This window comes from Rhipicephalus sanguineus, chromosome 4 (assembly GCF_013339695.2).
Source record: "Rhipicephalus sanguineus isolate Rsan-2018 chromosome 4, BIME_Rsan_1.4, whole genome shotgun sequence".
In the NCBI taxonomy this organism is placed as follows: domain Eukaryota; kingdom Metazoa; phylum Arthropoda; class Arachnida; order Ixodida; family Ixodidae; genus Rhipicephalus; species Rhipicephalus sanguineus.
The window spans coordinates 113,181,473-113,253,561 of NC_051179.1; the positions used below are offsets into that span (position 1 = coordinate 113,181,473).

Here is a 72,089-nt window from a genome sequence, read left to right on the forward strand (position 1 = left end):
GTAACTCCCTATACCAGCCACTTCTGTTCCAAGCGAGCGTGCCTTTTCTGTGGCAGGGGGTGGGGGGTTGTCTCTGTTACAAGGGAGCGCCTGCTGCCTGATCATTGGAGCAACTCATATTTCTTCATGATAACATGTAGTCATTACTTTCATTGTGCCGTGATATTTGCTTGTGTTGTGATGTGCATTGTGCTAGCCGGGACATTGTATTCTGGAGATAGCAGTGCATGTTGTGTTGCCAGTCAGGCTGTTAATGTTTTTTCCTTCAAATAGCTACATGTTAAATAAAATATCGTTACTGTGGGGGCATTTTTCCTTTGATATTCGATATTCGATTCGATATTCGAAGGTGGATATTCGTATTCGATTCGTATTCGAAAAATTTGATATTCGCACACCCCTAGTAATCAGTTTAAACAAGTATTCGCCCAACCGCACTCGCCTTTCAGGACACTCAAGGTTCTGTCTTCGCTTCGTTATAGTTATTCTTAGTTTACATCAGTGACATTGCAACTAACGTTGCATTTTCGGATGATTCTTCCCGGTATAAAGACATAACCTGCTCTGCCAACGTCATTCCATGGTAGACCACTTTAAAGGGATACTGAACAAAATTTTCTCCGCCGAGATAAATGACTCAATTGAAAGATTGGGTGTTGAAATTTGTTGAAACAACCTTCATTTCAGCTAGAGACTAGCAGAAAATAATGAATTTAATGCATTTTTCGCGAATTGGCGCGTCTAGCGGCCGCGCCGCGAACTAGAGAGGAAGTGACGCGAAACTCCGCGGATAGTGACTCGCCAACCGTGCTCGCAGCAAAATCGCTTACCAATCGACATCGCAAGCCGCCACCCGCTGCCGCGCGTCTCTCTCAAAACGTGTTTTCACGGTCGGGAAGGTGTTCTCCGTGCGTGTTCTCAACCGGCAGCTAACGACGCCATTGCGGCGCTCTCGGCCGTATATTTGTTTTCTCAAGCGGAGCTTGCGCCCACGTCTACGAATTTGCCGTCTGTGTTGTGTGCTGCTACGTAATGTGAACGGTGAAGCACCTGACAACGCAGAATGCCTCAACGCTGTTCTGCGCTAGGGTGTGCCCTGTCAAACCTTTCCAACAGAGCCGAAGCTCCGAAGGATATGGATTCGCGCTGCGTGCCCATCGCAGCCAACGTGGGTGCCTTCAAAGCGTGACGTTTTGTGCTCCGAACACTTCGAGGATAGTGATTATGAGTTACTGTGTAAATTGCTGGTCCCGGCTGCCGAACACGTTGGGCTACGGCGGCTCGTTTGGCTTGTAGTCCTTGCTGTCGCTTGACACAGCAGAACGGTCACACGCATATGGTTGTATTTGGCGCATCCGTTTTGGAGGCCTGTCGAACTCGGAGTCGCAATGACCGACCGCTCGTGGAACCACTGTCACTCGCACCTTGCATCTTTGCGCTCTCGCGACACGCTCGGTAGTTGCAGCGGTTTTTGAGGAATAAGCGCTATTTTGTTTCCTATGTGGGGAAAAGAGGACAAGGCTCAGCGCCACACCAGCCACCCTCAGTTCTTGAGAGGAGAGGTAGAGAAAGGGAAGTGGCAGGGCAGGAGAGAGCGTGCCGGTTGCCCCCCTCTTGCTGGAGCACTCGACGTCACGTCCGCCGACAAGCGCAGTGGCATGCAACCGCCACGCTCTCACAATCCACTAAAAATACGGCCAACTGCTCGAAATTACGTGAAATAAACGCTGCGTACAGGAACAGTCGTGTCGTCCGAGTCGAATGTAAGTGTTTTCGTAGCTTTTTCAAATTTTTGTTCAGTATCCCTTTAATTAAGTAGACTAGGTTAATAGTGTGAGACGCAGCACGTGGAAATTAATACGTCATAGATTGAACCAGCGAAATTCGCTACATTTGCCTGCTCAACAGTTAACCAGTAATAAATACGCGGCATCACTGCTAATGAAGTGTCCTCACTTAAATACCATTGTTGGCAAAGTGAGAGAGACAGTGATCCTCGGACGCCTGGAGTGGTACTTGGAGTAGGACGACATCTACCCTGATGCTATGGCCGGCTTTCGACGTGGTCGACCATCGATTGATAGCGTCATCGATCTAATCAAGCAAGTTGAGTACGAGAAAGGCCGTAAGCACCTTTGCGCTTCTTTGTTCCTCGACGTCAAAGGGGCCTAGGACAACGTTACTCATGAAGCCGTTCTTGCCGCTCTAGAAGACGTCCGAGTGGGTGGTCGAATGTTTAAAGGGATACGCAGCTATCTCTTCATGCGATCCTTTTTTTGTGAGCACGGAGGACAGACCCACCTCCCTGCATTACAGTTATCGTGGCCTTCCCCCGGGGCGGAGTACGGAGCCCTGTGCTATCCAATCATAAGCTGATTGCTCTCCATATGCACCTGCCAAGCACTGTTGGTCTGCCCACATACGCTGATGACCTCTGCATCTGGACATCTGCGGTAATTTGCCTGCAGTTGCGAGCGAGAATCCAGACAACTGCCACTCAAACTGCTGTGCACCTCCGAGATCGAGGTCTGGAAATTTCTACCGTAAAGTGTGCTCTTCTTGCTTTTACTCGCAAACCCATGACGAACTGCAGCGTATAAATCAATGGTCAAAGTTATTATCGATCACACAAGTTTCTGGGCGTCATAACAGACAGAGATATATCATGGAGTCTCGTACCCGAAAAAGCGGTTGACAGGCATCTGTCACCTCTTCAAGTTTTTCGCTAGAAAATCTTAGGAAATGTCGCCAGTGCTATGTTACAACTGCACAGTGTGCTTTTTCTCGGTTTCCTGCGCTGCAGTTTGCCTGTGTTAACTAACGCAAACAAAACAAGTCGACGCATGATACAAAGCGTTCAGGCACAGACCCTCCGGATTTGTTTAGGCCTGCCTCAGAGTGCCTCAACAGTGGCGACCATAGCCATCGCCAAGGACCACCTCGTAAATACTCATATTGAGGTTGAAGCGCTGAGGACCCACATAAGATATTGTGCCCGGACTCCACGACACCACCTACAGCCTCTCTACCAGCAAACAGACCACGCACCTCCTTTTGCCGAACAGTAACCACACACGGCGAATCTCTACCAACTGGCTTCACGCCGGCGGCGAGACCTTCGGTTCCTCCGTGATGCCTGAAACAGCCGATCGTCAACCTGACAGTACCAGGCATCCAGAAAAAAACCAAGATCTGTTAGCAAGGTGGCACTGCAGTCTCTACTGTCGACGTTACGCCGCGGTCCGCACGAAGAGTTGGTATTTGAGACTGCCGAGATGTTCCACCACCTAACCGAGTTAGGTGGTGGAACATCTTTTACATTTACATTTCAATTACATTTCAATGGCTACCAAGTCAATGTGGGATTGTCGCTAATTAGCGGGCCGATCAAGCTGCCCGTTCAGCCCATACAGAGGACCGCGACCTGTCGATACCCTTTTCTAGGATAGGCGCTGCTCGGAAGCTCCGCATGCTCGCTCGCCAATGCACCACGTCAAATTGGAATGAGCCACATTTCATGCATGTACAACTACACTCCCTTGATCCCACGTTAAGCCTTCAATTCCCATCAAGACACCGCCGAGGTGACGCTACCGTTCTGTGTAGATCATGGCTGGGCGTCGCGTTTGCCCATGCGTATGCGTTCCGCATAGGAATGGCTGACGCCACCGTCTGTGAACACTGCGGCGACGAAGAAACAATTCGACATGTTCTGTGTGACTGTCCGGAGTATAGCACACAGAGACAACCTTTTTGTCACGCTTTCAAGAAGTTAGACGACGAGCATTTATCAGAAGAAAGACTACTACGCCATCGTCCTGACATAACGTCGCAGAAGAACAGAAGTAGGCCTTACAAGAGCTATAGCCTTACTGCGATCTACTGGCCTGTCAGAAAGCCTCTGAGTGGAACGCTTTCATGTTTTCGTGTGTGTGTGTGTGTGGTTGTGATTGTTTTTTCCTTATTATTTATTTTCTCTCCCTCTTGCTTTCAACCTCCTATTCCCCAACACCAGTGCAGGGTACCATACGGGATACTACCTTCTGGTTAACCTCCCACCCTTCCTCTTCTCTTTCTCTCTCTCTCTCTATTTGAACGAGTAGGTGCTCCACATTGGTATAACTGAGTTTTCGGGACGTTTGTGCATCAGATAACGATTTTTTGATAAGGCAGATACAGAAGACGTAAGCACTGACTCTTTGCGACCGCCAAGCACATAGGCACCAGTTAAATCACTACATAAAACTAGCCTAAAGGCAAATTCTGAGCACAACTAAACACAGTCGAAAGCCGAAGAACTTAACTTACGCAGAACACGACGTCATGAAACAACTCTGCAGCAGAAAGGACATTGTGATAAAACCTGCGGAAAAGGGTGGTAGTATAGTAATCTGGCCTATAGAAAAATATAAAAACTAAGCTCTCAGACAACTCAGAAACAACACCCACTACCGAAAATTAACCTCCAACCCGACTGAAGAATATAGTAATAGCATAGAACATACAATAACGGATTTTCTAGCCAGAGAATTAATCACACCCTCCGAACACCTATTCCTGATGCCTAAAAACAAGCAAGTAGGCCGCTTCTACCTTCTTCCGAAAATTCATAAGGTTTCCAAAGATGAACTACTTATCGCGGAAATCCCAGGCAGGCCTATCGTTTCCAACAACGATACACCTACTGAGTCGATATCGAAATTTCTATATCATTATTTAGCTGATATACTATCTACCCTACCGTCGTTTGTTCAAGATAATCCTAATTTTTCTCGAATAATAGGTTCCATTATTGAAACACAAAGACTCGCGGATCAGGCCATTATGGTAACATTAGATGTCTGCTCCTTGTATACGAATATACCCATCACTGAATAGACTGAAGGGGTCCCAAAGTCACTCATAGAAGGCAAGCAGACACATAATGCTGAAGTTTACCTTCCGTTACTGAAATTAGTCCTGGCGCCTAACTATTTTGAATTTGATTAGTCCCACTACCTACAAAGTTTTGGCATTACTATGGGGACCCCTTTTGCGCCAACATACGCCAACATTTTTATGGGACAGTTAGAATCAGAGCTGTCGAAATCATCTCCAGTAAAGACTTCCACGTATCTCGGCTACAAAGAAGACATCTTTATTATATGGGAAAATGCCATAAGCGCACTAAAACAATTCATTGACCACTGTAGCAAGTTTCACTCTAGTAATAAATTTACCATGCACCATTCTTGCAGTGAAATTAGCTTCCTAAACACGACGCTACCTATTGAAACAGGAACATTATATATCTCTTTTTCTATCAATTTCTGCCGTTATTTCTTCTCTTTCTTGAGCTATAAAGAGATTGTCTCTGGCAGCGAATATGACACGCCCGTGCGCAATAGCGCAAAATAATTTAACGCAATAGCGCAAAATAATTCATTTGTAAACTCACGCCAAGAAATACCAAGGACGTCAAGTGTGTCTCTGCATATTCTCAAACCGTCATCACCACGTCGTAAGGTGGTATAATTTTCTTGATATTAGCTCTTTTAGATAACGAAAGCTGCAGGGACAAAAGGACGTCTTACGGTCCTACTTTAGTTCAAGAGACCCGCAGGGGCCGACGACACCGCAATCGGACGATATATATCGAAAATGACGAGAGGAAGGGCGGCACGCCCTTCCGAGATTTCAAGCACAGCCAAGAGACTTGTACAAGCGCATTCACTGCAAAAGAACTGCTGATTCACAGTCAAGCTACCCGCCGACCGCTCGTCGTATGCGTTGCGCTTATCAGTCGGCGATTGCGGTTCCCTCTCGGTGGCGACAGTCGATATCGGGCGTTTTTTTTTAATGCGTATTGTCGTTTTCTCTGCCGTGCGGCAAGCGTTCTCGCGCCAATTTTAAAAGTTGAAGGTTCATACGCCACGTCGTGTGACAAACGGCGAAAGCGCTGTCCCAAACTCCTGGACCGACGCGATGAGTCTTCAAGCGATGCTTTTACTGCCTCACAAGTTAGGCTTCCGGGTTAACAGCTAAAGAATCCCGGAGCCCGTGAGTGTACAGAAATGCGGGTGTACTACACGAATAAGGCACTCGAAGGTTCGCCGTTCACATGCGAATTTGTATGCACCGCGTTGCAATAAGTGAAGCTCTCTCGATCGTAGGCTTGTCGGCGATCGGCCCTTTCCGATACGGCAAATCGGGCCTTTTATCGAGGTTAGCGAGGTGGCTTGCCATCTCCCATTGCTGTCTGGACATTAACGCATAACCGTCGTTGTTCCCTTAGCAACTGAAGTGTTACTCTGCTAAAACACATGGATGACGGTCCGATTCCCGGCACGGAGGAAGGAAAAAGTGGAGAGGGAGCATTGCGTAACGCGATTGAAAGAAAGAGAGAGAAGTAGTACGTCAGGCACGCCAACACTGAGTTTTGCTTTCCTGATATATTCAATAGAGAAAGGGGCTCCTGATTTTTTTAACGAGATATTTTAAATGTTTTAAGCCCTGCAGCAGAAGCTGCTTTTAGTAGTGGAATTTCGCTTTTGCCCCGTGTCTTGTTCAGCATAACCTGAGTAGCGTCTGCGTCATTAAGCCCTCCTCTTAAATAACTCAAGTTAACGCAGGACATAGTGACGTGAACGGCGCTTGCAATACACAAGGACGAAGAACCGACGAGTCCTCGTCGGTTCTTCGTTCTTGTGTATTACACGCGCTGTTCACGTCACTATGGAATACCAACTAGCCCGGTCCCACACCTTGCTTTACGCAGGACATTTACTCTCTAACGTGGAAGGGTCCGTGGAATTTAGCTACGTGCTAAGCGGAGAGGCCGCGTGTGGTATCGGCTTCCTGATGTCAGACCAAAGAGCTAGTGCCGAAAAAGTGGGGGCAGAAATGTGTTCGGCTGAAAGGGGGTATTGCTACTGCCACTGGTACTAGGTGGCGAAGATGCAACTCAGGTGAGAGAATTCCTCAGCGTGTCGGACAACGGCGGTTATTCGGGCGCATCAGGCTCGCAAGAAATCACCATGTCAAAATTCATCTGTGCGACCGTGAGCCCGTCTTATTTTATTTTGCAGCAGAGCTGTTACGCTCGAGGTTGGCCGCGTTTCGTAGGTAGAAAAGTATCATCATCATCAACCAGCGCACGATATCTTCGTCACTGTCGTATTCTGCTTCATCCCAATGCATCGCATTTCTCCGGCATGGGATGCAATAACTCTAATGGGCGAAAGAGCGTATTCAGAGATAAATAAAGAAATAGAACAGAGAAATAAAGATAGAGAAGGAGATAAATTATTGGCGAGAGCAAGCACAACCACGTATAGTACAGTATAGCGAGGGGCGTGAAGGAGAGAGGTGAGAGGGTAGAAGCCTAGCCAAGCCAGCACCAGCGAGGTGCCCACCAGCTCTGCCGTGACCCAGCCTTGCGCGACTCAGTGCAAGCTGCGCTAATTTTTATATCTCGTATTAATATAACCTTCCCTTTTATTTTACCATCCCTTAGTGTAGACATGGAATCCAGACTTTTGTGCGTAACCTTTGTGGCGTAATCATCCTACTTATATCTGCCCTTCATTTGTGCGTTATGGGCCTGCAGTCAGCGCTTAAATTCTAGCGAATCGTTGTGTCTCAAGATGACACGCTTCGCAACGGAAAACCTCGAAGAAGTAACCTCCACTCCGTAATGGATATATGAAGTTTTAGGAATAAAATGTTTAATAAGGATGTAGAAGATTGCGTGGTAATTTCTCTTGTACATGTTTGAAGAGCCAAGAGCCAGGGCATTCCAGAAAACATCTTGATTTTTTTTCTGCTGTAGTGTACAACCATAACTTGACGCTAGTCAGTTATTTATTTTGTCAACCGAAAATTATTTTTTTTTATTTTAAGCTCAGATCTCAGACTCCTCATTATCGCAATCACCAGAGCGAGATCTCCAAGCTTCTGCATTGTTTTATTCAACTCGAAATTTGTGAACGTCAGATGATACATTAACCATGCTTTTACAATGCAGAAATTGATGAATATTTTGTACACACAGGTAAGAGGTCTGTGCATTACTCTTTCGTTCCGTGTGTTGTATTGTGATTATCTAGTAATTCATAGCAATTACATGATTGGTGTCATCCATGGATAAAAGTGCCACCCTGAGAACCTGCAAAAAGCAAAAAAAAAAAGATTTTGCCGCAATGTTCTAAAGAGTAAATTATTCTCAGCTGTTATAAAAGCTACCTTCGAAATAGCACTGCCTCAAATGTTTACTGATATGAATGCTACTTGAACCTTAAGACAACACTATTCACAGACGTCACTACATGAACCAGTGGAGGCATCAATTTGTTATCCTAATTAACATCTCTAATTACAACCTCTAACCGAGGTTGTAACGCAGTAAACCCACAAAATAGTACAATGCTTCGATAAAAAGACGGCAGCTATGGCATCGTGATGTGTTATGTCGTGACACTGTCCTAAAAAGCATAATCAATCACTAATAAACAAACCTATGAACCATAAAGCATGAATGATTTGCTATACGCTCCTAAAACACCATCAAGATCCAGAACGGCGTGCGTGCACGCGTGTGTTGAGCGGTTAATTTGAAGAGTAAACATTTACGAAAAATTGACACAGGCATGTCAGGATTGCGTACCTTGAGGTTCGAGTTGTACGTTGAGTTGACGCTTGTCTTTCCATCCAACAAAACTGAAACCGGAGGAGCTGCATTACAGAAGGTCACTGAGTCTATCATCAGTGCTTCTTGTTTGTGGGAGTTCTTTTTCACGGCTGATAAGGACAACTTGGAAACATTTTGCTCCTGAAAAGAAGGAAGCGGTGTATTTATCGCTGCTGTTTTATCGTCGCTCTCCCAACTACAAAGCAATATGAATAGAATATAGACAAATAAACAATACATAGATGCTGCAACAAATCGGTTCTTTCAGCTACACGAAGGGTCGCATTAGAAGAAAAATTCGGCAGATCCCACTTACCGTGGGAATCGATGTTATGCGAAGCATGCGCGGGATGGTGACCGTGGCGTAATTTTTCACATTGAGCGAAACGTTACGGAATGACGCTAGAGAAATGTGGAAGTGGTAGACGCACACTGATATGTTGAAGAGTCGCATATGTATTTTGTAACGAGTTGTTTACAGTTGCGTAACGATGCTAATAGCAACATGGGTGTTACTAACACGAGACGCGGTAAGCTGATATGTAGTGCTTATATTCTTGAATACTGGATACCGCGAATCCGAACAGGACAAAGAAAGAACACAGATGCACAGGACAGGTGTTACTCGCAACTAACCTTCATTCAGAAAAGCTTTCCTAAACATTACACAGCCGAGTGTCACGCACAGGCGCACTGCACATACGTTAGTCACAGTTGCAGTTAAAGTTCTTATGCTTGCACATCTCTGTTATGGTGGTGAACGCACGGACATTTCACGAACCCATGTGCTTATGTGGAAGTGGTTCTTGACAGTTCTTGAACAAGGCCATCATCACCGTGATCAGTGAGCACCAGCAGCTGCACCGGACTTGTTAATTGGATCCGTTCGTGATCGCCGTAACGAGGGGTCTAAGTGTAGTGAAGTGCGAGGTCAAGTACAGCTGGTGGAAATCCTGGATACCTCTTACGATCAAATGATGTATGATGCCTGCTGTCCTGGACGTGGCAGCGAGGTCTATTGATACCCTGTCCACATCCCAGCCGTCTTTCACGCGGTATAAGGACCAGACATTGTTGGTTCTTGGTAAATGAATGTTGAAGTCACCGGTAATGATGAGAGGCCTGGTTTTCTCAGCAGATTTATTGCAGCGAACATTGACCCCGGCTTTTGCGTAAACCGCGTGGTCCACATTGCGGACCACGTGGACGAGCAGATGGTAGTTGAGCGTCTTCCAGGGGTGTTCTGTGTTTAGCTTCGTCACTTTTCTTGCATCCGCCGCGGTGGTGTAGCGGCTACAGTGCCCGGCTGCTGACCAGGAGGTCGCGGGTTCGATCCCGGCCGCGGCGGTCGAATTTCGACAGAGGCAAAATGCTAGATGCCCGTGTACTGTGCGACCTCGGTGCATGTTAAAGACTACCAGATGGTCAAAATTTCTGGAGCCCTTCGCTACGGCGTCTCTCATAATCACATCGTGATTTTGGGACATAAAACCCCTACAATTATTATTATTATCACTTTCCTTGCCTGCCAATGTGCGTGTGTTCCCGGTTACTGTGTCGGTTGAGACTGTGTATCACCTGTGGCACATACCCGCATAGCGTGAACTCTGGTATGCGGGTATGTGCCACACGTGACTGAGAGAAAGGATTTAATGACGTACGCGACTGGTATTTGGCGTTATTCATGTCATGACCACTGAATCGTGTTCGTCATACTCTGATCCCCTGCTATGCCAATTCTGGTATATTACAAATTATGGAGACGACCAGGAAAGCGCCCAGACGTAGGCGGCTAGATAGATAGATAGATAGATAGATAGATAGATAGATAGATAGATAGATAGATAGAAACGGCCAAAGTGCCAGAGGTTCGCTAAGAAATGCTTCGCATTTAAAAAGAGGCGGGAGTCATCCATAGAAAGTTTTGAAATACTGGAGTATAAGCGACATTTTGAAAGATTAAATAATGTTAGGTTAGATGTAACGAAGACGGCGAATAACTATTTCGTCGCGAAGCCACCGTGACATGCTATTCAGCACTCACCGTCGCTCACGCCTTCCATGAGCTTCTGAAAAATCGATTGTGCCAGAACGTTTTGTCAGATTGTCCATCTAAGCTAACAGCCGACGCTTGCTCCATAAAGCTGTTCGCTTATGAAATAACTCTGATAGGCGAGATGACGAGTACAGTGAGGTAATGAAAGAGAAATAAAAACTGGGGAGGGACGAAGCATGTAGTGAAGGGTGTTTCAGCTCAACTAAAGTGAAACCTGGGACCTCCATCTGAGCGGTCTGGCCCGGACCAGCAACTAGCCGGATCTTGCAATAAAGTTGTTTCATTCATTCAAGGGGCGAAGCACGCAGTGTGCGCGCTGTTTCCCACAGCCAAATCGCTGCTAATGGGCAATGAGAGACAGAAGAAGCAGAAGAACAAGAACGGCCTGACTGAAGTAATTCGCCACATTGTTTTCGTTGATGAGGCACTAGTGGTGCCAAGCCTGAAACCAGGCACGTAGGGAAGGGTGTTTCAGCTCCACTAACGGCTTCGGAAAACTTCGTCGGAATGCAGCTTACCATAAGGTGCTGCTGCTTCTTCCCTACATGCCCAGTTTCAGTTCCCTATGCCATGTAGGGAAGGGCGTTTCAGCTCCACTAACGTCGTCGGCTATTTGTTGGGCTAACTGTTGCGTTCTTCATTCCTTCTTCAGTTTGAGAATTGGGGACCCAAAACGATGGGTCCCTAAGCTGCGTTGGGTAGGCTGCTCTTGCGTTCGAAGGATCAGCAGAGTTTGAGAATTGGGTCAAAAGCAGGCTGCGTTAGGTCAAACGCACGGGGCGTCACATGTGGTGAAATTAAAATTATGCGAGACGCAGGCCATAGTGCGTCGTGGCCCGCGCTGCGTCTGAGTCGTCTCGCTGGCGACCCAAGACAGCTCGGAGAACCACGCTAGTTTTCGATTTTTGGGTCTGGGATGAACGCGAGCGCAAGAGACCAAGAGTGGCTTTCGTTCTGCGCATGCGCCCTGGTAGCTCGCAAATTTGTTCGGTGTCCAAGCTCCTTGGGGCCCCACTTCTCAAACTCTCTAATGTCGTACCAACTAGCCCCTTAACACAGGCTCCTTGAGTTTTTCGCTTGAGTTTTTCGCTGCTCCGCATTTCGCACAGGTTTCCCGTTCAGTGCAGCTGCATAAAGTTTGTTTCAGTTACGCGAACACCGCAAATGCGAAGTGGACGCTCCGCTAGCGCGCCATGAAGCCACGAGGTGCGCGAGTGGTCATGTGATTTGAGGCCGGGTCAAGCGAACGCAGTGTTTTTTCTCTCTTTAACACGCGAACGCCGCAAAGATGTAGGGACCCGTCACGCGACTTGTACTGCATGGCGACGTTTCGCCGAGGGACCAATCTCATGAACCGTTTAAGGTATTCGCCTCAAAAACGGAGCTAATGAAAGTGATTTGATGCCAATAAACAATAGTGCCTGGCGCCATGACTGCCGCTGCGACGCGAAATCATCCGCAATTTTGGCCGCCACAGTTTAATGCGGTTGTGTAGTTCCCTTCCCAGATTCGTTTAATGCACATAAAATTGCCCTGGTTGCTCCGAGCAGCTACTCTGTGTTCTTATACACGTAACGGAATACATGATGTCTGTAATGTCAAAGGCAACAAACGCATCGCTTACGTTTACACATTGCACACATCTAGTTTTCGACACATCGCCTCTTTGGCTGTGTCTAGTAATAAACCCATTTCAACATACATGGACAAAGGGCGAATATACTTTGCGCAACGCATTAGAAATGAGTGCTGTCACACATGAGTATGCAGTGTACTGCGAAAACGTCTACAAGAACTCAGCGTAGCCAAAGATTACCAGGCGTACAGACAAAGTTAACTTGCACGAAGTAATGTACAATACCCGCATGTTAGTTAATCCCCCGGAACGTACAAAACTGATTTAAAAGTTTAAAACAGCAATCGCAAATAAATACAAAACATAAAGTGTGTCGCGCTTTCTTAACTACAGTGTGCGGTGCACAGCGAATACACGTTTAATAATATCCGTATCTTCAATAAAATATTCAGGTGCGCTCAATCCTTATCACTGCTCTATTTCCAATAGCATAATGCAGAGACATTTTATAACTAAGGTCATTAGGGTCCTAATGCGTGGCAGTTGTTTTTTCAACAGTCGCCTCTCCGTAGCGTGTCCTGGCCAAGCGCGAGAGTATATGGCGAAAATCCTCGCCGTCGTTGTGCAGAAGCAAGCCAAGGTTGGCGCAAAGCTTTATACGCTGCTATGTAAATTATATCAGTACGTTGTTTCGCAGCGCAGTCAATGGATTAGTGCTGCAGTATTTTTTGAAAGGCTACTATAACGTGAAACTGGTATTTCATAAGACTTTCGACGTCGAATAGGAGCAGTTTCTGCTGCATTTATTGTTTTTTGTCTTATTTTGCAAGGGAAGTACACATACACCATTCTTTGTTTCCTACTTAAACACCAGAAACGTTCTGGTATCGACATCAATGCAGGCTCTGCAGCAAAGTGCTACGCTACTGTCGGGACAGTTACAGTGGAGGCTATTTAAGGAATACACTTGCAATAGCATCCCGGCGGCGGCAGTCGCATTTCGATGGCGGCGGAATGCAAGAGTCCCGTGTACTGCGCGATTTCAGCGCACGGTAGAGAACTCCGCGTGGTTGAAATCATGCGTAGCCCTCCACTGCGGCGTATCGCATAGACTGGGTCGCTTTGGTACGTTAAACTCCATAAACCATGAACCATGCATGTTTGCAACAGCAGTAGCAGCTCTGACGAGTTTAGCTCACAGGCCGATTACGATCGGGGCAATGTTTTGTACTATCTGTGCTAAATAAAAATAAACTTCAACTTCAACATAAAAACCTCGTCAGGCGCCCGCAAGTGATCCCGCAATATGCGTGCTGAAATGTGCCCTGTGCTTTCATGAGTATTACGAGCTAAATTTTCGCAAGTCTAACATGTCATTTTGCAAGCGTGCGCAGATTCATTGCCTGCTATGGCAGCCTCGTGGAGGGAACCTATGCATAGCCACTTGTTTCCGTTGGGTAGCATGATGTTAAACGGACTTCATTATTCGTGAATGTGCGCGTTGCACCACTTATTCCTGCATGTGGTTATTTGCGCGAGCGTTTTTGAAGACATATAATACCTAAGCCAATAAATATTTCTTAGACTATCAAGTGTTTGGTTAGGATGGCTTTATCAAGATCTCGAGCAGCCATTGCCTCTTCATACATAGCCAGCAGGTCGCCCTTTCCTTTCTTGAGTAACACTTTCTTTTTTTCTACACTCTTATACTCTTGGAAAAATAACTTATGCGTTAGCATTGGCGAAGCCAATTAAAGAAGTTTCGTTTCAGCAAATACAAACACCCGTACTTGCCCCTAAGTCAAAACCACATAATACCTTGGTCAAAGTGAAGTTGAGGCGCGTGGCGACTGCGACTGTCATGTCTTCGTCTGAAAAAAAAAACGAAAAAGAGGAAAACATATATGAGAAAAAAATATTCTTAACTAGGTCGCGCGCCATGCAATTTTTTAATGATGTGTGTGCGTCTCTCAGTATGCACAATTCAAGCTGTATGGCGAGCATAAATGTGGGTCGCGTACGCATATTGTTCGAAACGCATGATTTATGCAACAACAGCAAAATTCAAGACGTAGTGCGTACAGTATGTGATGCCGTCGTCCCAGTAGAGGAAACCCGATGCTTCGCCATTCTCGTCAGGAGAGACGAACAGCTCCAGTTTTCTTACAGAACTGCAATACAAAGTCCTTAATATTAGTTTGTGGAAGAGGGTATGCTCTGCATAGAAGCGCGGCAATGATCTAGACACGTTTCCTTTTCGAAAGAATTCACAAAAACAGCACAAGCGCTCCCCACCCCAGCACATTTGAATTGTTGCCGGCGGATTTGAACCCGCTACACGGAAATATGTAACAAGTTGTAAATGTTAACGCGTTGTGGGATAACGCTGACTACTCATTCATTCTCGAACATAAATAAAAAAACAGCAGGTCGCAATTTTTCTGACATGTCATTGCTGGCGGATGCGAGTTTATGGGCATACTTTGGAAAAAATCTATTTCATTAGGTGTGCTTTTGAACGCACAGTTACGTAAATAAGGTAATGTAAATAAGTGTGATAGAGGGATAACGCGAATTTAAGGGCTGGAACGCGTGTTTTCTTAATGAGAAGTATTGCTTTCAACACTCACCTGCTCTGGTTGTCAACGGGTCGAAGCAAAGGAATTATGAAACCGCCCCTGACGTGCAAGGCGGCGTTCTCGGAGTTAAGCGTGACGTTGCCTCCACGCTGTAGATTGATGGATTCGCCCTGCACTTGAAAAGAACATATGTCAGACTACCTCAGGAAGCCGGCATGATGGCTATCGGGTTTTTGCGTGGACTGCGAGTGAGATCCTGCCAAAAGAAGCCTCTAACTTAGTTTGAAATTTCATCGCTGCCTTTTTTTTTAGATCACGAATAAAGCATATTTGTTTGCCGGAGCCACATTTACTGTGTGTTCGCAAATTGAAACCGATACAAAGATAGTCTCGAAATATGGAAATCTGCGCGTGCGTGCCTTTTTGTGACCATTGCCCATTCGTGCTATAAAAGGAAAAGAAAGCGACATATTACAATATGCAAAGGAAGATTGGGAAGAAGGAGGCGCAGTTTTTATCAAGTATACATAGGATAATTAGCAACACTCGCCCACACAAAATAAAGACTATTTATTCTATTCATTCAAAGACGCAGAACTTATTTAAAGTAATTAAAGCACGGCTTATATATTGCTTCGATGTGCTTTTTGCTCTGCTGCGGTGGTCGCTTTTCATGTAAAGCAACTATGCCCTGCTGAAAAATGATATTTTTAAAGAATAATGTTAGAACTATTGAGTATGCATGACTGCATGTTAAATTATGATCAATCTGTTGTCGACGAGAGATTCAGTTGAGATCGAGAGCTTGCGCTTGCTTGTCTTTTTTCTGACACCTGGCATCTTTTTTTTTTCACAATTCTTTGAGGCTGCGATACTCTAAGAACTCATCAGGCACTTGCAGCAATGCGAGCGTATTACAGTTCACGCTGAAATTGTTTATCTCTTACTACCACACAAATATCAAGTGATGGATGGCAATCATAGCTTCTTTACATGTCTGGTGTTTATTTGCTATGACTTTGTTTGTTCATTTATTTGTTTGTGCTGACACTATCGTCTAAACTGGCCTTTTTGGCTAAGAACTTTTTGCATAAAATGTCGATACGCAATTAAATTATACTACATCGCATTTACCGTGTAGAAGTCGCACCACTGGCCCGCTGGGAAGTAGGCGTCTACTCCGGGAGCATCCTGCAGAAGGAAATTGGCCTGACGCTTAAATATTATTAAGGCCAAAACACTCACGATTAGAAGTATTATTTGATATGCATACATGAGCATAAAATGACGCATAAGAACTGGGGCGGGAGCAGGCTGACAACTGCCACTGAGAAGGGCACAATGCCTGCCTACCCTTTCAATCCAACGGAATAAATACAGGAAATCAAGATAGGACGAAAGAAAGAGGAAATATTTGGGAAAGAGATAGACAAATGAAAGAATACGACATAAACTTAATAACGGGAAAAGCCAACTCAGTTTTTTGCGGGGGAGTTAGCAAATCACGATAGGGCTACTGGTGATGTACGCTTAAAACTGCTTTCGCAGAGTCTAACCCCAAGAATGCCGGTGGTAACCGCTAACCGCCAGATATGTTTGACCGGAAGGCTGCGCAGTTAAAACGTATCTGTCAATCTGCTTCAATAAGGATACTAGACGGTTGGTTGTCATAGACTTGAAAAGTTTATGACCATAGTCGATGTAGCTGCAATTATAGCTTTAGGCATACCCTATATATATTTTTAAGGATTATGAAACGAACAAAGCAGGAGGTATACTAGGCAAAATTCAACCCTGTTTTGTTATGACAAAGTGGCATGTTGGGCTATTTGGTGGTTATTCACTTTTATTAATAAAACAGTGCACAAGGACAAGGAATACAAGGAAAAGAGGGCAGACACACTCTTTTGTCAACTTAATCGCGATTGCGAAATTGTCTCGTAGGCTTATAACTAAACGCATAATTTGTTTTTACAGCATAGCTATATTTGTCTCGCTTACTAGGCTGCATGCTACCGCGTAATGCGCAAAATACCTTGGCAGTAACATCTTCATAAGCACGTTTTCCTCAGACCACTGCTATTAGTAGCTCTATTTTCTCAAAGGGCATTTTTCAGGTAGTTACCCTGTGATCAGGAGTGACGTGCTTTAAAAAAGGTGCAGAAGCGTTTCCAGTCGTACCCACATTTTTGCGCGATTTGAGAAAAGAAATTTCGCTTCGTACTGGAAGAATGACGCCCAATATAAACCGCGCACACCGAGTATAACCGAGGATAACTAGGGCTTGATTTAAGTTAATTGTCAACACATTTCGTGCACATCATGCTGCTTTGGCTGTCGATGTGACACTTGTTCTGGTGACGACTCGGACATGGTTACTTTAGTGTTTCAGATATCACGGGTGGCGCATTTGCACAATCTTGCATTTGCGCTGTTGAATCGGACATGACATTTTACGCGTTATGGGACAGCACTGAACATTGTTCACACTATTGCACTGCTTCTTCAGATGTACGTTCACGAAGTTACACCTTTCGCCTCGTCATATCTAGAAGCTAAATAAAGAAAGAATACGGCAGCTAAAGTTGCTACAACTAACACGCGACAGGAGCAGTTAGTGTTTGACATATTTTGCAACATTGGGCTTAAATCACTGCAAGAACAGCAAATTTCGCATTCACGCTGCGATTTCTCTTGCTACACGCGTTCTACATTTTAAAACGCCAGGTTTTTCTTGGGGAAAAATTGGCTGGAAGCTACAAAAGGCAGGTCCTAATATCCACAACTCGTAGGCAAGACTGACTTCTTGCTCTTATTGTAACAGTCATCACGGTGCACAAGCTTCGCATGAGTGCGCATTAAACATGGACGTACCTCTTGTATCCTGGGGGAAACGAGTAGAGCAGAGCCCCAAAGGAACTGATAGCTGATGTTCATCGCGTAAGGGTCTGTGGGAAACCTGTTCAGGCAAAGAATAAAGCGTTTAATTGCATTTAGGCCAATGCCAACTGCACCGATTGCGTGTTTGGCCGCACATAACTTGTATTTCCGTACGACCTACAAGCACTATTTAGGGCTGTCTTTTTCAAATGAAAAAGTCATCATATGAGTGGCACGTCGTGAACTGACACAGCGACGTGGAAATGGTTAATGATAACGAAAACACGTGAAGTTTCACGTGCTAGTAGTTAAACACGGGGAAATGCGCTGTCAAACCCTTACTAAAGAAAAGGTTAGGTTTGGGATTGCGTTTTCGCTACACGCCGCCTTACGTTTGTAAGAGGAACTGTGAAGGTGCTAAACAGTTGAAATTTAAACTGTATTAACGTCTTGAATTGGGCTGGTTGGTACATACTGCTTTTTGAACGAAGAAGCAGCGCTAGAACAGGACGAAGACACGAAGCGCCGTGTTTGTGTCCACTCGTGTTCGTCCTCTTCTAGCGCTGTTTCTTCGTTCAAAAAGCTGAAATTTAATCATAAAATACGAACGGGGCTGGCAAGCATTTCCTTTTATACATCTCTCACACTTCAGCCCAGCTGGACTAGTTGGTTTTCGTTGAATGCTGCGAACAATGACAAACAGAATGATGTGAAAGAGCACGATGGACAGATGAATAGATGGCATACGTGATTGAGAGCCTGTCTTGAACACGTGCCTCTCTCATCATGTTGCCCATTTTGTTTGCAACGTACAACACACATCGTGGCTTTGAGCTTAACCCGAGGAAAACGAAAATGCTGCCCTGGGCCGCTCATTCCACTGAGCCATCTCATAAGTTTTCTGTCGTATACCTTTCTTTGCTACTCACTCGTAAAATGGTGCCCGCAGAACGGCGCCACCCATCACGTGAGCCTCGTAGAAGACCGTGTAGATGTAGGGCAACAAGAGCTTTCTGGTAGCGAGGACAGTACCCGACGCATTCAGGAGCCTTGATGTCGCTTCGTCTTCCTGGAGGGAATCAGCGTACACGTCGTTTTAACTTAATGGAGGTGATTTCATTGCTGTGTAGGACATTCAATGCATACTTTGAATGTTCAGCACAGCTAAGCAACGAAGTGATAACTTATCGCGGCATGCGAGGTTCAGTTGTTAGTAGATTGAACACACTACGGAAAGCGACGCAATGCACGAATGGAAATTATCGCCTGCTTTCTGATGTAACAACGCGTGTATTGAAGTAGGAAGAAATGTGCAAATGGGCCTCGTTCGGAGCAGGCCCATGAGGACATTTTCCCACCCGCTGAGACACTGAATAATTATATTTCCATAAGTGAGTGTGAGTTCATTGCTCTGTTATGCAGTGTTTATGTCGATGGCCTTAAAAAAAGCAAGACAATTAATGATTCGAAGCCGGGGAAGAATGTTTAAGACAATGGGTATCAATCATAACGCGAAACGTAATCGCGTTTGACACATGCCGCCGTCAAAATCAAAGCCTTTGAAACTGTTTTTCTTTTTTTTTCTTTTTCTTTTTTTACGCGGAGGAAGCCGCCACGGGAGCGTGAATATCAACATCACACAAAGGAAGCTTTATAATATCGGATACCAAACGAAAGATGCACCAACCAGTTACTGCTTTGAAACGTTACCGATGCTGTGAAATTACAAAAACGCGTGCCTAATGTCCAAGAAAATTATAGAATAATAAAATGTTTGCCTTTCTCAGACGCTTGAAACTATAGGTGAAAATAGAAAGTATGATCTTAGGCTAGTCATTTAATGCTTGAATTGTTGACCACAGCTTTAATATTACGCTTACAAAGACTCACTCTCTCCATCTTCTTATTACTATGGTTGTTTTAAATGAAGTTTGTCACGGAGGGTGACCCCCACTAAATATTTCACATTTGGGATGCTTTCAGCCGAGCTAATCTCGCGTTTCCGGTCGGGAGGAACACAGGTAAACTGCCGTCGTCATCCAAGGCACTCAATATTACAGTTCAACGGGCTCTCCATAGACCATAGGCCATTTATTGTTCAATCTTCCATCTCACATTAATGGGCACAACAGCTGCACATATCCTACGCTTGGTTAATCTTGTTTTCTTAAACTCTCTACATTAGAGGATTTTAAAAAAATATTAGCCTCAAATTTGCGGGCTATCTTAAGGGTGTGCGAAAGAGGATTATCCGAGATTAGCTTCCGCCAAACCGCTTCGCCAATGAAGCTATTTTTGACGATGCGGACCAACTGTTGCCCATGCTGCATATTCGCCATCTAACACGTGCAGTTATGTAAGCGTCGGCGCAGTGGAACAAAAATCAAATATTCCAGTCGCATCCTGGAAGTGTCGGGAGCTTGACGCTTATGCTGTGTTTCTTTTCTTTCGTTTATTTGAGCAGTTTTTCTGCAAATGATGAATGATGTCACTTCACCTCGAGGTTCTCTGCTCGGCTCATTCTTCTGATAGAGAGTGGAAGCAGCGCTGACACTTTAAGCCACGCTAGACGGACATCTTCTGATTTGTTAGACCAATGGCAGTAGCCGCCAACCTGCATAGAAATAAATAATTAACAAAAGATGTAAACATCTTGGCGCGCAAAACTGCTATAATACACTTTAATAACGGCGTCCGCTTCATAGCAAAGCTAGATACTGTGGTAGCGATTGTCAGCAAAGTTTATTATATGCGCTAGAAAATAAGTGCGCTAATATTCTAGGTCTTGTCTTTTGTCAAATTGCAATGCACAAATCGTAATTATTTGGCTAACAGCTGCAGTCATGCACATGTGAGGCAAAGCACATCAACTGATAGCCTCCCATACACCGATACACTGATAGCCTCCCAACTGATAGCCCCCCCCCCCTAGTACACGTGACCGAAACGCGAACTGATCAGACATCAGGTCATTTTGGTAAAACAATAGTAGGTGACAAGAAATCAATATATATCTTTAAAAAACCGGGGATCTATGCACTTTTCAGCATAACGGCAGGGAGATTGCCTGTCCAAGACCCCGAGGAATAGTAATCAATCCATTTAAAGAATATTCCCTGAGCTATTAAAGGAAAACGCAGCGATTCACTTCGCTGAGAAGAATGTACGCGTACACAGGACAGGTAGAACAGGCTCTTCGCGTCAAGTATTTCTTGCTATGGCAACTCTGCAAAGATTAGGGATTTGGTCGCCGACATTGAAGCTAAAGAAAAAGTTGCAATAGCTTGCCTGACTGAGATTTTTCTTCTATTAACCCGACAGCGTTAAATAGCTCGTTTCCCGGAAATTCTGGCGTCGGCGTCGTTGATAGTGAACGAAAAATCAGCGTTGTTCGTGAGTGAGAACTTGAGATAGATGCAAATAAATAAATAAAATAAAAAGAAATACTTCGGTTCGAGTGAGACTCGAATCCCGGACTTCTCCATGGCAAGCAGGTGTCCTACCACAGATCCACGCCGGTGCTTATAAATGTTTTGGAAAAAAAACCCTCTACGAATGTCATGTAGTGCGAGGACTCGTCTCAACGCACGTAATATGGCTTGGCAGAAGCGTAGAATCGCACCAAGTGTCAAAACATGTGATTTGCTCAATGACCGGTTGGTTCGAAGGCCCGCCAATTACAAAGCGCACAGGCATAATTAATCCTCATTATCAGCAACAGTATCAACAAAGTGCACAGCTGCGCAGTTTTGCGTGTTGCCTTTTACCCCCTTCGCAGAAGGAATAATTATGGCGTAATGGGCACTTTGCAACCGTACTGCTAGGGCTTTCGCCTCGGGCTCGATCTCGCGTGAGGCAGCGGCCATCCTCGGCTGCGAGGGGGCTGCCGGGTTTCACACCATAACATGGTTCTCGGCCCACATGGGGGCCAATGTACATCCCGATGTCCCCAACGCCAATGAGTTTGCCCATGACCGTGCGCGAGGTATCGCTCACCGCGGCGGTCCCGGCGGATACGCAGGCGGGGAAGCCGGAAGATACAGGGACTCGCTACTCACTATCCACGAGAACATGACTCATTATCATCTAAATCGGAGGGCTTTTTCACTTCCTCATCCTAAACTTACTCGACCGCAATCATCGGCCTTCAGGATGCTCCAAATGGGGTCTTTCCCTTCGAGGGGCAGGTTCAGTCATTTGTCGTCCAACATCGAACCGCATTGTCCGGACTGCGGAGAGGCGTATTGCTCATTACCTCATAATGCTCTGGCAATGTCCTGCGTTGCGTGACGCAGAGTTCAACAAAGAAGAGGACTGGGAGGAATCCCTTAACAGCGGCGACCTCTTGGTTCAACTTTGGGCTGTCCAGAGGGCCTGCGAGAGGGCGGAGGGCCACGGTCTTCCGGTCCCTACGTGGGAGCGGCCCGCGGCTGCTACTTATTCCCCCTAAAAGGGGGCGTTACAACGCAGTTCCTCAGGACCTAAATAAAGTTATCTGTCTGTCTGTCTGTCTGTCTGTCTGTCTGTCTGTCTGTCTGTCTGTCTGTCTGTCTGTCTGTCTGTCTGTCTGTCTGTCTGTCTGTCTGTCTGTCTGTCTGTCTGTCTGTCTGTCTGTACTGGCCGGAGACATTCCAGGAAACGATAGCGAAGCCAGGCTGGCAATTGAGAAGGGGATGCGAACGGGGCCAAACTAAGCTATCGCGTTCTACTCTTGAAGGCGAAGCTCAAGTGTCCTCCAAGTTTTTTTTTTAGCAGCGAAGCTTTTAAGACGGCCATAGAATGTCAACCCTGCCACAAAACTATCACCATCATGAACGGGTATTTGCCACAGAATTTGGGCAAATTACACTACTCGCCCCCACGGCGTGGCCTGTAATAACCCCGATGGGTGAGACAACGAGTACAGAGAGAGGGAGAAAGAAAGAGAGAAACAAACAGAGAGATGGAAAGAAAGATATAAAGAAAGAGGCAGAAAAATATTTGCCGAAAAAAAATTCTTCACGAAGCGGGATTCTAAGTCGCGTAGCCTCGATCCGAAGGCAAGCGTCCTAACCACTTGGCTATCCAGGCACGCTAGCAAATTAAAGCCTTGTAGAGTACAGTGTAGCAAGGGGGTGGGAAAGGGAAGTGAGCGTAAGGAGGAAAGATGTGATGGTGAGGAGGAGGGAAAGAAGGAGGGGAGAGAGTAAAGCGTAGCACAGACAGAATGAGAGAGAGAGAAATAGAAAGAAATGCAGAAAGAAAAACAGAGACAGAGAGAGCATCCACTAAAGAGAGAGAAAGAAGTAGAGAGAGGAAAAGAAGATAGAAATTAAAAAAAAAATTCTTGCCAAAAACGTTCTTCAAGAAAAAATTCTTCACGCCCACATACGGAGAGATCGCGCGCAAGCTCCGCTATAGAGTGCATAGCCTAGCTGCCCCCGATCGTGTCCGGAGAGTCATGGGGCGCCCTGAAAAAGTGCGTACTCCCGAGGATGAAGCCGCGCATCTCGAAGCTAGACGTGTCGGTTGACGGGGAGTACGATCGGCGGGGGGCCCGTGGTTTTCTGTGCCAAGGTTTGCGCGACTTTCTGCTAACATTATTTTTTTTTCTTTCTACGCTTGATGTGTGACATTTCTGCATCCTACTTCACCAAGCATAAGCAAGTACCCTTATGGTTAGTAGGTACGGATGCGTCTTGGCTCCGCGTTATGTGAAAAAAAAATGAGCAGGTTGCACTAATGGCGCACGGCTGGAGCTGAGCTAGCGCTCGACCTAGCTAAGTTTTGCTAGTATTGCCAAGCTTTTTCTGAGAGGCTAAGTTTTTGCTAGTAGTACTAAGTGTGGCTAGACTTGGCTAGACTTTGCTGGACATGTCACGTGACTACCTGTTACGTGATTTTTATTCATTTATTTATTTCATACCTGCATCGCCCCAGTGGGCATTACAGCAGGGGGGTTACAGTACAAATTATGTACAGATTGATCACACACACAAAGCATGGTAAAAGACATCATTGTCCAAAATGTTTACAATATGTCAGGCGCTACAGCATTCCATTCTCTTATGGTTCGCGCAAAAAAAAAAGAATACCTGAAAACGTCACCTCTGAAAGGATACTCGCGTACTTTCATGTTGTGATTTTAGTCGCGTGACAAGATGTACATAATTTTTATTCACATGGCTAGATGTTCCGTGGCGGTACGTGATTTTTAGTCACGCGAGTGACTGAAGTGATGCTACATTATTCTAGTCATGCGGATAGTTACATCATTATACGTGATTTTAGTCACGGGAGTATTGCGTGGTTTTAGTCACTTTACTGGATGTTACATGATGTTTGTCGCGTGACTAGCTATTACGTGATGCTTGGCACTATTGGTGCCAAGCCTGAACGTAGTACAGAGCTGTGTGGCCTTCTTTGTTTCTATTTATTTTCTTTATTTCTTTCTTCCTCTCTTTCTTTCATCTTTCTGTTTATTCTGTCTTTTTCTCTCATTCTATCTTCCTCCTTCTTGCCCTTCTTTCTTTCACTCTCTCTACTTATAGCTTCCTTTTTCTTTCTATCTCTTCTCTATACATCCGTCTCTATCTTACTCTTTCTGTCTTTTTTCCCTTTCTTTCTCTCTCTCTCTCTCTATGCCATGCTTTACTCTCTTCCCTCCTCGTTCCTCTCCTCCTCACCCTCACTTCCCTTCCCCACCACCTTGTTATACTACACTGTACAAGTCTATGGTATGCTCTGTTAGTGTGCCTGGATAGCCGAGTGGTTAGGGCGCTCGCCGTCGGATCGTGGGTCCCGCCGCCGAATCTCGTTGCCTCATCAGAAATGTTTTTGCGCCATCATTTTCTCTTTCTGTAAATCTTTCTTCCTATCTCTCTGTTTCTTTCTCTCTTTCTTTCTACATATATATATATCTCTCTCTACTCGTTCTCTCCTCTCACCCATCACGGTTATTACAGGCCACGCCGAAGAAATCGGCGCGCGTGTTCCGGGAGAGAAGCAGAAGTTGAAAAGGATGAAGCGAGCGCGTACAGGTTCTTGGTGATGATAATTACTGTTCGCACTACCCGGCGCAACGAAAAGCTTAAAGAGCTTAAAGGGAAATATCACGTAAAGATCGTTGCATTTGTCCTGCCGATACAAAAGGCGACGGTGTAAAATTTTTTTTTTTTTCGGCTATATACGACAGTTGTTTTAAAAGATAAAATGTTTCCGTAAACATATTAGAGCAGGCACAATTCCCGTCACTCTTACCAGAGGCATTCCGAACATGGAGAACTCGACCGCCTTGACTATGGTCCTACGCAGTCCTTCCCAGCTGCACTCGGGCTCTTCGAACCAGTGTCCGCCGAAGGATCCTGAACCCGAGAACGTCGAGCGGCTCAGAATCATGGGCCTCTGTCCTCCTCGTTCCTTCAGGAGGTTTATCAAGCTCCTGCAAAAAATATCTAATTCGAATGATACGACGATAATGGGCAAATAGCGCTGCGAAACACCCATATACGAAGCGAATTAAACGGACATCTAATAACCTTCGTGATAGCACAGTGACTGTCGCATTAAGAAACTGGACAACGTGGTGCTGGCTAGATTTCTATATGGGCAAGTGGCCGATAGGCTTGGCCTGGCGGTCCCGACGTAGAAGTCGCCCGCTGCGCACAGGGCGCGTCCTACAGGACCTCAATAAAGTTGTTTCAATAAATCAATCGATCCGGTTGCTCATATTACGAAGCCAGAAATAAGCAAGTGAGCGTTGAAACTTAGCCCGGACTTGCTCCTTCAAATTAAAGCAAATCTCGTAGGTTGTGCTTTTCTCTAGCGCCAGTGCAATAAATCAGTCGATAAATGAATCCCTCGTTCGAATGTCAATCTAAGGAATGTTCAGCTTACACAAACTTTCACAATATACCGAGAATCGAAGCTTCCACATTGGCACAACCCCGCATTGATGATGGCGGTCAGTCAGTACAATCTTGGCGACAATCGCATCTCATTAAATCAGACTACTACTACTACTACTACTACTACTACTACTACTACTACTACTACTACTACTACTACTTCTACTGCTACTACTACTACTACTACTACTAATAATAATAATAATAATTAACTGTTAGGGTTTTAGGTGCCAAATTAGTGGAGGGATCCGGAAATTTCGACCACCTGGGGTTGTTTAACGTGCACCTAAATCTAAGCACACGGGTCTCTAGCATTTTGTCTCCATCGAAATGCGGCCGCTGCCACCGGGAGTCGATCCCGCGACGTTTGGGTCAGCAGTCAAGCACCATAATCATAGACCACCGCAGATTTTAGCAACGAACGCAATATCTATGTCAATGCTCTGCACTACCCCTTCTGTCATACCCGTGTGTGCAAGTGGTTATACGCGACTTTCTCTTAGCTACCTTCAACGTTGCTCCGTTGCGCATTTCACTTGAGTTCTGTCGTCATATTTTGACACCAGCATCTGTAATGCTCGACTCACCACTGCGACTCAACTAATGTGATTATCAGGCCCCCGAACACGAGCTGCTGGTTCCGCAGCGAAACGCCACCGGCTACTCCTCGTTGCGACTGCACTCTTAACCCGTGTGCGGTTCATTTTGGAGGTTTAGCCCTACAATTGAGTATCAGGCTTGTACGCTTTGTTTTGTCCCGTGGCTTAACGCGGCAGCTGTAACAACGTGTGGCGACAGAATGCTGAACCTGCTGCGTTTTCATGAATGGGATCTCCTAAAAGCACCAGTCGTAACAACAGCTACAAAAGCTTCAGCGGGATAACAGCAATGCTCGAAAAGAACTGAATAACTAGTTCACAGGCTGCGGAAATTAGCGCCAGTGAATGCGCAGAGAGCTAGCTACGAAAAAAAAAAGAACACACCATCGGCATAAGTGGACTACAGCATCCCAATTTAAAATGCCCTGTCAACCACCTATTCTACAGTAACGTTTCCTGTCCACTTATATATTTCCATGTTTCCCCGAATCATATTGGGACTAAGCAAGACAGTGCATTAAACTAAGGGCACTATCGAAGAAATACCTTGCGGAGTTGTGAAGGCCGTCGTTACGCGCTCACAATGTCAGACACATGAGTGTAAGCAGCAGAAACATGTCATAACACACTATACGTTAGGTGTAGTTCAAAAGGGCATAAACCCGCATACGTAACTGGACTCGGAGCTTTATTTGCGAAGCTGCACCGAAGGTACACATAAGCGCTGGAAGGCTTACTTCCAAGTCGTCTTCGAATGGTGATACCCGTAGAGGTTGTGCAGGTTGTAGTGGGTGCCGGTAGACTGGTTGGCATCGCCGCACACGCTGTTCTCGAACATTGCTCTACCCCAGTGCTGAAAGCCTGCAGAATGCAGTGTCTTCACTCAAATGGCGCCTTTTAGCATGCCAACCTTTTGAAAAGTTACGTCCCAGAATTGCTATAATTACAGAAGTTCTTGGAGCGTGCCACAAGTGTATTTATCTAGAGCGAAAGTACAGTGCTCATTACGATGTCAAGGAAAAGACGAAAGGATGCGAAATAGAAGAGACGTCAATGACATCACTACTTTTTTTTAAATCTTGGCCAATCTGCCCTCTGTTAAGAGCAAACAACTGAAAAAAGCGTACAATTGACGCACTACCCACGTTTATACACGAATACACCTATCTTGAGCAAACAGATCGGTCAATTAGTACAAAATTGTGGTCTTTATTAATGTCTCCATCGGCACTGTCACCCTATCTTGGACAAGATTGCTTTACGTATTCATAGAAATTGTTCACACATAACAGCATTCCAACATCAAGCGATGCTTTAATAAAAGCACCCACCAACGGGATAAGGGGGGTTGTTCCACTTGTTTTCTGGGCACTTTATACCCGATCGGTTCAGCTCGGGAGGGTAAGTCGGCTCGCTCATGTCCTGCAACAAAGAGGCACATCACCTGCAGTAATCGCGCTCTCTGTACCACTGACCACCACATAGAAAATATGCGCATTTTCCTAAATTCAGATCACTATCCTTTGTAACAACATAATAACGAAGTCTTGCGCTTTATGCGTACGGAAGCTTTCCGCGAAGAAAGTTTCCACTTAAAAGGATACGCAGAAATTTTGGTCTGTCTTTCTGTCTGTCCTTCTGTCTTTCTGTTTGTCGGCACGTCCCTCGATTCAGCCACTCGGCCAAAGTTGAACCACTTGCCCAAGGGCCAGCCATCGTGAACGGCTGAATAGGTTCATACTTGTGTACATTGTTGATCAAAAAGCAAACATTACGCATATCTGAGACGCAACATCACTAGGTAAGTATTAGGCGGTGTGTTCCTTTAACAGAAAATACATAGATACGCAATTTTAAAGACCTTGATGGTATGCGTTTAACGTTGAGACAGTAACGCGTTTATTAAAAGATTGCCACAGCTGAAGCGATCAGCGGTCCAAGCCGAGCAAGCGCGAGCGCCAACAACAACCGTCTTCGTCGTCTTCTTTCGCAGGCGTTCTTGTCTGCGCCCTACCATGTTACAAATCGCTCCCCCGCGGAAAAGGAGCCATCCTGGCCTCCTGGCGACCTAAGGAACAGGTACAACTGGTGGGTCATAACGCGGCTTCAGTCGATCGACGTGAACAGTCTCGCGGCCGCGACGACGGCGGTCCGTAGATGATTGAACAGGCTCAATCATATAGTTAACTGGGGATGCTTGACGTAGGACGCGGTAGGGGCCTTCGTACTTAGGCAGTAGCTCTGTGGAAAGGCCAGGAGCGGAGGAGGGAACGCGAAGCCCCACCAACGTTACAGGCGAATACGACTGAGGAGGCAGGTTTTCGTCGTGACGGTCCTTCTGACCCTACTCGCCCTAAAATGTTACAACCCTAGTTTCTTAAGGTGCGCTGAAAATGCGACTGCGCTGAAACTTGTCTTCCTCCGTGCCCTCTGCACAAGCTCATGTTGTGTTTCGGTTTCGGTTCAGTATCGCATTGTACGAATGACAGGGGGCGCCGCTCTGGCATTCCTGTTTTACCCAGGCGACGTGTAAGTAAGAGAGTTTGTGGAGAGTACTCGTTGAGTGCGGACGTTTCTTCTCCTTCGGCGCATCGCGCCAAACAGCGTGTTCGGGCTGGCCGGCGTCCCCACCGGTCGCGTTGGTCACCGCCGGTCTTCGCCTGCCGCTGCGCCGGGACTACCAGCCCGCAACACAGCACTCGTGTTTCCCGACGTATTGCCAGATGGCGTCCATATCTCACGCAGCGCCTCTTCTATCGTCTTTAGACGACATTTGCAGCGAAGCACGCAGATACGCGGCCAATCTTTTCTTATGTCATATTCAGCGAATGGAAACAATGTCACTAGACACTATATGTGATTCGTTCAATTGCGTTTTATCAGAATCAGTGACATCCACGATACCTCTTTATGTAAGAGCACTAGCGCTCGGAGATCATCCGACCGACCTAGGCACCAAGTTATAAGCTACGCAAGAAAATGGACAAGGAAAACCAAAATTATATGCAATGCGTCTGAGAGCTAAAATTTTATAAGAAGGACGGAAGGGATTCAAAGCTGGTGCCGTTTAGAGAATAGGAAAATTGAGACGATATTTTTACTAAAAAATGTTTAGAAAATGGTAAAATAACGTTCCTCACTGCGGCACCGTTCAAGCGTACAACACTGGCTTTGCAATTTGGATGAAAAGACGGGCGGACGGAGGGATGTCCGTATGTACAAATGGCAAAGCCAGCATTGTACCCTTAAACGGTGCCACAGTAAGAAACTTTTCCATTGGCTCTGAAATTGGCATTTGCTATAAGGCACTTCTCTGCTGGTTAGTTCTATTCTCAGAACGAAAAGATAGTAATCATAAGGAGAAATCTGAAAATTCACGTAGTTTGCTAAAGCGATTTTCGGTCCGTATTCACAAAAAAAGCCTTGCGCTAGAATTTTTATTTTATTTGGATGTTAAACCTTAATTCAATGCGAAGACATGAACGCCTCAGGTAACCGTGATGCTGAAGGCATAAGCAAAGCCGTCTGGCCAATGAAAAGCAGCAGTTACGAGCTAACGGCTTTGTGAATACTGCTCCCGGATGACTCTGCGCATATTATAAGGACAAGGCGCGCTGCAAGCGTTCTTACCAGTAGCAGCCCGTCGAATCCAATATTCTCCAGTAGCGAACGCAAAGTTTTTGTCCACTTCATCTCCGTTTCCGGATTAGTGAAATCTACAAACGCAATCTCCTGAAAGTGGAAGTGGGAGTGACGACGTACGTACATTGGCACCAAATAAAAAAAAAATGTCAGCTTTTGCGGGACGCAGATAAAAAACTGATCAGAAATTAGCGTGCAATAAAATGCTTTGCACGCGTTGTTATTCGCAAAATAGCTGTGTTACTACGTGCCGCCACCGTTGTAATAATGGCGTAGTAGTGGGCCCAGACCTCCAGGCCAGGACGCAGGAGCCCGCGAGACAAAGGGGTGGCAGATAGATAGATAGATAGATAGATAGATAGATAGATAGATAGATAGATAGATAGATAGATAGATAGATAGATAGATAGATAGATAGATAGATAGATAGATAGATAGATAGATAGATAGATAGATAGATAGATAGATAGATAGATAGATAGATAGATAGATAGATAGATAGATAGATAGATAGATAGATAGATAGATAGAATAATTTTATAGCAAAGAAAGCGATATTGACATAAACTTTATTGTAGAGGAAGAGTATCCAATGTTCAAGCCAATTATTTGAAATTAGAACCCATAACAACGGCAGGAGTCCTGAAGTTACGAGAACGAGATTTAAGAGAAGGCGACTTACACTGGCGTTCCTGCCACCTTCACTCAGTATTAGTGGGATCGTATGCGTCCCTGGAGAGGGCAGGAGGGGATCCTGAAATATTGCAAGAGTAGGGGTGACGTCAACTGATCACTTAGGATTGAGCTATAGCCTCACGTTTGCGATAAAACGACAATATAACTTTGCCTAAAGTCGTTTACACAACGAAAAATATTAACGATAATGGGACTAGATTGAAGACGGTTTCGCTTTACAAGATGGGACGAGACGCAACAATTTCCTCCGCTCAGCAAGTTCTCTTCAGGCAGAATAGGGCGTTACTGACAGAGCGCGCGTCAAAGTGAAGCCTCCATGCCAGGCTCGCAGCATATGGTCGCTTTAAGGCTTTGTTTTTAAATGTACAATTCACAAACTTGTAATTGTTACAAATTGTTAATTGACCTGCTTGCTTTTTTGGGACGCTAAACCCCAGATACTACTACTACCTGTTTGCTTGAAAAACTTTATTGCAGGTGCAATAGGGAGGAAGCTTGAGGTGACCCGGACGGGGCCACCTCTCACAATCACTAGGTGGGCTCCTCATTACGAAAGCCCATTGGCGACCGCCGCGATTCGGGCTCAGTCGACCAGGGCCTTCTAGCTCGCCAGGTCGGAACAGGGGAGCAGGGCTGCATCCCAGGCTTCCCGGCTGTGGTTTGGTCTTGGGGCGGGGTTCGGGGTTGATTGGCATACCATGTGGAAAATGTCCAAATACGCCTCCGCACAGTGCGGGCACTTACCTGTACAGGCAGGATAGAAGTGCTTTAAAACTGCCGGGCACAGCAGTGTTTTGGTGTAACGGCCGAGGAGTGTGCGTTCCTCTGCCTTTGTAAGACCCTTAGAGGGTTTAGGATGAATTGCGTGACCGATGTGGTAGAATTGAGTAATTTCTCGAAATGTTAAGGCCGGGTCGGGTTCCGGGTCCATTTCGGAAGGGTCTGAAGGAGATGCCCGGAGAGTGACCTCTCGGGCAGCCGCACCTGTCTGCTTCCGCATTACTTTTTACGCAAACACCAATTATTTGTATCATCTGAAGAGGTGGAGCTCGCACCTAGACTATGTGCTACAAAAATTCAGGGGCAACGGCAAGACCTTAGTGCTGCTTTTTAATATATTTGATGACTTATAGATTAAAAGCGCTAACTTGACAGGGAGAAGAAATGGCACAACACGAGCGCTTTATCATCCCTTCGTGTTGGCGCGTTTAATCTATAAGTACGACGGACCATTACCAACTAGATCGCTTTCGCGCTTTGCTTCACTATGTTTAAGAAGGCACCCATGGAAATCCGGGCGCTAGGAATTTGAAGTTCGAGTACATAAAGCAAACGTTATGTAGCTTGTCATTGTATACAAATAAATACATCAGAGAACACTTGTTCACGCAGAAACGAGTGTTTTCTTATCCGACCATGACCGTCTATACTGTCTTTCTTTCTTCGTCCCTTTTTGTTGTTGGTTTTCTTAACTTATGAGTACAAGCGAAACCATTTATCAGTTTAACGTTGTACTGATGCGCTTTGTCATGTTATCGTCCTTTTGGTGTCCGAGAACGCTTACGCGTTGTGTCCTTTGTTGACACTTAACACATATAAGTAGAGCAACGTACTTACTGCTCGGAGCAGATATCTTATGCCAGCATCCTGAGTGTCATTTCGGAGCCTCAAGATTTCGTCAACAATCGAGGAGTCGTCGGTTGCAAATTTTCCGTTTGCAATTCCCTCATTGAGATGCAAAGCTGCCTTGAGGAAAAAGGAAAGAAAAAGTCGTGTATGTGGGGTCTAAAGCGCTGTAACAACATACACAGTAGTGCAAAAAAATTGAAAAGGCACTATATTTATTATGCATTTTAAACCTCAAGTCATGGAGGCCAATGACGCAACCGGTGTCGCCTGCCAATGCAGAACGTTGTGGAATCGAGGTACTGCGACTCACCGCGCCACCGTGTTGAGCAAGCAATGTCCTGCAGAAGAACATTGTGCTGTTGGGCTTTAAAATATGTGTTTCTGCGCTAATAAAGCTAGTTGTGAGAACAGCGTTGGTGTTCGTGTTCCTTCTTCACCTCTGTCTTCGTTGTGTCGCGCTGAATCCACTCAATATGTTTAAGTAATGTCAGCCTCTACCAGAAGACATCCGTGTTTATATCGTTCACTGATGAAGTATCGCGACGGGAGGAGGATTCGAGCGAACGGCACAGCGTCCGCGGGTCAGTCCAGCTGAGTTCGTCGTCGAACCCATCAAGTGAAACACTTGCGACGTTGATCGTAGGTCAAACAGGAAGAGACGCTCCCCTTGTACCCGAGCCACAGAGCTGCTATATGTGGCTCCACCGCATATTCGTGGACTTACCACCGCAGAAACGCTCGAAAAACATTCGCGCCATCGCTCGCAATCTGGTTGATTACACCGATCTCGGCAGGCCGAGCGCATAAGGGGAAGGAAGATTACAGGAGGCGTGCCGGAACCCCGCGGGCAAAGCAGCTTGTGGAGACGCGGGTGCGGCCGAGTCAAGCGTTGCCGTGAAATAGATTGTGGGTTTGGAGATAGAAAACCTGTAGTAGACTGCACATTTACCGCGAAAGTTAACCTGCTGCGTAAAATTTTGCATGTTCCGAATATCCTTCTCGGCGCGTTCAATCGCATACGCTGGTCACGGTGGCGCTGTGAAGTCAGTTATGTAGGCGTTAGCGGCAGATGCTGACAAATTGCCTCTCAAGATCAACGGAAACGCTAGAAACGAAATTTGTTATATATCCCGTTGTAACTCACATTGATACATACGAAAAGTTTTTTTGCCATTATAACTTTGTTGTTATCTATTCCTTGTATGCTGGTGTTCTTTATCCTTTATTGAAAGTAATGGTATGTATTTATGCTTAATTCACAAATATTCTAGAGAAGTCGCAGTTCTGGATGCGTTACCCTTGATCCGCTCATGTGCGCTTCCTGTACGCGCTGATCGACTGAGTTTATTTTTTCTTTTTTTTTTGTTGTTGTCTCCTACAGCATGCCACAGTCGGACGCTTTCAGTAAACTAGCTGCATTGTGTACGCAAGCATGGGCCGAGGCAATGAAATTATCCCTGTTACTCTCAACTAGAAGACTAACTAAACTCGTCTGTGATCTAAGAGACACTGGCGGCTCCTTCCTTCTGAAGCTGCACCTACCATTTTTAATTTCATCACTCTTGGCATGGCCCGTACTTTATAATCGCCATTTGCTTAGTATTTACCATAACATTAAATTAGGCAGGTACTTTTTCTTGTAGAATGTTCTTGTCTGCGTAATGTAGTAGTTGTATAGGCACCGGCTGTCCTAGCAGTTTTTTTTTTTAATTTAATTGATGAATACGAGAGGCTGTTGCCTTAAGGGCCGCACCGGCTACTCCTCCTCGCTTAGCAGACGAAGCTTGAAATATTAAAATAATAATAATAATAGGAAGAAGACGTGCACAAAATGACATACAGTAGAACGCAAGATGTGCAAACACAGTAATATCCAGCAACACATGAGTCGCAAATAGTTGAGCACGTGTTCAGGCAGATGAAATAAGTTCACGTGCACACGTACAAAGTCAGACGGTCTGTATAGCTTGAAATACGCAGGAAAACGCACAAAAGACAAATAATTACACATAACACAAAACACGATCACAACACTATGCCATTCTGAACATATACCTATATATGTATGCCAAGATTATACCGCTCCAAGATGAATACCAAGATGCATACCGCTCGTATACCAAGATTAACCTTACGCCTTTGGTTTCATTATCACGTGCACCTTAATATTTCCATAAAGCGTTTGTTTCTTCGAGAACCTTCTTCAAGGCGACAAGCGCTCTCTTCTGAAGGCCCGCTGCTGGCCATGGATTTTGTTTACACTCAATGGTCTTCTATCGAAAAGTAACAGATTCGCTCGTAATACATTTCGTGTTTAATCGCATCTCGCGCCCTCGGGGAGTAGATGGTGCACATCTTCTTCGGGGTGGCCACAACAGCACTGAGGACTAGACGCACGCTTCGTCCTGTATAGGCAGTGTCGCGTAAATGCTGTACCAAGCCGCAGATGGTGCAGCAATGTTTCAAATTTCCTATTTTCGCTCAGATCCGATGCCATGGACAGTTTTTAAGTATCTATAAATGTAAGTCCGAACTTTTCGATTGTAGATCGAACCTTTTATCCTTCGTGAGACGACAGGATATCTGTATCAGCAGGAGACGGATTTCACTGCGTGAAAGAGGAGGAGGAAGAAAAGAAAAGGGAGTAGGCAGAGAGGTTAACCATACACATGCCCGGTTGGCTTCCCTTCTCTGGGGGAACGGGAAAGGGGAGTGGAAAAATCAGAGAGAGAGAGAGAGCAGGTAAAAAAAAGAAGGAAATGTTCAATAAATGCGCTGACGCGTATGTGGCCGTGGCACTGCACAGTAGTCAAAGGCTTTCACGCAGGCCCGTAGTCCTCAAAAAGCACAAAAGTGCTCTAACTGCCTTGTGAGCCGACGAGCGATGGGGACGGTGTTCAAGCGGCATCTGCACAGAGAGCGGCCGATCGTACAATCGTCGCAACGCATCGGAAAGTGTTCGTCTATCAGACGCAAATCGAAGGCAGCGGCAAAGCAAACGATCGATGTCTGCAAAAAAAAAAAAAGCACGTATTCCGCAGCACCAGCACTCACCACTTCAATACCGGCTTGTTGTAGTGTCTGCAGTAGGGGCCACACTTGTGAAATCTCGACGTCCGCCTCCACACTGACGTGATGCCCCAGTGCCCAGAGAGGAGGCATTGCTGGTCTTCCAACTAGCTGAAACAAACTCGCTGTTATGCGTGACATGATGCTTGAAAGTGGTAATTTTGTAAGAGAAAAACATCAGCAAAAGTGGTTTGAATTCTCATTGGATAACATTCCGCAAGCTATATAAAAAAAGGACGGATATGAACTATGACCTTTAGATTGTGATAGCCCGCCATATGGATTCCAAAATAGTGTTTACGTAAAAGTTTGCTAAGGTATTCCATGTAAATTATTCCGTAGTAGCTCCTTCAAATAGCTTTGTATCGCTGATCATTTGTGATATTAAATTATTCCGAAGAAATGAAGAAACGTAAGTATGGAACAGGTTATGCGGCAAGCTCTGCGCAAACCGTACACATTCGCATGGTAGAGACAAAGAGCTTGGCTTTTGGAAGATTGAGACACAATACGCAGATTACACCAGATTAACCACTCTAAAGCGGATGCCTCCACAGCTGAATCTACGCCAAGTGCACGCGGCCCCAGCACGCAGTTCTGTTACGTTAACCACAGTGCATGCGCTCATATGAGTCACCAAAGTTAATTACCACACTGGAACTAGTTCATTATTGTTAACTAGTAACCATTTACGAACGCACACCGGTGCTTCTCGGGCGCTAGAAAGAACATGCTGCAGTATATCTAGCACACTGCTTCTGAAAAATTAAGTCTCAGCATTGGTAGCATTCGGTATGAAAACGGGCGAGAACGCACCTCTGTGAACTGGCGCAAAACGTCGTCAGGATTGTCGCCAAGAAAGATGTCGAAGTCAAGCAGGCCTCCAGTTGTCCTAAGCGTGATCACTTTCTCTGGCTGCAGCAAAACATCTGGAAATTCCAGCAATAGTGTTGGTGTTCAAGAATGCAGCAAGGTTACATTAGGTAATTACTGAAAAAATAATTTAAAACTGCTTTCTTGACGTTCACAGAATTAGGTTGTCTCACTACGACGGGAATGTGATTTTTTTTTTTGCGCATGACACTATCCGACAGACGAGAAGTAGCGGAGCACGCAAGAGCCGAATTCACAATCTTTTCTTCCGTAAGTGCTTCTCTCAATGGCGGGCAGCCTTCTCTAATGGTTATTCTGGCAACAGGATTGAGAGAAATGATGTATTTGAGTAATTCCGACGTAAGTCATGTGAATATGGTTTCACGTTCTCAAATACTCTATCACGAAACAAATTTATTACCGACGATTACGATATTCACCAATGCGAAATGTGAGCGTAAGTTACGCTTGTTTCCATTTGGCGATATACTGTATTGAGGCGAAATATTTCAAAGAGACGTGTGTTCACGCAGAATTACAGATTACTCCATTTTTTATTTCTTATGTTTACTTTATTTTCTATGACTTTTTTAGGTTTTGTTATTTTTGGTTGTTATTATTATTTATATTTTTCATCATCTTGCTTGGCAACGTGAACCGCAGTTACGGACGCCGCGTTCTTTTACTTTTTTTACTTTTTATTCGTTATTTTGATGTTTTCCTTTATTTTTTGCTGAAATTTTCTTCCTGTTTCGGCAGCGAATGTTTCTCAGTTATCCAGCCAGCATCTTGTCTTTCTTTTTGTCTTTTTAAAATTTTTGGTTCATTCCTTTTTATTTGTTAAAACTTTATTTTTTTTTGTTTCGGAGGCGAACGTTCGAGAGTAATCCAGCCGGTGTCGGCAAAAGAAGAGCGGCGCGTGGTTCACAGCGCTTGATCCAGGAGGTCTTTCGCTGTGCTCTTTCGCTCGGTTACGGCAACGGATAACCGCCGGCGCTCAACCTAGGAACGGGCCCCTAAAAGCTGCGCTCTAAAACGTGTAGCGTGCGCTGCATTCGGGGAGTGTCCAGCAAATCCGTGCTCTACCGCGCAGCAACCGAAGCTGTTTCTGCTAGGAACTCGTCAGGAGCAGCCACTTACATAATAAGAAGCATGAACCGTGTAAAGCAACACGTTAGACACAATCTTAACTCAAACGAATGCTAATATCGGTGATAAGCCTTCTAATAGGGACGGCGCATGACCCGCGGTTCTGGGAAATCGGGGCATGAAAGTGGCTCATAAACCGTGATATGTGTATGTCCTTAATTTTTTTTTTCGAAAGTCTGCCCCTAGGCATAATATTTATTCAGAAATACACATATAAATTTGCTTCGTGTATGAAGTCCAGTAACGAGCGGTGGTGAGGTCCACTAATCCAGCGGTCAAGGTCGGGTGGTCGGCAAGGCCTGAGGCCTGTTGCACGTAGGTGACGACGACGGCTTAATTGTAAACCCGTGCATGTCCACAATAGGTGTGTGACAGTTACATCGCTGATTGGAGCGTCGCAAAATGGGCACGATGTACCATACGGGCCGCGGTACTTTTGCGCCCAAAGGGTGGTCACGGATGGGGTAAGTGCAACCCCAACACGAAGCCTCCGCAACGTAACCTCCTCTCGGCGGGTTAAACCACCAGGGAGGTCTGACCCACACGGAGGTATAAGAGCTCGTGTGGTACGTCGGAGGCTTTCTTTTTCCCGTAGCATCTGTCCTTGAGCATCCTCAGGAAAATGCGGTAGTGGGTGCGGTGTGACTTGTGGGTGGGTTGCCAAATCAGCTTTGACAAGGTCCGGCAAAGCGGCCCGAGGCACCCACTGAACACGTATCCGCACAGATGCGGAGGCAGCAAGATGGTGAATACTATCCGAGAGTGACGTAGACCGATACACTCGTCGTATATCGTGGATAGCTTGCGTCGAGTCCGTACGAATCAGGAGCTGAGAGCATCTGTCAGGTATAAGAAAAGGTATCAGTGCTGCCAATCCGTCACGTATGGCAGCCAGCTCAGCAAGGTGAGCCGGTGGTGCGGGATCCGCAAAATACGAGCATGTCTGGCAAGCCTCTGGTATTGATGGACATACAAGAGCGGTGTGAATGGTGGTGCCACTCACACTGGCATCAGTATAGGCGACGAGAGTGGCGGTATCTTGGTGATCGGCACGAAGCAAACGGGAAACTTGGGCGTTCGCCTGGCGTGGAACCGGGTTGTAAAGGCGACCAAGAGGTTTGTTTTCAGTGAGTTGCATTTTGTTCCACGGGGCAATAATGCTCGTCTCTGAAGGGGATTGGTGAACTTCTTGGCCCATGTACCGCGCCAATGCAGCAACCGAACAGAACGTTGATGGCTTGAGGTTGCGCGCACAGCGACGCTGGTGTACTAACTCGTCAATGGTATTTAGTTGGGACTCCTGCTGCAGTACTGTTAACGGAGTGATACGTGGCAGTCCAGTTATGGCCCGCATGGCTTCGTGGTTAATCGCCTCTAGACGTGCCCACTCTGCCAGCGTGAGGTGATGAAACTGGGCGCGGTAGACGAGCCTCGGTTGCAATATCGAACGGACAAGGAGGCGAGCCATGTTGGAGTTAGCGCCACCAGATTTCTTCGCAATCCGTCGTATGAGATGGATAGTTTCTGATGCCTGCTGTTTGGCACTTTTGACCCAAGGTCCTGCAGATCCGGTGGCGTGAATTTCCAGGCCAAGCACACGGAGATTCGAAGTTTCATGTAGCGGCTGCTGATCCAAAATTAACTGCAGAGGCCGAACTCCCAGTATACGACGTCCATACTTGTTCGCAACCGACATAAACTTCGTTTTACAGCGAAAGCTGTTATGAGATCATTTCACCGGCCGTTTTTGGCGCCGTAGTTGTCCGCCGCCGCCGCCGCTGCCGCCGCCGCCGCCGCCGCCGCCGCCGCCGGTGTCCGTAACCAGTATCGCTCGAAATAAGAAAAAAAACTAAATAAGAAAAATTCCAGGATGGAACGAGGTTCGAACCTGGGTCCTCGGCGTGGGAGCCCAGTATTCAACCTCTGAGCCATCCCAGTTTTTTTTTTTTTTTTTTTTTTTTTTTGCTTTATTGCCTGCTTCCAGACATAAACCACATCACAAACACACAGTGCTCAAGGAATTTTAAAATTGATGTCTGTCCAGTAGGACGGACAACTCTGAGCCATCCCAGTGCTTGAAACTGCTTTGTAAAAAGGTTCTATACAGGCTTCATGTTGGGAAGGAACCACATTAGCATATGCAATATAGCGTGGTAGAAGAGTAAAATAAGTGCCAAGCGTCGCACAACGAGAATTCTGTTACAAGGCGTCACACAATGCGAATTGCGCAAGGAATAGGTTGTTGAATGCTTCCAACCCATTACAAAGGGCTCTGTCATAATTCTTCATCGTCATCAGGCACAACATCAACAAAGTGCGCATAATGCCTTACATGCGTTTAGCAGGTACCACGGCTCTCCCTAGAATGACGAAAATGGCACAGTGCCTGCTGCCCTACTTCTCAAAAATTACAATGATTTATAGCGTAGTGGGTTCCTCGCAAGTGCACTTGTAATGGTTGGCAAGGAAGCCCATAAGCGCATGATCCATTTCCTCGGGGTCCCAGTAAAATTTCAATGATTTATAGCAAAGTGGGTTCCTCGCAAGTACACTTGTATTGGTTGCCAAGGAAGCCAATAAGCGCATGATCCATTTCCTCGGGGCTTCAGTAAAATTACAATGATTTATAGCGTAGAGGGTTGCTCGCAAGTGCACTTGTATTGGTTGCCAGGAAGCCCATAAGCGCATGATCCACTTCCTCGGGGTCTCAGTAAGTTCTTCGCCCCCCCCCCCCCCGTCTCTCTCCCACGTCAACGTATGTTAGACAGCATGACGGGAGAGGGAAATAGCGACCGGGCGTCACCCAATGCAAATTACATAACTGGTGGGCCGTTTAAAGCTTCCAACCCACTACAAAGGGCTGGGTCATAATTCTTCATCGTCATCAGTCGTCGCGCCAACAAAGTGCACATAATACCTTACAGACGTGTAACTAGTGCGTCGCTTCTCCGCAGAATGACGAATAATGTCTTAGTAGGTGCTTCCGAACTTCACAAAAATTGTTATTTATGGCGTAGTGGGTACCTTTCTAGTGTACTTGTATTGTAGCCCCAAGAGAGCTTAGAACGGGCTCTAGAAACGCCGCTCTTCCAGCTTTCGCTGTGACTGTGCTGCGGTTTCAGCGCAGGCCTGGCGTTTTTTTCTTTGGAGATTTCTAGCCCAATCTGGGTGCACCAGTTATGAGTTATGTCGAGGGCCTCTTGCAAAGCTTGTTCTTGACAGCTGATTTCAGGGTGCACTGACCAAAGGGTGATGTCATCTGCATACATGATGTATTTTGCGTGGTGTATTAGCGCCAGCTTCCATCCCAGTGGGAGGAGGGCCACGTTAAAAAGAACTGGTGCTAGCACAGATCCCTGTGGGACACCTCTATTGGAAACAAACCGTCCAACTTGTTGACCTGCTAGGCGAATGGAAAAGCTGCGATCGTGGAGAAAGGCTTTCACAAACGCGCAGACTCGACTGGGGAATTGGAGCCAGTGAAGAATTTCCACAATAGCATCATTGCTCACATGATCATATGCTTTGCGAATGTCCATAGACAGAATGGTGCGAATCCGTCGAGAGCGACCTCCAACAAGAACCATGGATGAGAGGTAAGCGAGGCCATCCTCAGTGCCCAGATGCGGACGGAACACAATTTGGCCAGGGTGATACCAGGAGTATCTCTCGAGCCACCACGTGATGCGTGTCGCTAGCATACGCTCTGTCAGTTTACCCAATGTTGAAGTGAGAGCTATCGGGCGCATGTGTGCGATATTTCCTGGAGGCTTTCCTGGTTTGGGAATGGGAACCATTTCTGCATGCCGCCAAGAGTCAGGAATGGCTGATGTAGACCAAGCTTTGTTTATGGCCTCTAACAGGACATGTAGAACCTTGCCTTCAGTGTTTTTGTAAAGTTCATAAGGTATGCCATCCGGCCCGGGTGCTTTGCTCGGTTTTGATTGGTCTATTGCTGATAAGAATTCGGCCATAGTGAAGTCAGCCTGTATGCCCTCTATATCGGCGAGCGTAGGAAGCGTACCTGCATATGCTGGCAAGCAGTTCTGAGCAGTGAATGGAGGCGGTGCCATGTCTAACGCAGGAAAGAATGTGTGGGCGACGATATCGGCGAATGCTGCTGGAGTCTGGCAGCAACGTTCGAACGGCTCTGCCTCGTTAAAGCTTTGCAAGAGAAGAAGCCTTTCATGGTCACTCTGATAACTTTACTAAACTTAACGTACGCAGCTTTTGCATTCGCTCATCCTGCGGACTAGCATAGAGTTTCCTGCAAAGATTACTGCAGCTGGTTTCTGCATGAACGGCCAACATGGTGGTTAAGCAAGCATGCCAGTGATGGGCAGTACGCGGACTACGCCTAACCACGATCTGTGATCTTCATGGCTTCATCGCTCAGTGGCATTATGAACTGATGAATTCAGATAACATTTGAGTTATAAACTCGGTATATCGCAGAGTTGGCGCGTGGTCGCTCACCCTTCTTGGTTCTGCACTTAGCAAAGCAATATTGCCTTGACATTTGAGTCAAGAACGGCAAGAACATCGCAGTAAAGAAAACTACATTAACATTGTACACCACATGCACGAATCAAATATTATACGAATTATCACGTACTACCTGTCGTTACCTTTACAGCGGTGGCTAAATGACAACAATGAAATACTTCCCACTAATTAAAACAACTCTTGGACACAAGCCACAGCGAAACATAACTCTTCCTGTAAAACATCGCCTTCGTTCGCATTCAAAACGACGCTGGTAGAATAGACAATGACGCTATAAGCCACTTTGGTCTTACCCATTGCGTTTCCGTTTCTCAAAAATATGCCATTCGCTTTCCCGTCCTCCTCGACCACCATGTAAAAAGGGTGCACACCAAAATACTCACTCTGAAATACAGAATAGGAAATCGAAAATCTGTCTCGTTTAGCAACACCATTGTACCCCTGCGCGTATCACCAACTGCGAACCACTAGGCCGACACGCCAAAAGTATTTTTGTCCTGCTACATTGTTTTTAATATTTTATTGGAGATACGCGCACTTGAAGAGGAGATCTTACATCACTTCTTGCATACACATTATGTAACGAGGTATGGTTGTTCCTGACCCAAAATATTAGCTGGCCGCGAAGGTAATGCAATCGAGCTGAGAGTCTAAACCAAGTCACGTGACGTGAACTACCGGACTTACTTGCATACTGCCAGCAAACCTTAGCATTGGCTGATGCTGGTTGATGTTGGCTAAATTATGGCTTGCGTAGCCTACTGTTGATTACTGATGGCTCAAGATGGTTATATGATTTGTATATTTGCCAATGGTAATTATTTGCTCTAACAAAGCCGCGAATGTTTTCATTCAATCTGAATGAACCGGTTTAGTTGTCTGCAAAGTTATGCTGCGGCGGTTGGGTACGTGTGCCAAAGGGGGAGGGGGCGATGACAAATAGACTGAAGCGTCGGACGAAATTTGAAAAGCGGGTGCGGTAGTAAGGAGGATGACCATGAAGGGGAAATGAAAGAGTGGTGAGAGAGAGAGAGGGGCGAGACGGCATGTGTCAAGTGTCGAGGCGGCCGTTTCGTCTGTGGTGATATTCCTGACCTAGAATTCACAGGCTTATTGTCGGTCGCGAGAGAAGAGACACACCTTAGTCAAATAAGATTACACCTGTGCGTTTGGTGGGTGTTTTGTGTAACAGCAGAAGTTTTCCTTTCATTCAGAAGACTCGTGCTGTTGTCTTGAAATACTGAGGAGGTGGTCCCACAGCATAGCTTTGTATGGAGACCTAATGTAAGTCAAAGAATGGTGTAGAGCACAATGAAAAAAAACAAGGAAAGATGAAAAATTGTGTACAGATTAGTATTGCTAGTGTGTATGGTTCGAATAATGAGTAAAAAAATTGCGAACTGTGAATAATTAGTCATCTTATATGCGAGTGATTTGTGATATATTTGCAATACTAAACAGCAGAAATATTGAAATAGCAAGCAAAATACAGTGCACCACATATCCTAAGTTAGCTATGTAGAAGAAAAAAAGTGTTCTTGGACAAAATCACTTAACGTTAGACAAAGCTTTATATTCAAGGGCAGTTCGCAGCGAATAACAGTGCTGAGAAATATAATACAGTGTATTTTCCGTAATTAGTTCATATTATGGGTAAGAGAATAAGGTTAGGTGTAGTGAAGGCTGCATTTACGCTAACTAGGGATTAATGATAAAAACAACTTATTTGCTGAAAGTACACAGCTCGATGGGTTATGGTGGAGTGACATGTCTATCAGCGAAGGATTGCGTGACTATGTTCTTATCGGTAGTGGCCACAGACAGCCACAAAATACCAACAATGACGCGCTTCTCTTTCATTGATAATCATCCCTAAAATTTTCATCGCATTTCCTCGTTCACTCACGTGGTAACACTGAAATGCCACCTAGTTATGATTCTTCAGGGTGACTGTTTTTCAGTGTACATGTTGCAGACACAGCAAGAGCAATGGGTGAAACTCGAGGGTTTCACAGTTGTATAGAAATGCACGGTCAAATAAGGCGCTTGCCGATGCAAACACACTCCAGAAAACCTATTCTACAGGAGCGCATATCATTGCTTCACCTTACTTAATCAATAAACATAACTCGCCAGAGATCCCGAAGCCGCATTTCACAAAGATAATTTGACTTCTTAAACTTCAGTTTATGTACCTTTGGTTACAGTATCTCTTAGTGCAGCACAAACTATGCACGAATTATATTAGATAATACTTTCAAATGTAGACTATGGCAAGTAAACTTGAATAACATGAGACTCACCGGTCTATTATGAATTCGTTTGTTGAAAAATGTTATTGTCTTCCAGTTGATGTCCTGTTTGAGCGTTTCCTTCGGGGAAAGGCCTCCGAGGCCGAATATATTCGCTGTTGTCAGTCGAGTAGAGACCTGCAGAAACTGCTCTGATAGCACTGTACCTGGCAGTCTCGTGTCAAATCTGCAATGTAATGGAGGTGTCTTTGCAGTTAAAGGTGTATAATCTAATCCCTTAACATGTGTATCAACACAAGTCCTTAGGCGTGTTTCAACTGGTTCTGCATCTTCAACAATGAAAGGCATCGCCAGGAAAGAAGAACATGGTTTGATGACAAGTTACATAGCCAAATTTTTGGGTTACTTATATATGCAGCTTTACGCTTCGAAAAGTATGGAAGAACTATTGCGGGGTGCGTTACCAAGCCTAACGAATGTGTGCTTGCAGAATGAGGGATGTTCCTCGCACATGCGTCGACCGACAGCTTTTGGAATCATGCCTTCACGATCAAGAGCATGTTGGCAACACGAGGATAATTAAAGAACAGAAGAAGCCCTAAGAGCAGCACGTGGTTTATTCTCGCATAATGAAAGCTGATTAGAGGCTATTTAGTATAAGTAAAAAGCAAAGAACTCGCTTACCAAATGAGCTTTAATTGTTCCAAATTTCTTAGCACCTAATAACGCTTGTCGGCGTCCATGAATACTTACATCACCGCACCGTTTTCTTTCCGCCTGACCACAATGCCGAATAACCGTCCAGACTGTTCTTGTGAAACTTCATAAACCGTATCGTTTTCATTGCAGCGTTGTAACTTATCTTCTTCGAATACAATCGGCTGGTAGCTGTGACCATCCGGTATCATCTGAAAATATCAATGATGAAGGGCTGCGTCGTCGCATTTAGGAATACTCGGCACATAAAAATTGGTAAGACAGACAAAGCATTTTTGGAACCATATCGGCCAGCATGGGTGCCGTCCCTTCACAGCACATTCGTGCGCAAAATGTTTCCATAGGCTGTTCCCATCAATTACTGACAGTTCGACACTTCCTTAAGTCACAGGTGTTTTCGTCCTAGCCCCGAGACACATCTGTTACGTCACTTTATTTTCTGCGAGAAACGCTCTGGATCAGAACGCTTGGAGAACCCACTCCTCATATTGTACGCCCCTTAATAGTTACTGGGGTTTTACGTCCGAAAACCATGATATGATTGTGAGGCACGCCGTAGTAGAGGGCTCCGGAAATTGTGAACTTCTGGTGTTCTATAACGTACTGTCAGCCGCAAAAGTTTGCGGGGTCTGCAGCGCGTGCCAGAGCGACAGAAAACTGTATTGCTGCGCCACCCACCGACACGCTGCGTAGTGTCGAGACTATGGGCCGCGGCACCCGCGATTTGATCCGGATCAACGGTGCGCTGCCAGATCGCGAAGGCCGCGGCCGATAGCCTCGGCACCACGCAGCGTGACGGTACTTGGCGCAGCAATGCATGATCGAAGCAGCGCGAAAGACGAAGACGTAAGAAACAGTGTGCACAGGACTAGCGCTGTTTCACTCTGTTTCTTGTATCTTCGTCTCTAGCACTGCGTCAATCATGCAAGCATTCCTATTAGCCCAACTTCCCATTCTACTGCAGCAATGCAGTTTTCCGTCGCTCTGCCACGCACTGCAGATCCCGCAGTCTTTTTGCGGCCGACAGTACGCCTAGATCTAAGTACACGGGCTTCTAGCCCCATCGGCCTCTATCGAAATGTGGCCGCGGGGGCCGCAATCGAGCGCCATAACCACCAGACCACTGCGGCGTGTACTGTACGCCGCTTCGTCCTAACTGAAAGGTTGATCCGTAAAGTTTACTACTCAGCTAGGTTCAAACCGTATCATTACACGAAAAAATTGTTGTCGTTCTTATTTATTAAAAGCAAGGACATTTAGCATCGAACTAATGCATCCCCAGCTACAGGGAATGAATCATGTATGATTAATTAAATAAAGGTTTCTAGAACACATGCGAGTAAATATTTTGACAGACTCATCAGTCGGCGTTCCCCATAATAGCATTGCTTGAATTGCGAACGTTTTGGCATAAAGCATATTAACGAGGCACAAGTGTTGGGCAGCCCTTATTGCCACGCGAGCTTAGTTCTTTATTTTGATGGATAACGCTGCAATTTTCAACCATTCCTATATAAAAGATATACCGTTCTGCTGACGGTAAGATTACCGACGGCTGACGACTGTGATCGCCGCTATCATTGTACAACGTGCATTTCTTGTATTTTGAGTTTTCAATTCCTCAGCACAAGTTGGTCAAATAAAGAGTACTGTATTTGCCATTCTCACTGCATGCCTTCTTCACCGTCACAACCACGTGACATTTCATAGTATCGTGAACGCAGGTCAAGCACAAAAGAAGCCGATTATAGTAAGCCCAAGTATGTGGTGGCTAAAGCTCATTAATAAGTGTGAATAATTAGTTATAGTGCTACACAGTAGTGGTTAAAGGCTTAAATTGAAAACGAAACTTACGCATTGCACAGCGAAAAACTGCCAAAGTCAACAGCAGATGCGCATGAATGACTAAGGGACTCAACTAAATTAGTACTCATACATCCGTAGTTATGTTATCTCTGTTTTGTCAGTGCATCAGTGCACTTCCTCTGGCTCGCTCACTGGAAGCACGCTTCCGTGTATGGCGTCGACTACAAGCGTGATCCGCGCCAATGACGCCCGAACGATGTAGCATGGTTAGGCACCACTTCTTTGTAGCAAACATGGTGTCAATTTTTACAACAAACGTGAGGTTGGCGGACCTGCTCAACCGCTTATGTAAATTTAGTGCTCCTTGTTTTTCCGATCTCCCCGCGTCTCATCACACTGGAGAGTATGGCGATGTTGTCTGACTGCAGCAAAGATCTTGGGAGCCTTGCCTCACAGCTCATCAGCCGAAAAAAAACCACACGAGCCCTTCTGTAGTTCTCGAAGACAACGGAATTAAGTGATCCCATGTAGTTACGCTACCTTGTGCATTGGTATCGTGGATTGCGTGTACTCATGCTTTCTCTCTCTCTCTCTTTTACCCCCCATTACCCCCCCTATCCACGGGTAGGGTAGCAAACCAGACGCCGTTTAGTTAATCCCCTTGAGTTTTTTCTCGATAGATTGCCATTAGTGAAAGTAAAATATGGTGCCCTATATTCTTCTCCTTCTCCCTCTCTCTCCTCCTATTTTTTCTTCAGATACTTGTAGTGAAGCCTTGGAACTGTGTAATGGGTAGCGCTCTCCAGCACCTTCAAATGGGTCGCCCTCTTCCGATCCTTCCTGAAAGAACGCCGCTCGCGCTGAGAGTCCGTGCTTTGCCTTGACTGCCGCTATTGCGTATTGCCGCTGAGTGCCGTCAGGTAAACGCCTCAACATATTCATTATATCAAGACGAAGGAGCGAACTAGGCGTGCGACTGCCTAACTTCCCTTTCATTTCTAATTCTCTCATTTTTCGAGTGAGTCATTAAGCACAGGATTAAGTTTTACAACGTTGCGCATACTCACTTGCACGCGGAGCCTAGAAGGCGTCAAGAAAGAAACGTTAACGGCCACGTCGTTGAATTCCTCGCCAAACAACGGCGGTGAGTCCGGTCTCTTCAGACGCGCCGTGAATCCGCTACCGTCCGCGTGGCGTTCTTCGCTCTCCGTGACGTAGCCGTATTCTTCGGGGAAGAAACACGCAGGCATCGTGCTGTCCGTTGACACGTACTTGCACCTGGGATGCAGGTAGAACACACATTTTGATTATGACGAGTCATATTTCGCGCAAGTTATCGCTTTGATGTTTCAGGTGTACGTGCTACGTTTCACCTCAAATGGACGGAATTATGTGTCAGTGGAAATAACGTTGACACAATTTCGTATTCATTTCGTGAGAAAAACACAAGAAAGTACCTGAATATTTTACTCTTTCTTACACGGAAGAAGTCCCTATATACTCCTAATAGTGGCTTTAAATGCGTAAACATTTCTATGCCCATCCAACGAGAAAACTGTCCATCCGTCCTTTTGTCAGATTAGGCGATCGCCAATATAAAGAAATGAATGAATAAGAGCAAGTAAGTTGTCACTCCGCTGATTGTATTTCAACCGGGAACGTCACGCTTCAAATGCAAGTGCCCTAGCCGCTACGCTACCGATGCAAGCGTGCAAAAGGTGAACATTTGTGACCTCCGTGAGTGCGCTGTAGACGCGGCGCAGAATAAATATAGCACGATAACACTGTTTAGGAAGTCTTCATTGAATTTCTTGGAATAAAAGCTCTCTGAAGGACGAGATGTGAAGATGACAGGGACGGCTGTACATATCAGGAAAATTAAAACCGAGAAATTTTGATGCCAAACACGTGTCGCGCTTTCGGCCTGTCGTGAAGACGCATGGTCTTTGCTTTGTGCTGAAACCTTTCTAGCGTCTAGCCTTATCTCTCTAACATTCCAAGGTCCTGAAAGCCTTACCCTCTGCGTATGCATCGGCCATAGTCAGCGAGTCCACCTGTGGTTGGGTCCAGGTTGCAGTCAACACGAAGCGGGAAGGACGAGCGGTAGTAGACCTCGACGTACACTAGCACAGCGCAGCTGGCCAGCACCGTGACCGAAAGCAGGAGGGACACGAGTGCGCACAGCAGCGGCCCGCGTAGCGAACGGTGCAGGTGACCGGAGGAGCGTGACAGGGAAGACTCCTCGGGGATGCTGGCGAGCAACTCGAGAGAACTGTCTTGCAATCCCTTCTTGGCCTCAGCAGCACGACTGGGGCAGTAGCTGAAGGTCGATGATGCCATTTTCCTGGAAGAGAAAGAGAGCGAGAGAGAGAGAGAGAGACAAAAAATGAGAGAAAGGCAGGGAGGTCATCGAGAAATATAGCAACGAATTTGCTACCTTACGCTAAGTGGAAGGTGAAATGGAAAGAAAGATGAAAGGGGAGCGATGAGAAGAACATTTACGCGAACAAAAAGGAAGAAAAAAGGTGCGGAGCGGGAGTACTATAGCCTAATTTGCCCCTGCCACAAAAAAAAAGTTCAATAGGACATCACAGAAGTATATCGTAACGAGTACTTGCTTTCTATTCATCGTGACCATATGCCGTTTGTTAAAATTAAGTGCTGTCGTTCGGCGCAGGCCAAGCCAGGTTGTGTGAGAACTTTCACGATTGCTTTGATTGTTCAAATAAGATTGGGCACACGAGGCGACTAGCCGAGTTTATCTTGTAACTAACGTGGTCACCTGCGTTAACACTGGAATGTTTGGTCGTGCATGTACGAAAGCCGGCGTGCTTCACCGGCGATCAGATTATTCGACGATCGACGACTACACTCACCGCTATCGTTGTATTCTGAGTACAACGCAATGCATCGATATCCACACTGCACACTACACAGAAATGCCCTGGGGTTTCACGTAGCAAAAACACCGCATGATTAGGAGGCGCGTCATGCTGTGGGGGATTGATTGATTGATTGAATAACTTTATTCAATACAGTCCTGAAGCTCGGTTTTATAGGCCGAGGCGGCCCGCGTCCACATCGACACCACCAGTCCGAGACGGGTGGCGGCGTCGTGGGCCTTCTGGACAGCCCTTAATTGATCGTCGAGTTCGTCGCTCTTGATGAGCCGCATCCACTTCTCCCATTCCCGGTCGGGATCGGCGAGAGAGGCGGGGCATCCCGCTATCACGTGTCTGATTTCCATGACGCCATTACATGCATCGCACACTGTCCTTAATTCCAGCTCCGGATGAATTTTATTCACGTTGTACGGTGTCGGGTAGGTACCCGTCTGCAGTAACCGCTGACTGACCGCCTGTGGTCTATTTCATTTTAGGTGTGGCAACGGAAAATGCCTACGCTGCATGTAGTAGTGCTATGTAATTTCGTTGTACGACAGCAGTGAATCTTTTGGGTCCCCCGAATGGTCATGGACGTCACCTCGAGTTTGACCGGCACGGCATGTCAGTCCTCGTGCCCGGTCGTTGGCGACCTCGTTGAGGTTCACTCTGGTTTCGTCCACTTGTCCCATATGCGCAGGAAACCATCTGATGACTTACGCATTTGGCTACTAGGCCTTTCTCAAAGCTTTTCACCGCCGTTTTCGAGTCACCGTATACGTGGGTCCATTTGTTACTCCTGACCGCCAGGGCTATCGCGGCCTGTTCTGCGACAAATGATTGCTTACTTAGTACGGGGGACTCCACATTAATTTTGACCACCTAGGTCATTTAACGTGCATCTAAATCTAGGTATGTACCCAGGTGTTTTTGCACTTCGCTCTCATCTTGTAAACATGCACTTGGCTCCCAAGCCCATGTCCTCCAGCTTTCCAGGGCAACACCTCGATTAGCCACTAAGCCACCAAGGCGGGCATGGAGACTTCACTGAAGGAAACTTAAGGCAGCGGAGAATCAGGCTTTGTGAGTGTTGATACCAGTACTCGTAATTATATAGACTGGTTGTGCACTGTCATTAACGATGGGTCTCGAATATAAGAATCAACTGCCAGACTCGAAAAGTATGAACGAGGTTGTTACTGGCTACAGGCATTGCGCGTTATGGTTTACCGTCTTCGGTTTGATTGTTTCTCAACTCCACATGCTTAAGTGCACTTTCGCGGACTGTCTTTGTCCCAGGGCGCGTCCAAGGTAAATGGCGTACTTCCGCTACACACGCAGGCGCCGAGAACTTCGAAAGCGGAACATTGTCTATCATTATGACTTACACTAAGTACATGTGATGCCGTGGGGCCGCCCGTTTTCCGAATTCATCGGAAAAGATTCCACGAACAACTGCCGACTCGCTTAGTAAAATTTATCGTTTGGAGAAGGTCTACATTAACACGAGAACGGTTGTGAGAAAGGCAATTGACACGAGTGCATAAGACGGCGCGTATGTACCACCTGAGAATACATTTTCGGATGACGGCAGTTGAGCGCGAGTAAGAGGGAAGGCGAAAAAGGTTATGGAGTGAAGGTTGACGACAAAGAGCGGTCCACAAGAGAATGAGAGAGAGAGAGAGATGAAGAACAGAATTGAGGCTAACCATGTGTTAGTACGCCGTTTGCTACACTGCACTGGGGTGGGAAAATGGGTATTGAAAACACGATGGATAGATAATAATAATAATATCTGGGCTTTAACGTCCCAAAACCACGATATGATTATGAGAGACGCCGTAGTGGAGGGCTCCGGAAATTTCGACCACCTGGGGTTCTTTAACGTGCACCTAAATCTAAGTACACGGGCCTCAAACATTTTCACCTCCATCGAAAATGCAGCCGCCGCGGCCGGGATTCGATCCCGCGACCTTCGGGTCAGCAGTCGGGCGCCATAACCACTATACCACCGTGGCGGGGCACGATGGATAGATAAGAAAGGAACATCGCAAGGACATTGGTGTGGTCCTCACCTTGTTTCAGCACCCAGTGGACAGTGACGTTTGTTAGTGAAGACGTTGAGAGGGAGTTATTGCGCATACGACTTTTAGAATAGTATTTACAGCCAAACGTAAACGCAATACGTGCGTACAAAAATAGTGGTGTTCTTGCTCCGTGTGTTATCCGGCTGCGGAGTTATACGTAAGCTATGCTGATGACGTGTGCTATTTGGCGTCCTTAACGTGCGTAATGCTTGCACACGCTGTAAAACAGCGTTATGAAAAACGGAAGTACCTAGCTATGATCACTGATTCTTGTCGCGGTATTGTTTCATGCTAGTAACTGAAGCGAGCGTTCCCTTTCTCTAAACTCACGTGTTACATGCAGGAAACGGCGCTACAAGGCGGAACGAAACAAAAGCGCAGTCGTCTGTGTTCTTTGCTTTCGTCCCGTCTTATTGCGCTGTTTCCTCCTTATAATCATGAACCGACCAGCCCAAATGCGCACCCTTCCGCAGTTGACCCGTTAGGTTAATATTGATGACATATCTTTTCCAATTAATCAGATCGTTCTTTCATTGTGGCATCCGTACGCATAATATTTCGCGTTCGCATGAGAACCACAGAGTGGTCGCCTAAAGGTTTAACTCGGATTACACATGTCTCGCACGAGGCACCTGGCGGTACCCTGTTCTGTAACATCGCTTCTTCATGTGTTTCCTGTTCGTTAAAGTGCATAACTTGAGTGGATTTGTAACGTAACGCCCGCAAAAGGCGCTTGCGTTTAACGCATGCAGCGTGGCGAACGTTGTCCAAAAACTGTCGACTGTCACAAATACGCATTGTTTTTGTCACCTCGTTTAGCTGCCTCGCGGCACTGCTACCATAAACATGTGCTTCGTGAACGTATAGGGTAGTTTACGAGGGCTTCTATTGAAGTTCTGTATACTCTGAACATGAAATAAAAAAGGAGCAAGAAAAGTCCGCTACATGGCCACTGCCTCCTTATATCTAAGGGTGTGATTTGAAGCAAATTATTGACCTCATCATGAGTTAACTGTGCAACGATCGTGTAGATGACACAGTGATCGCAGCAGGTACAGTCGCTTATGTTACATGAATTTGTTGAACTCTTATGTTACACCTTGTCATCTTGGTATTAGTTACTGTTGCGTAAAGCCACGATGAAAAAATCTCGTGAACTGACGCACTTACGATGAAGTCTCCGCACAAACAGGAGTGTGTATCACTGGAACTGTCGGTATATGGGGTTCTATTTAACCCTCCTTCCTTTCTTTCTTTTTATTGCTGCTCCACTGAGTTGCGCGTTGTAGACTTGGCACGTCGTTAAATAATCTCAGTTTAGCGCTCGTCCTACGTATGTCGATTTGTAATATTGTGTAGCATTCACATCGTCCATGGATTTTAGTGCAGCACAAGTGCCCAACGCTATAATGATCATTACGGAACGTGAATGCAGGTAAGCATGATCAACCGTGAGCGAGGACTTCACGCAAGTGCCACGAAATAGACATCAGGTAAGTATATAAATCAGTACGACCAGAAATACCGTACGTACGAGAACGCAAACGGACTGATACGCACTTGAGGTACGTCAACCATGAGGACCGCTAACTTATCAAATGCATTCAAGATGCAGACGCTCATGGGCTCTACCCTTTCGTGAACTTCCAATAGGCCGTACTTTTGCGATTATTATACTAGCGGCACACAACTTAGTACGTACTCTGGTGGGCTTCTCAGTAACTGAGGTGGTTGTCTATGCTTCGACGGCATAAAAAGGCGTTTCTGACTTTTGAAAAAAGTGTACACCGACCACGAAAATAACATGCACCAGACGCAGCATAAGCACAGAAAGTTGTGGCGTTAAAGTGTTTCAAATGTTCACTTAACAGTACGTGTAAGTGTGCTAGCAGAGCGGGTTTCTGAGCAAGCGCTACACCTGTGAGCTCGTTCGGTCCAGCTCACTCAACAGGACACAACGTCCGACGACTGCACGCAATTGTGAAACGCTTCAAATGCTCGTGCCGTTATCACCGCGTGAACACTCGGAGCTTTTCCGAGGTAAAAATGCCGCACTGCGCCAGGTCACCTCTTCCCTCAGGAATACAGATAATGTTCAAATTCTCCATCTCGCTAACACTACTTAACACTGCCTTGTGAGTACGTTCAAGCAATCCTCTGTGTGTTGTTGTGGATCGGAGCAGCGTTTTACTACAGCAGGTGACGGCTAAAACGCTGGCTCCAGTCCAACTTCGTGATCTCCCCAACACTAAGGGGTAAAGTACTCGTAAACGGCCCGTCAAAGCTATGCCTAGAGCCACCATAAACCATCGCGATAATGCTATCTCGAGAAAGTGGGCTGTTTGCTGTGCTGCAAGCTTGCGCGGGTGCAGCATGAGAAAAATATGCGTACACGGTTCATGCGTAGTGTACGTTTCCTGCATTTCCATGCGTTGTAGAACGTGGCGTCGTCCTGCAGATAGCACTGACTGATATGCGAGGAGCAGTTGCTGAACGGCACAACGGAACCTCAGAGGCATCGCGAAAGCCACTAATGGCCGCGGAAACTGGGCTCAGAAATTAGCGCTAAATATGTGCAACTTTCTTTCATGAGGACGATTCTCAGCAAATCCTAAAGAATAGAAAGTCAAACTGACGCATTAAAGGTTATGTCCGAGCTAGTGAGGTTCTTCTTCGAACTACTCGACCATGGTTTCCTCTAAAAAAATGGTTTAAAAGAACTTCGACTCAAAATGCCGTTTTACAGGACCCAACGCCTTGCCTGTTATAGCCGTGATTTTGAGATAGTAGGCTTCTAAGCATAGCCAATACTCCGTACCGTAGGGGCTAATAAATCACAAGGTCAACAACCCCTGACGTAGCTGTCGCGGAAGTAGTTCTAAGCTGTGAACGCGTGCGAAGTAAAGCACCAGCTCACCTGTCCCGTTGCGAACCCGAGACTGCGTAATTCTAGCGCACATAGCAGACGATTGAGATAAGAAAGAGAGTGGGGGAAGGGGGGGGTGGAGGCTGACGTAAAACGATCTCGTGGGACGGCACTTCTGGAAGGGCGCAGATAAGCTTGCGCTCCCTAAACTGGGGCTCTAGATCTCTGTCCCGCCGGATGCATCCGTAACTCACGAATACCGAGAGATACGAAAGAGAAAACCAATTGGGGGATGGGCACTAAACAAGTCCTCCAAATCTGCCTTGCGGTAGCCAACACAAGGGAAATCATTCTAAAAGAAAGTAAGCAGTGCCATAAGAGGCCATGAACATAAGAGAAGGGAACCGTACCACATAAACGCCGATTATCCTCTCAGGGTTCTACAGATGAGTTCGAGAACACAAGTAGGCCCATGTGTTCTAGGAATGATTCTTTCGATGAGCAAAAAATTGAGCCACGTGGTAGGACTTCATCGAAGAAGAAATTGCTGACGAGGGAAATCTTTAGGTGCTGAGGAGAAGCATATATGTACAAAGAGCTAGGGATAACTGACGCAGTAACAACGTAGAATTGCGGGCAGCGCAGTATATGAAAGGCTAAGGACAAGGCAGCTCACGTCCTTGAAAAGCTACTGTTATTTTACTGTTATTCACGCAAGAATGGCGTTAGCATGCATGTAGAAACAATTATTTGTATCACTACGTTGCGCCGGGTGTTCACGTGGTATCCTTTTATGCCAGATACACCTTTAACACGTTTGCTTAGAGTAGGGGTCTCAGACTCACTTCAGATAGTGGGTCGCAGTCACGAAATTTAGTCCCGCAAAGGCCGAGACAGTGAAAAAGGTTGAAGCGGGGCTGGAGGCTCGAAGGTGGGGGGATTTCCCGTAGCTTATTTCTGAAGGGTATTAGGCGTCAGCAGTCGAGACACATATCCATACTGAGTTTAACATTGACTAAAATGTGGGTGCCTATATGGAAACCGACCGCTGTCATCAGGTAGAGTCCCTCCTCGCGGTGAGCAACAAGGTCTTCGGCAACCACGGGCCGCTAAGAAGTCACCTCCTGAGCCAAAAACATTCGGCGAGAAACCTACCCCTCCAGCCCCTTTCTGGTGCCGACAGCTGGTCCATTGCGAGTTGAAGGCTCATTCACATGTTTATTAAGAAAATAACAAAAATAGGGCCACGGCAGTCATGCGCGGGCGGGCCGCGTGTTTGAGACACATCCTTCAGACGTACAAGGGTGCCTACTGATAGTTCGATTGTAAATCACACATCACAAAGGCCTGCACAGACAAAAAGACTCAAATGCGCAACTGCCAGCGTGCTTTACCACCGGATTGAGCGACGCCCCGTGTACGTCGACGATGAGTTCAGTTGCCAGAAATGAGACTCGAGATACCTGACCGGGAGCAAGCTGTCGGGGCTCATAGCTCTTTTCCTATACGCTAGTTGTCCATATTCGCTATGACGCAACCATCCATCAAAATTTATTAACATCGTATATCACGCATTGCACGTTTCTACTTGAACATAAAAGAAGGCCATATACAAAGAAAACAGAGATGCAATGAAGTTATGCCAGGACACATCGCAAAGGTCGGGTTAGGAGGTAGATATAAGATACGAACACAGAGTGAAAAAAATGCATAGCACAAGTCCATATTCAGAGCCGGTCACGACGACTGCGCACGATTACATCACAAGTAAAACTCGTCCTTGTTGAAATAGTTCTATGTGAATATTTTTTGTCCTCAAAGAATAACACTTCAAATATTAATAATTAACACTTCTCCAAGCGCTGGCTCGCAGAATTTCTAACCGGTGAATGATGCCGTATAACCTGCGCACGTGTGAATAATATTAAGATATGTGTGCGATGGCACACTTCTGTTATAATGCCATCTGCCATCTCAGTCGGCTACAACGCTTCATCTGTGGCAGTAGGGCTCTACTGACCACACAGATGAGCTTTCTTACAATTCTGCTCGATATCTCGGACGTCAACTGAAATGTGACACTTGTCCTGTCCTACATCTTGACCCCTGTACCAGTCGGTATAAAGCACCGTAGCACGCTACGGCATATCACCGGAACAACAGTCAACTCTACAGGATGCTCGGCTTCTGCAGTCTACATCGCTGGCATTGTGACGGGAGGTGACTAGAGCTTTCAGCACAGCCACCGGTGACACTGCCGCCCATGTTGATCCAGGCCGTTCACGTGGGGGTCACGCTTACCGCCATCCTCGAGTGGAGGAGCCGAAGCGAGGCGGTAAGAACGTCTGTCCCGCGACCAACTGTGCTGGGCGTGGTCGATACGCGACCGTCACGTCCTGGGCTTGGCACGCGGAACTTACTCATCGAACGATTGAGCACGGGGAGGAATTGGTAGTGTCCTCTTCGTGCGGTCCGTAGGGGCCACCATGCGTATCGGCAGAGAGAGGAAGCTACCACTTCCGCTATGTCGTTTACGCACAAGGTGGTAACGTTGTGAGCACCACTGAGGGCAGGAGTTAACGCTCCTCCCGCCGCTCTGCACAGGGTGGCCTGCTCCGTAGGTGTTCACAGCCTCGACCTCTAACGTTGGTCACTCGCGACTGTAGCGCGTGGATTGGGCACGAGCCTTCCTGATCCTTGGAGCGATGTTCCAGGGGAGAGCCCGGGTTGGGTCAACGCGTGTCATATAAAAAAAGCAAAGACAAGCAATTTGCTCGTATTTTTAAGCCTATTCCCAGCTAGACTAACTGCAGCGAATAAAGGGTGTATATAATCCGAACGCCTCTGACCGTATGTCGTGCTAAAGCATCTTTGTGTGCGAATGCGCTGCGTAAATATTCCCACTTCTGCGGAGACACCGTCATATTGTGCTATGCTTTTTTTTATTTATTTTACCCCTCAAGGTGAAAGGCATTACAGAGGGGTTGGGAATAAAATACATACATACATAAAGCAAAAGAAATACAGTAAGTGACAATAACAATAAGGCAAAACAGGCTTTAATTTAAACTCCACCATCATATAAAGTGAATTAGAACCCATATTCTGGAAAAGGAAAGAGAAACTCTTATCATTAGCGTAGGCTTCCGGTTAATCCCAAAGATAATTTATGGATTAGAGCTCTGTCACATCAGCCCTAGCTGATTTATTGTTGCTCTTTTGCCTCGGCGTGCAACGGTGTAGTTTGCTCGCTAAGATGTCACGCCACGAAACTCCAGGACACCGATTCAATTACTGTCACGGCGGACGCATTTCGATTAGCACGGAATGGAAAACACCCATTTACTTTTATTGGATTGCACGGTAGGGAACCCCAGACGGTCGAAACTTATCCGTAGTCTGTCACTACCCTACGGCGCGTCCCATAATCGTCGTGGTTTCGGCGCATGAGACCCCTTTCTTCACTCTTTTTTTTTCTTGCATCGGCCCCACGACAACGATATCTTGTAAAACAAATTCAGCCGGTTGCACTCCGTGAAGCTTGTCGAACAGTGATGATGTAAGCGCGCGAGCTTATGTGATTGACTAGCACGATCACGTAGTGTCGTAAGTCCACCGCTAGATTTGAAGTAAGCGGGCTTACAATTGATTTGGAAAAGCGACATCACGTGACCTGCGGGCTCAGGCAATGGCGTTTCGGTGAACGCCAACTGTGACGTGATTTCTAGCGAGATCGCGGGACCTGCCGGCTCACGCAATGACGTTTCGGCGAAGGCCTCACGTTACGTGATTGGACGCCGGTACAACCAGAGTCCTGCCAAGTGTGCGCTTCCTGTTATCTAGATGGCCCTCTTACACGCCCAGGTGCCTTGCCTTGATTCTTTACAGTTAAGGGAGGTCTCTAATTAATGTAATTAACCAAAGCGCGAGTTTGCCTTGGTTTATTACGATTAATATAGCTAATGTCAGTGCGAATCGCTTTTCCGGTATTTCGTACCGAAAGACATCATCATTTCGTTTTGTATATGTCTTCGTTCCCCTTCCGGTCGCGTGACCTGGGTGATGCCTACTACCACTACTACTTTTAATACTACTACTACTACTACTACTACTACTACTACTACTACTACTACTACTACTACTACTGCGACGACGACGACGACGACGACGACGACGACGACGACGACGACGACGATGACGACGACGAGGGCGACGATGGCAACGATGGCGACGATGGCGCCGGGTAAACTGACCGCTTCGCCATGAAATTCCATTAATAGCACAGTCACAAACCCGGTGGTCCACTGCTGCAGTCAAGCGATAACGAAAGCTGCCCCTGCGTTCACTCCCAAAGATGCATTTAGTGCGTGCTCGTGAAACTTTTGTGGCAGTCACGTGACCATCATAACGACAAAGACGCATTCCTGTTTCTTCTTGTCAGCTCGTCACCGACACTGAGTAGCGATAAATTCTCTCGACGAGGTAGTGTTTTCGCGTAGATCTGACAACAAAGATAAACCGGGGTTCACACGGAAAAGTGCCGACAGTTTTGTCAGATACATTGTCCCATGGTCGTGTCGTTACTCTGCACGGGAGACAGAACGAATGTACGTATCTGTAGAGGCTAGTTGCTAGTGGAGTTAGGGATAGTGGGATATGGCGATGCAATGCGACACCATTCAGGAGCGTCAAACGTCCCATTACGGCTATAAGACTCAACTTAGGAGCGTGATGTATGCGCTAACAGCGGGCAGCGTAGATGAAAATTTTGGTGTACTGAATCTTCGAAGTGAATGCAATTGATGGGCTTATGCTCGGTCGTTGGTTTTAACAGCAGAGCTGCTTATGCTCGCCTTACGACTATATAGCGTTAGAGAAAACTATCGTCATCATGCAGGCGCGCGCTCTCTCCGTCCTCTTCATCATCTTCGTCAATACCATAGGTCGGCAAACTCACTCATGAGTCGGCTCACTCAGGCTCACTCAGACTCAGATCGAGCCATGAGTCTGAGTTTGAGTGAGTCCGGGTCAGTAATATTTTGGTGAGCTTGAGTCCGAGTGAGTCCGTTTGAGAAAAATTTTAGTGAGTCGGAGGCCGAGTGAGTCCGGTTGAGGAAAACTTTGGTGAGTCTGAGTCCGAGTGAGCTTTAAGCGCAAAATATATTTCTTGAGTGAGTCTGAGTGAGCTCCACACCTTTTTGCCGACCTATCGTTCAATCTACACCACTTAAGCTTTACTATCAGCCTTATGTCAGCTCACGTTTATACTCGCGTCGACTCACACATACTTCCAAGAACTAGAGTTCATACGCCAGATCAATATTTATGGATCAGAGGCGTGAATTACAAAGGAGGGGAGCGGGGGTGCCAAGACCTGCTCCCGGATACTTTTCACAGGAAGTTCTTGATAAAAATATTTCATGTGAGTCATCCCTTTCAATAAAAATATCCTTACTGGATTGCGACCACTGATAACCCATATTTGAAGGTACGTGACCAAAAGGCGCCATGTAGAGCACCAATTATGCGAGATATTGGTGCGAAAGAGCATTCATACCATGGTAAACAAAGCCAATTATACGCTGACGGACTCATGAGTCGACTCACTCAGACTCACTCAGACTCAGATAGAGCCGTGAGTCTGAGTTTGAGTGAGTTCGAGTGAGTAATAATTTGGTGAGTTTGAGTCCGAGTGAGTCAGGCTGAGAAAAACTTCAGTGAGTCTGAGTCCGAGTGAGTCCGGCTGAGGAAAATTTTTGTGAGTCTGAGTCCGAGTGAGCTCTAAGGGCAAAATATATTTCATGAGTGAGTCTGAGTGAGCTCGACATTTTTTGCCGACCTATGGTCAATACTTGCGCCCTGCGCGTGCTTTTCCGCTGCCCCGACTTGTCCGGCGCAACTCGGATGGGCGAGAGAATTAGTTCAGAGACAGATATATATATATATATATATATATATATATATATATATATATATATATATATATATATATATATATATGTATGGAGAGAGAGAGAGAGAAACGAAAGAGAGACATCGAGCGAAAGACAGAGAAAAATATACAGATCGAAAGAGAAAGATAGAAACAGGAAGCGAGAAATATAGAGGGAGAGGGAAAGAAGGAGAAAGAAAGAGGAGGGGAACGTGACGTAAAATAAGGTAACACTGGTCACACAACATTTTCCCGCCAAGATAACGTAACGCTAGTCACGGGACATGTTTCCGCCAATTTCAAGTAGTACAGTCAAGTGACGTAAAATCACGTAACACTAGTCATGTCACATGTTCCCGCCAAAATCCCGTAACTCTAGCCACGTGACATTTTCCCGCCTAAATCAGTAACGACAGTCACGTAACATGTTGCTGCCAAAATCAAGTAGTCGCGTACTACTGGTCACGTGACATGTTCCAGCCAAAATCACGTAGCACTGGTCACGTGGCATAAAATCACGTAACATTAGTCACGTGGCATGTTCCAGCCAAGCCTATGTCGTTTAGGCGGGACAGGGTCACGGGCTTGGGAGGGCAGCTTCTTCCACGGGAGCCGGAACACTAGCTCTGCTGTTGGTGCCAGCCTTGCACCACAAGTGCAAGCTACGTCATTTTTTTTGTATTCTTTTGCATATTGAGTACCGCCGTTCTCTGCTATTTCTCAAATGTTTTTGATCTCTTCTATTTTTGTTCCTTGTGGTTTATTATTTCTAATGCGACATCTGTCTGCTAAGTGATGTTTTTGAGCGCAAGTGTATAGCCCCATTTGTCAAATTGCTGTTGTGGCCTGTATCCTCAAAAGTGTACATAGTGCCACCTAGAGGCAAAGCAGGAAAAGGAGAAAGACGAGGCAACGAAATATCGCGAAAAGGGCGCTTCTGAGCCGAGAGCATCAGCACGAGTAGTCGGCGAAAATATTCGCGTACTAATTACGTTAACTGCCACGGTGTCTCGTTCAACAAGCAAACACGAACATATCTGACTCGATAACCACGAAAATTTGATTTCCCAATACTGGGGTACAGGGGTAAGCGGGAGAAATCGTTATACGCGCAAGCGTAAATGCCCCGTTTATCAAATCGCTGTCGTGAAATGTGTCAAAGCCATTCCGGTTAGCGCAAACAGACGTTCCGCAGGAAATGCAAAAGGAGATGACATCATTGCAGCTAATGATTTATTGAAGTTCCGAGCGCCTTGAAGACGCGAGCTTCGCCGAATGTATATACTCTCAGTGCAGCATCCAGTTGTTTACTATTCAGGCCTCGTGCTCTTGAGAGACGTTTCGAGAAAGATTATAAGGTCAGCTTATGTTTATGCGCACTAGTGATCACCAGGAGGACTCCTGACAATATGACTGCAAGCTTTATAGAATATTTTAGGTGTATAGGGGAGAAAATACAAGATTTGCCAGAAGACGTGCAGGGCTCACACAAAAGCAAGCGTTCCTCAATATACGTACGTGTGCAACATGTATGTTAAGGCGGAGTGTGAGCAAGGTGTTGGAGAGCTACCAACCGCAAAGGAAAGCTCTGCTAAGGAAGGCACTTCCAGCTCTGACGAAGGCAAGTCCTGTTGTAGAAAACATGTTGTAGGCACTCTCTTCTCAACGATTGCTCGTCGCTTCAAGAGCCATCATCCCCTTAACTTCTTCCCTGTGTGGATGTGCAACACAGAAGCTTACGTCCAACGACTTCAAAGTAGCGTTTTGCGATGGGCGAAAAAGCGTGTACACAGAGAAAGAAAGAAATAGACAAAGAGAAATAAACATAGAAATTTTTGGCGAGAGCAAGCACAGCCATTTATAGTATAGTATAGCAAAGGCTGGGAAAGAGAGAGGTAAGAGGGTAAAAGCCTAGCCAAGCCAAGGCGAGCTAGGTGCCCAGCAGCTCTGCTGTGACCCAGCCTTGCGCGACTTAGTACAAGCTGCGCTAACTTTTTAAATTAATTATCGTGAAAGTGCATTTGCCCTAATCTTAAGTAAACTAATGCTACGATATGGTATGTGTCCAACATAACGCTTAACCAAACGGAACCATCGATTTCGTACCAGTTTCATTTTTAGAAGACTTTTTCTTTCTGAATATTCGGAAAACCAGAAGTAAGTGTTCGACCGGAGGTGCTTGGAAAAGGAAGAAGAGTGTCGCTCAGTGCCTGCGCCAATAAGAAAGAAAAGTGAAGGTGCAGGGAAAGAATGGAGACGTAAAAAACGCAGTAATCAGGTGCACTAAGCCTCGGCATCAAGAGTTCCCCTTATAATGTACTTCATGGAGGCCCGTAGACCGCAGAAACTTGATTGGTGCAGGTAATCATCGGCACTTCGTTCTTTTGACATCGCTGCCGAAGAACTCCATTCTGATGGCAAATGATTGTCCTGTCGGCCTGTCACTGTAGCTGCCCCTCGGCACTTGGTCTGACTGTCTCATCACGACCGTTCGAGTCGCGCCTGATACTGTCAAATATTCAAGGTGCCCAGAAAAATGAAGTGCACGCTAGAATGGCAGATAATTGAGGCGCAGTGACGAATAGAGCAGACAAAGGACGGAATGAAATCGCCCAAGACAGAGGCAACTGGAAATAAATGCGCCTCAACTGCTGATTACATTCCTACACTGTACCGAAAGATAGCCTTCCCTTGATATTGATGCAGGTTTCTGGAACTTCATTCTCTATGTGAATGAAAACAAAGCGGTACTTCTCCTTGAAGAAACAAGGCTTTCGTTCTCCAGGAGAAAACTACGTTTATAATAATAGTGATGGATAACGACGGCGTTGTACTGTTCAGAAGCAAATTCATTTGTATTGGTAAATTCAGCGGTAATTCTGAGTATTGCTCAACTGCCACAAAGCAAACTTGAAAACTCTGATGATGTCTGTAGGATTTATGAAAATCAAAACTGGCCCCTTTGTGTGAGTGTAAATAAGGTCAGACAGTTAACGCTGTCGAGATTGACGTGTAAGCCGTGTAAGACTGGAAAGTGATCGCGTGCTTATGCCCTGCATTAGGCCTTTGGGATAGGAAACTAAGCGCCTAAATCTATATTCTGAAGGTCGCGGTTACCTTACGCCTTAGTTGGACATAAAGGCAAATGCTAAAGGGGCGCGCCTAGAAGCAGTCGTCTCGGAGGCCGCTTTTTGTGAAGGAAATGTGAAATAGTGACATTTCTTCACCGTTTTATTTGTCTCCGTAGGATAGTTACAAAGTCCTTTATCGAACGCGCAGAGTCCGGTCTATTACCGAAACTGAATCCTACTCTCATCAAATGAACGCAAATCAGAACTCAGGCTACCCATAGGAGCCAAGGATCAGCAGCCTTCAACAAAAGTAATGGCTCACGGCGCACATTACATGCGAAGCGCTATGGCATACAAAGCAGTCACAGTCCAACCGCTGTGTTGGAAGCGAACACGAACGATTTAAGGTAATCATACTCAAAGTCAGGACAAAGTACTTCATAAAAAAAAAACAAAGTGAAATATTCGAAATTCGCAAGTAGTTACAGAGACAGACGCATTGTTCGCAATTAAAAACATGTTAATTGCATATCCTTCTCCGTTGTCGCTCCTACCCTTTTAAACATGTCATGTTGCCAACGTTAAAGGGATACTGGACCAAAAGAGAGAAAAAAATGACGAAAACATCTAATTTCCACTCAGAATACATTTCTGTCAGCACTATGGATATTGGAAGAACAACAGGAGGTTCTTGCATCACTAGAGCCTCGTGCATTTCGATAGCGATCAACGTTAGAAAATCGTCGAGTTTATCATCAACTCAAAGCGCAAGCGCCTGGCGCCCTGCTACATGCTGTAATTTGATTGCGCAGGCAAGAGGTTATCAGTATAGCGTCATCAAGCCGTACCTTCGCTTGCACTGCAACTATCTTCGTCCGCGATTACGCGCCACCGATTGAGCGGACACATCATAGTCTACCGCTTGAAGCTCCACTCACTTGTCGGATCTCTTTCGTCACTGGTACTTGCGCACGTCTGTATGAGTCTGGTCTCTGCGCTGCTGATTGCGGGTTCCGGCTGCGGGGGCAGCGAAGCGAGATTACAAATATCACCCTTTGTTCCCTCCACACTACAGTGGACCTGCGTTCTTTACTCTCGTTTAAGAGGCTTGCGGCCTCTTCAGTGCATGGCAACACGGTAAACAATAGGACAGACCGATACCGGTTGAAAATTGCCAGTAGAGGCGCCTCTTCACGAGAGAAACAACAGAACATCTGCAGCGGCGAGACAGCGATATTTTTGACGTAAAGAAAAAAATAGGTGCTTTGCCTGGTCATGTCGGATATTTCACTGCTCCGAGGCTGATGTTCGTGGTCAGGAATATCGCTCGTCGCGTCTGTAAGCATGGCCACGGTGGTCTAGTGGTCATGGTGCTCGACTTCTGACCAGATTGAATCCCGGCCGCAGCGGCCGCATATTCGTACAGTTGAAATTACTTGACGACCGTGTGCTTAGATTTAATTGGACGTTAAAGAACCACGGGTGGTCGAAATTTCCGGAGCCCTCCGATACGGCGTCCCTCATAATCACATCGTGGTTTTGGGACGTTAAACACCAAAAACTATGTAGAGTAAAATACCATTTGAACGAACGTCAATTAAACGAACTATTCAGTTGTGCGATTTTTTTAATTCCCCCGCTGAAGCGCCATTTGACCCAATGCTAACGATATCAGTTTAACGAACCTAGTGCAGAGCGAATTTCAGTTCTACGAACATATTGTCACGTGGTCGTGACGTCGACGAACACAGCAGTCGGCGTTTGTAGGATGAAACTGTTTATTTGGCCGAACTTGTGGCCGGAAAATGAGAACTAGAACTACAGCAATGCACGCTGTACAATGATAGTGGCGAACAGGGCGTCGTCCGTCGATCAGCTGACAAGCGATCAAGCGCGTCGGCTTTTATACAGGCGCTATCGAACTTTCCAGCAATATCGCTGGTGGCGGCGTTATCTCTAGACAAAACTGGAACATTCGCGTGCGGGGCGCAATCTTAACAAACCGATCTACTACAATCGCGACGCTTCTAGAACACTACTTCGCGGACAGCGTCGAGCGTTGATAACCGTCCCTGCCGGTCAAACCCGAATACATCAAAACAAGACAAGAAGTGGGCGTGGCATTGCCCCCCTCTGAAAAAGCATCGTCCCGATGCTTATGAAAGAACATAGAAGAGAAAAAAAAACAAAACAAGTGCATACACAAATAAATTACAATAACGAAGGAAAAAATAGAGTCCCCAGGCTCGCTAACGCGCAAAAAACGGCTTAAGGCGCACGACATGGACGACTTCAGGTCGCGCACGGCGCCGCTGAGAGTTCGTAATGCCGTCAGGGGCAACCTCATAGTCGAGTGCGCCGAGGCGTCGAAGTACCCTGTACGGTCCGAAGTATCGTCGAAGAAGCTTCTCACTAAGTCCTCGTCGGCGTATTGGCGTCCATACCCATACACGGTCACCGGGTTGGTATTCCATGTGGCGTCGTCGAAGGTTGTAGCGGCGGCTGTCAGTCGTCTGCTGGTTCTTTATCCGTAGGCGGGCGAGCTGTCGTGCTTCTTCGGCGCGCTGTAGGTAGGTGGTCACGTCGATGTTTTCCTCGTCGGTCACGTTTGGTAGCATGGCGTCGAGCGTCGTTGCCGGGCTCCGTCCGTAGACCAACTTGTATGGCGTCATCTGCGTCGTTTCCTGTACGGCCGTGTTGTACGCGAAGGTCACGTACGGAAGGATGGCGTCCCACGTCTTGTGTTCGACGTCGACATACATGGCCAGCATGTCGGCGATGGTCTTATTTAGACGCTCGGTGAGGCCGTTGGTCTGTGGGTGGTACGCGGTGGTGCGGCGATGGCTTGTGTGGCTGTATTCCAAGATCGCCTGAGTTAGGTCAGCCGTGAACGCCGTACCTCTGTCGGTGATGAGAACCTCTGGGGCGCCGTGTCGAAGGACGATGCTCTCAGCGAAGAACTTGGCTACCTCAGCGGCACTGCCTTTGGGCAGGGCTTTTGTTTCGGCGTAGCGGGTGAGGTAGTCGGTAGCCACGACGATCCATTTATTTCCGCAAGTCGACGTTGGGAACGGCCCCAGGAGGTCCATCCCGATCTGCTGGAATGGTCGCCGAGGAGGCTCGATCGGCTGAAGGAAGCCTGCTGGTCTTGTGGGCGGTGTCTTCCGTCGCTGACAGTCTCGGCATGTCCTTACGTAGCGAGTGACGTCGGCGGCAAGGCGCGGCCAGTAGTACTTTTCGTGTACTCGTGCGAGCGTTCGGGAAAGACCGAGGTGTCCGGCCGTCGGGTCGTCGTGCAGGGCATGCAAAATTTCTGGTCGCAGTCCCGAAGGTACAACGATAAGGTAGCTGGCTCGGGCCGGAGAGAAGTTCTTCTTTACGAGGACGTTGTTTTTCAAAGAAAATGATGCCAATCCTCGTCTGAATACTTTTGGGACAACGATGGTCCTGCCCTCCAGGTATTCCACTAGACCCTTCAGTTCAGGGTCGGCTCGCTGTCGTTCGGCGAAGTCTTCGGTACTTATGGCTCCCAAGAAGCTGTCATCATCCTGGTCGTCGGGCGTTGGTGGGTCGACGGGGGCACGAGACAAGCAGTCGGCGTCGGAGTGTTTCCTTCCGGACTTGTACACGACAGTAATGTCAAATTCTTGAAGTCTCAGGCTCCACCGTGCGAGGCGACCTGAAGGGTCCTTCAAGTTAGCTAGCCAACACAAGGCGTGATGGTCGCTCACAACTTTGAAGGGCCTGCCGTAGAGATAGGGGCGAAACTTTGACGTAGCCCAGATGATGGCGAGGCACTCCTTTTCTGTTGTGGAATAGTTGACCTCTGCTTTAGACAGCGACCGGCTAGCATAACTGATAACCCTTTCCAGTCCGCCCACCCGCTGCACAAGGACGGCGCCGAGTCCTATGCTGCTTGCATCGGTGTGAATCTCCGTATCGGCGTATTCGTCAAAATGCGCAAGTATCGGAGGTGTCTGCAGGCGTCGTTTCAGTTCATGAAATGCTTCGACTTGCGCTGTTTGCCACCTGAATTCGACGTCGGTCTTCGTGAGCTGCGTTAGTGGCTCGGCGATCCGTGAAAAGTCTTTGACAAAGCGTCTGTAATAGGCGCACAAGCCGAGAAATCGGCGCACGGCCTTCTTGTCGGTGGGTGGCGGGAAAGCGGCGATGGCAGCTGTTTTCTGCGGGTCTGGGAGCACTCCAGTCTTGCTGATCACGTGACCCAGAAACAAGAGCTCCTCGTACGCGAAGCGGCACTTTTCTGGCTTCAGGGTGAGCCCGGAGTTCTTGATTGCTTGAAGTACGGATTGAAGTCGCTGGAGGTGTTCGTCGAAGTTCGAGGAATATACAACGACGTCGTCCAAGTAAACAAGGCAAGTCTGCCACTTCAAGCCAGCTAATACAGTATCCATGACTCGTTGGAAAGTCGCAGGTGCCGAGCAAAGACCGAAGGGCATGACCTTGAACTCGAACAGGCCGTCCGGCGTTATAAAGGCGGTCTTTTCGCGGTCTCTCTCGTCGACTTCAATTTGCCAGTAGCCGGTCTTGAGGTCCATCGACGAAAAGTATTTCGCGTTGTGGAGTCGATCCAGGGTGTCGTCTGTCCGTGGGAGAGGGTATAGTCCTTCTTTGTGATTTTGTTCAGGCGACGATAATCGACGCAGAAACGTAGGGTCCCATCCTTCTTCTTCACTAACACCACGGGAGACGCCCACGGGCTGTTGGACGGCTGGATGATGTCGTCGCGTAGCATTTCATCGACTTGTTTCTTAACGGCCTCCCGTTCCCGCGTCGAAACCCGGTAGGGACTCTGACGGAGTGGTCGAGCATTTTCTTCTGTTATGATGCGGTGCTTAGCAAGGGGCGTTTGTCGGACCCGCGACGACGACGAGAAACAGTCCCTGTATTCCTGCAGAAGGCATCGAAGCTGTTGCTGTTGGCGAGCGGGAAGACTTGGGTTTACGTCGAAGGGTGGCTCAGGGATCGTCGTCGTAGCTTCGTCAGAATCTGAAAAGGCAAACACATCGCTGACGGCCAAGATTTCTTCGATGTATGCAATCGTCGTGCCCCTGCTCAGGTGTCTGTATTCCTGGCTGAAATTCGTTAGCATCACGCTTCCTTTCCCTTCATACAGCCGAGCAATGCCTCTTGCGACGCAAATGTCAAGGTCTAGCAGCAAACCCTGATCGCTCTCGATGACACCTTCGATGCATTCAGCCGTTTCGGTGCCGACGGGAATTATGATGCTGGATCTAGGAGGAATGGTGACTTGATCCTCTAGCACGTTCAGGGCATGTTGACATGGGTTCGTATCCGGTGGTGTCGCTTTCTCCGACGATAGGGTTATCGACTTGGTTCTTAAGTCGATGACGGCGCCGTGGTCACTTAGGAAGTCCATTCCAAGTATCACATCCCTGGAGCAGTTTTGTAGGATTACAAAGCTCGCAGGATAAGTCCGGTTGTTGATAGTGACTCTCGCCGTGCAGACACCAATCGGCGTTATTAGATGGCCTCCAGCGGTACGGATCTCGGGGCCTTCCCAAGCAGTCCTAACTTTCTTCAACTTTGCTGCGAACGGCCCACTTATGACGGAATAGTCGGCTCCAGTATCGACGAGAGCGGTGACGTTGTGGCCGTCGATCAGAACGTCGAGGTCGCTAGTCCGCCGTCTTGCGTTGCGGTTACGTCGCGGCGTCGGGTCACGGCAACGTCGGTTTGCACCGCTGCTTCCACGTTGCGTCGTCAGGTCTGCTTCCGGTCGCAAAGTTTCGTCTTCGGGACGTCGACGTCGTTCGGCGTGCGGCGGGGACTCGGAACTTCGTCGCGGTGTCGTCGTCGACGGCGGAGGATCTTCAGCATTTCGTCGTTCAGCAACCGCACCTCCATCGGTTGCTGCCCTTAGTTTTCCGTATACGGGCTAGGCGACCGGCCCCGGTTTGGGCAAGTGTACTGCCGGCGGTGCGGTGACATGTAGCGGCCGGGCGACGGTGAGCGGGAAGGTCGTCGTTCTTGCCACTGTGTGCCTGTGAGGTAGTCGTCGATGTCGCGAGGCCGTTCGCCTGGCTGCGGGCGCGGCGCGTTGACGGGGAATCCGCGTAGCCCCATCTGACGGTACTGGCAGCGGCGGTACGTGTGGCCGGCCTCCCCGCAGTGGTAGCAGAGCGGGCGGTTGTCAGGGGCACGCCAGACATCGGTCTTCCTCGGGGTGTAGCGCTGGCCGACAGGTGGGCGGTAGGGCGTCGGTGGCGGCGGCGGCGTCTGGCCGACAGGTGGACGGTAGGGCGTCGCTGGCGGCGTCTGGCGACGGTACTGCGGCGGTGTGTCGTCTTGGCGTGGGCGTGGAGGAGGAGCATGACGGCGGGCTGCAGCAGCATAGCTCATAGCTTCCGGCTGCGGCTCTGCTAGCTGAGGCGCACCGAGTGAATACTGGATCTCCTGGCGCACGACGTCGGCGATGGAATCCGCTTGAGGTTGCGACGAAGGTAGAATTTTTCGCAGCTCCTCTTGCACGATTGCTCGAATCGTCTCACGCAGGTCGGCGGATCCTAGTGCTTGAACGTCGGCGTAGCTTGTGGTCGAGAAGCTGCGGTTGTATTGCCGTGTTCGCATCTCAAGCGTTTTCTCGATTGTGTTTGCTTCGGAGACAAATTCTTCGACGGTATTCGGCGGATTCCTCATAAGTCCAGCGAAGAGCTGTTCTTTTACTCCTCGCATGAGGAAGCGGACTTTCTTGTCCTCGGGCATGGCAGGGTCAGCGTGGCGAAATAGCCGGGTCATTTCCTCTGCAAAGATGGCCACGCTTTCATTTGGAAGTTGGACCCGTGTCTCCAGCAAGGCTGCGGCCCTTTCCTTTCGGACGACGCTTGTGAACGTCTCCAGGAAAGCGCTGCGAAAGGCGTCCCAGGTTCGAAGAGTGGACTCCCGATTCTCGAACCAGGTCCTTGCTGCATCTTCCAGGTAAAAGTAGACGTGGCGCAGCTTGTCCTCGGAGTCACAGTTGTTGAACGCTGAGACCCTTTCGAAGGTCTCGAGCCAGGTTTCCGGGTCTTCGAATGACGACCCGCGGAAAGTTGGTGGCTCCTTGGGCTGCCGGAGAAGTATCGGCGCAGGCTGCACGGAGTCGGTCATCGTCGCTGCGGTCGGTGTTGGGACCTGGGGCTGCCTGGTGTTTTCGGGAAGGAGCCCGTACTCTGGCTGCAGTCCCTTCTGCCTGCGGCTTGTTCGACGATCCGGGTTTTCTTTGCCGTCGTCCTCCTCGCGGCTTGGGCTTGGGTCAGCGCTTCGCGGGGGTGTCCGGATCATGGGAGAAGCAGCACCTCCACCAGATGTCACGTGGTCGTGACGTCGACGAACACAGCAGTCGGCGTTTGTAGGATGAAACTGTTTATTTGGCCGAACTTGTGGCCGGAAAATGAGAACTAGAACTACAGCAATGCACGCTGTACAATGATAGTGGCGAACAGGGCGTCGTCCGTCGATCAGCTGACAAGCGATCAAGCGCGTCGGCTTTTATACAGGCGCTATCGAACTTTCCAGCAATATCGCTAGTGGCGGCGTTATCTCTAGACAAAACTGGAACATTCCCGTGCGGGGCGCAATCTTAACAAACCGATCTACTACAATCGCGACGCTTCTAGAACACTACTTCGTGGACAGCGTCGAGCGTTGATAACCGTCCCTGCCGGTCAAACCCGAATACATCAAAACAAGACAAGTGGGCGTGGCAATATTTTGTGACACTATCCAATGCCTCTCAAGTCACATTGATCAGAGATTGTCTGAGAGAGTGGGTACAGACAGTGCTTTGCGTTTTGAGGAATATGTCGCCTGTGACTCTCTCGCGTTGAGACATTCGCTAGTATGTCTACGCAAGAGATTTTAGCGAGCGTCCTACCTCAGTAAGAAGAGAGGGAAGAGGAAGAAGTAACCCTTGCAGAGGAAGCACCAAGAATTTCAGCTAAAGAAGCACTGACGCGCTTGGCAAAAGTGAAGTCCTTCGCTGTCCGCGTATCCGAACGCTATTTCTCTTTTGTAATGGAAGTGCCGAATTCAATTTTCGTATATAGAAATACGCCTTCGCCGCCATGTTTTGACACGGCATACTCGAACGCGAGCGACTGACGTTGATTATTTTGCTAAAATCGAGGGAACAAGAAACTAGCGAAAATGTAACCATGTAGCGACGACGTTTTTCTGCTTCCACCGGCCAAAAAAAAGTTGTAGAAAAGCACAGGCACCCTGGTTGTAGAAAAGCACAGGCGCCTTTCACATGTTTGTTCACTTGAAACGTTCACAGAAGTGCGGGAACAGTTCTGGACAATTAAAGGCAGACATGTAGTAAAAAGGCTACCGGTACACATTCGCGACTTCCGACTACTTCAACTGCATAGCCACAGCTTAAGTAGCGACTCCTTTACACCACGACAGAGTAATACTAGCGCTTTTCAGGTGACAGGCATATGCATTGCCTGTCCATTCGAAACCAAAGATCAAGGCAGACATGAAGTCTTACATTCTCATTTCGCCTATGCTGTCGCAAGAGCAATGCTCCGTAAAATAGCAACGAATATGTCGACCGCCAGCTTCCTCAAGGCCTTTAGAAGATTCGCGGCAAGAAGATGAGTGTGTCGAGAGTTTTCTCAGAGAACACAAGAACATTTGAACT

General features: G+C 46.9%; 1 protein-coding gene across 2 annotated transcripts; it reads right to left on the minus strand.

Annotated features, from left to right (window-relative positions):
* Positions 1–7,926: 7,926 nt before the first annotated feature.
* LOC119390585 (sucrase-isomaltase, intestinal) lies at positions 7,927–48,945 on the minus strand. 2 transcript variants are annotated; one of them, XM_037658180.2, is made up of 22 exons: positions 48,601–48,945; positions 47,651–47,861; positions 44,814–44,968; positions 44,112–44,286; positions 42,102–42,192; positions 36,097–36,209; positions 35,266–35,391; positions 32,200–32,328; positions 30,569–30,640; positions 29,875–29,976; positions 27,576–27,666; positions 26,982–27,105; positions 24,999–25,179; positions 20,257–20,373; positions 18,689–18,828; positions 17,754–17,838; positions 16,014–16,070; positions 14,931–15,049; positions 14,383–14,471; positions 14,119–14,171; positions 8,645–8,809; positions 7,927–8,146 (listed from the first exon to the last, which is right to left on the minus strand). In XM_037658180.2, exons 1-22 carry the CDS (start codon positions 48,921–48,923, stop codon positions 8,084–8,086), a joined length of 2,781 nt encoding a protein of 926 aa, XP_037514108.2. In that variant the 5' UTR covers positions 48,924–48,945; the 3' UTR covers positions 7,927–8,083. The 2 variants fall into 2 exon arrangements, with proteins under 2 accessions (XP_037514108.2, XP_049270828.1); XM_049414871.1 differs by lacking the exon at positions 30,569–30,640.
* Positions 48,946–72,089: the final 23,144 nt, after the last annotated feature.

Coding starts and splice junctions, on each gene's coding strand:
- LOC119390585 (XM_037658180.2), bottom strand. CDS start 48,923: ATGGCATCATCGACCTTCAGCTACTGCCCCAGTCGTGCTGCTGAGGCC. Junction 18,829..20,256: donor GCCGAGCAGAGAACCTCGAG/GTGAAGTGACAT, acceptor GATTCCCTCCAG/GAAGACGAAGCGACATCAAG. Junction 16,071..17,753: donor TTTCCCCCAGGATACAAGAG/GTACGTCCATGT, acceptor TTCCTTCTGCAG/GATGCTCCCGGAGTAGACGC.